Source organism: Dryas octopetala, chromosome 5, assembly GCF_963921425.1.
Source record: "Dryas octopetala chromosome 5, drDryOcto1.1, whole genome shotgun sequence".
NCBI lineage: Eukaryota > Viridiplantae > Streptophyta > Magnoliopsida > Rosales > Rosaceae > Dryas > Dryas octopetala.
Window position 1 is genome coordinate 18,169,334 of NC_141370.1, and position 69,888 is coordinate 18,239,221.

Below are 69,888 nucleotides of genomic sequence, written 5' to 3' on the forward strand. Positions count from 1 at the left end.
CCTAATATTCCATTAGGCCCGCATTACCAACCCCAACGTTGATAAATGACATATGATACGACAGCGGGAAGACCAAAACGCTTGCTAAGGAATATATATGTTTCGTTAATAGTGACAGCTGTGTATTAATTATCATTTACGTGACAGCTGCTATAGCGATCTAGCTCCACTCTTCATAGTCAAGAAATCAACGGCATCAATCTGGTCAGCATTGCCCTTTGGATAAAGTCATGCATGTCTAGTTGTCTACTTGCAAATTCAATGCGTTCTGTATGAGCAAATGTTCTCTTACCAGATTTCTAATTGAAATTGAAATTTGATACCAATAAAGGTTAAACTGAAATCTCTTACAAAAGTACAATGCCTCTCTCCATATATTCTCTAATATAATAACTTGCTTCAGCCAACCACCCTCTCTCCCTTATATATATGGACATTAGTCCATGACATATTCACTTGTACGTACGTACACACATTCCTCAGAAACTCTCGATCTCTTTAGTAATGGCATCTCTTTCACTTGTCATTATCTTCGGTTTCCTTTTCTCTCCATGTTTAGCCGCAGATGATGCCCCTCTCAACAGTCCAGTCTCACAAGAAACCACATGCCAGTCCACCCCATACCCTGCTTATTGCAAATCAGTCCTCCCCCACCACAACGCCAATGTCTACGACTTTGGACGTTTCTCAGTCCAACGCGCACTCTCACAATCCCAAAGCCTCTTGACTTTAATCGACAAACATCTCCAACAAGGTCCTGCAATCCAAGCCCTCCAAGATTGCAAGGACCTTGCAACTTTAAACATCGATTTCTTATCCACCTCCCTCCAAACCGTCAACAAAACCAGCAAAGTCCTACCGAGCCTGGACGCCGAAGACGTCCAGACCCTTCTCAGCGCCATCTTAACCAACCAGCAGACTTGTTCCGACGGGCTCCAATCCAGTACGGATTCCGCAAACGACGACCTGTTGGTCCCACTCTCCAACAACTCGAAACTGTACAGCGTCTCCCTGGCTCTCTTCACAAAGGGTTGGGTGCCCAAGAACAAAGACGGGACTCCAAAGCAGCCCAAGAGGCATCTCAGGTTCGGAAAGGGACGCTTGGGGCTCAAAATGTCAAGCAGAGCTCGAGCGATTTATGACTCGGTCGTGAATCGGCCGAGAAGGAGGCTTCTGCAGGCAGATGATGAAGTGGTTTTGGTGAAGGATGTTGTGGTTGTGAGTAAGGATGGAAGCAGAAACTTCACCACCATTAACGACGCTGTGAATGCCGCACCCAATAACTCGGTTGCTGCTGATGGCTACTTCTTGATATATGTCACTGCGGGTTTTTATGAAGAGTATGTGTCCATTATATCCAAGAAGAAGTACTTGTTGATGATCGGAGATGGTATCAATCAGACCATCATTACTGGAAAAAACAGCGTTGGTGATGGGTCCACAACTTTCAACTCTGCTACTTTAGGTGAGTTTCAGCTACTTTTGGTGATGGGTTTACAGCGTACATCATTCTATAACATCGAATAATTATTGTGTGTGGCCCATAGCATGCTAGCTAACGTAATATTAATAATGCACTCGAATTATAACATTGTACAATTTTTCAAGATACTTTTGATTTTATTCACAATTAAAATTTGAAAATGTGTCGTTTTAATATTGTTATGTTATAAGACTGAATAAATGACTAATAAAGTGAAGTTGATGAAATTTGCAGCTGTGGTGGCACAAGGGTTCATAGCAGTCAACATTACGATTCGCAACACGGCTGGACCAAGCAAAGGACAAGCAGTTGCACTCCGAAGTGGGGCAGATTTGTCAGTGTTCTACAGCTGCAGCTTCGAAGGCTACCAAGACACCTTATACACACATTCTCTCAGGCAATTTTACAGAGAATGTGACATCTATGGCACTGTTGATTTCATATTCGGTAACGCCGCAGTTACATTCCAAAACTGTAACATATATCCACGCCAGCCCCGTCAAGGTCAAGCCAACCCCATCACAGCTCAAGGTCGAACCGACCCGAACCAAAACACCGGGACTTCGATCCACAATTGCACCATTAAACCCTCGGCTGATTTGGCTTCGAGTAATTTCAGTGTCAAGACGTATCTGGGGAGGCCATGGAAAGAGTACTCGAGGACAGTTTACATGCAGACTTTCATGGGAAGTTTTATTGAGCCTGTTGGGTGGAGTGTGTGGAGTGGAGACTTTGCACTCAGCACACTGTATTATGCTGAGTATAATAATACGGGTCCTGGATCCAACACTGCGAATCGGGTCACATGGCCGGGTTACCATGTCATCAATGCAACTGATGCTGCTAATTTTACAGTGTCCAACTTCTTGCTAGGGGATAATTGGTTGCCTCAGACTGGAGTGCCATACACTGGGGGCTTAATTTGAGTAACTAATTGTTAATTAAAATTGTTGTGCGTGCTATTTCATTTTATGTATTTTGTATATTGTTACAATAATTAAACTCTTAAGTTAATTTTATGTATTTTGTATTTATGTATCATTACCCCAAGCTCTCTAGAACTAACCCCAAAGACTTATTTGGTTTACTTCTTTGCTTTTTGGAAAATGTGGAAACCATTCATATTTTTCAAATGGGGAAATGCTTTAAGACTTAAAGTTGAATGGTAAAGTTGTTTTTTTCAATTATTATTTTTTGAAAATTTGACACTTGCTATTTTATAATAAAGATAGAGTTACAAAGTCTACTATAATTTGACTGAAACTCAAAGCTATAAGCTTGTGATTTTCTCAAATTGAATCGATCTATTTTAACATGCAAGTTGGGTTTTGCATGCATGAAAGTCAGAGAACAAGTACATGCATGCGCAGTTGCTTCAAATTATGTCATTATATTCGTCCTTTGGGATTTAACCAAAGGACCAATTAATCTTAATTTCTTCTAAGACTTCAAAGTTGAATAGTAAAAGTTTCCTTAGATAATCAGTTACTTGCTATTTTATAATAACGAAAGACACAAGTGACAAGGTTCGATCTATTTTAACAAGTTGGGCTTGCGTGCGAAAAAGTCAGAAAACAAGTACATGCGCGCAGCTGCTTCTCTGTCTTTTCCCTTTTGGAGTTAATTAAGTTTAATCTCAGAAACATGTGGTACACGAAAAGCCGAAAAGGAAGAAGTCTTTGCCCTTTTTTATTTATATATATAGGTTGAGTATAAGTTATAACCATAGCAATTAAGAATGACCTGGATTAATGATATCGATGTCAAATTTAAAATAATGCTATATAGCTAGTCGATTGATAAACTATATATACACGACACAGTCATTGATGATAGAGTGATGCTATTTGCGAGAGATGGAGAGATGAGACTTATCGATCCATTTGAGACTCACACAAATGAATTCCACCTCTGATAGAAAATTATCTATAAAATAATTAATTAAGATGGTTTAAATAACCCTTTGCACCTTAAGCTTTGCACAATTAGTAGGTAGAAAGGTAAACAATGATTTAAAGGCACGCGTATCATGTGGATGCATGCATGCATGACGCCCATTTTTTATTAAGATAATATTTGTTCTTATGTACCATTTTAAATAAATTAAAATCGGTATGAAAATTTACTATGAAGCTTTTTTTTTTTTTTTTGTCAGAACAATATATGTTACTCAATCTGATATCAGATGAGTTTAGCTTTTAATAAGCCCATGAATACTCATTTAACTATTAGAATTACAAGTCTCATTTTTTTTTTTAAGGAAAGATCGAGCTAGAAGTTAGAGACCACTGCAATTAGCATACAGGAAGCTAGGGAAAAGGTCGATGATAGTAAAGAATCACCAAATCCAAAAGATATATAGAACAGATCATATATGATATAATTAAAGACTTCGATCATGCCTCATATATATGAGAAAATTTTGAAATATTTCTCACTAGCCTCTAAATCATGACCCCAATTAATTCATCAATACACATCTGAGTTAGATAGCTCTGAATCATGACTGATTAATACACATCCAAGAATGGAAGAATTAGCAATACAACATTCTCTCTCTCTCTATATATGTCTTTTCGTTAGATTAATGTTTTTCTTAAACAAGAATGGAACACCCCTTCCAATTCTCACTTGAACGTTCCATCCCTCATCGATCACTTACTCATCATTCTTGTCATCTTCATCTTTATCTTCGTCTTTGTCTGATCATCATCTTCATCGTTGTAATCATATTTATACTTCTTCATGACGATGAAATATATATATCAACTCCAAGCCCATACATACATACATAAATTATAACAACCCCATAAACACACCACACGCAAAAGAAAAAAGGAAAAAAACTAATCAAAGACTTGCATCCTATATATCACTATATATCTCTCTCTTTTTCAGTCTGGTCTTCTTTTCTTTTTTTGTTTGGCATTAGAATTTCCTCTCTCTGTCTCTGTCTCTGTCTCTCTAAACTCTTACCCTCCCTAATTCTCACTTTCTGTCCTTCATGAAAACCTTTATTTTTTCTGTCAACCCCACCATTGGTGCACCGCTACACCTTCATCCCTAAGTTGTCCGTACAACGCCAGGCACTGCCAGTAAGCCCTACGACTCATCATATTATTATTATTATGGCGGTGTGGCTTGCACTCCATGAACAGCTCGTCCACCAACTTCAACACCTTGCTCTTCATCATCTCCTCTACCACCTCAGCCTCAGCCTTCATCACCACGTACTCCTCCTCCTTCACATTCTTCTCCAGCCACTCCGACATCCCGGTCTGGGCCAACTCCTTCCCCGAGGACTCCTCTGTCACAGTCTCGATCTTGTACATCTCGAAGTTCTTGTTCCGGGTCGGGTAATTCTTGGCGAACCAATCTGCAGTGCCACTCTCGCCTTCCTTCTCCGGAAGCCCCACATCAATGAAGACACGTCGAGAGTAACCCTCGAGGGTGTCTCCCATCAAGTCGGGCAGATACCTGGTTCGTTTCAGGTACCTGCTCGACTTCCCAGAGGAGGCTCTGGGCGGTTCGAGGAGCACATCCTCCAGATTCTTTAGTGCTGCCTTCTTTGCCTCCTCTGTTAAAAGTCGTCTCCCTGTGGGAGAAGTCATGGTCTGATGAACTGCATGGCTGGTCTTCCTCATCGCCACCACGGTGGAGGTGTCGTGGAATCTCTTCAAATAGACCATCTTGTAATTTTCAGGCTTGTGGAATCCAGCAGAGGGATCTTGGCTGAGCTGAAGCGCAACAAGGCCGCCGACCTTGAGAGTTCTTTCAATGAAATTTGCGGCGGTAGGGAAGGCAGCTGACACGTAGGCGAAGTCGATTGTGCTGTCATGGATCAAGGTCTGTTGGGTTGAGTCTGTGGCGGAGATGAGATCGATCTGAGGCCTGTGGATTGGTTCCACGTCGCCATTGCTTAGAAAAATAGCCTTGTGTCCTTTCTTGAATAAGCCTTCGTTGGCCAAGTCACGGAAGAGCAAAGGCAGAAGATAATCATGGGCGGGTGCAACGACGTCGTTTGAGGAAACTTGGGGAGGTGGCAAAGTGGGTAGAAGCGAATTGAAGCAAGGCAGGTAAACGATGAAGGAAGCCCAAATGAAAGCAAGAAAGAGAAGTAGGAGGGATTTGGAATCCGGGATTCGAATGACCAAATACTTGGCATCCGGGTACAACCCGATGGCGGCCTTGTGGTTGGGGTGGCGTTTTGTACGGAAGCCTTGGACCAAATTGATTGCCATATATATATATATATAGTTTCAAAAGAATTATATATTAGCTAGCTGAAAATATTTTTTGTTTTTTTGAAGGATTGAAGTAGAAAGAGATTAGGGTAGTAGAGAGAGGGTAGCGCGCGGGAGACGCAGAGAAATAAAGTTAGCGAGTACAAAACCTGGCGGCGGTGTGGTTTCCACCCACGAGGGCGACGCGGCTGGTTTGCAATCTGGACCACAATAACATCAACTCCCTCATCCTCTCCACCTCCATTTTCCCGTTTTAGGACCCAGATCGGTGAGTGTTGTGTTTCGCCAACTTGATCTAGCAAGATGTCATTGGAATCGTCACCGGCGAAAACCACACATCACCGATCAACGATTCATGGAGGGAGAGAGAGGCCGGGTTCTTTATTTACTTTTCGGTTCCGATATTGGCAGAGGGGATAGAATGAAACTATTGTGAAATGGGGTGGGGTGCTGGGGTTGAGAGGTCAGGGAGGGGGAGAAGATCAATATATTGAGAGAGACAGAGAGAGATCGAGAGGTCTGAATGAATATATGGTTGGAGAGAAAAATGGTCGTTGGCACGAGAAATGAGTTTGGCCATTCATTGCTTTGTTGTGTTTCTCCCATTTCATGCATGCACGCATGCGTATATGAGTTTGCATGGAGTGCAATTCTCCCTATGAAAGCGCTCTCAGGGTTTGTTGTAACTTACGCGACTTCGGGCTTGCAATATTACTTCACTCTCAGATAGTCAGATGTATGCATATTCGACCAAAAAAAAAAAAGATGTATGCATGCGTTGGTATATGTATAGAGCTAGACTTCTTTAATTAAAAAGTCACCAGTATTATATATGTTAGCATTAATTTTCAAGAAGTTATATATATATTAAGATAAAAGAAAAGGTGCTACAATTTAGCCACAATTTAATTTATTAGTATCCAAACATTTTAATGGAAATCCAATTTCTTATTTTATCCTATTGTAATTGACCAATAAAAATATATTTGTTAATAAAATAAAATAAAAAGACTTCACTTATTGTTATTGCCACTTAAAACTGCATGCATGTATAGAGTTTGGTCATCATTTATACGTTGTGCCCAATAATTTTTCCTCTTTGGCTTGATTGTAGGGGGTATCGGTCATGTGATTTGTCTCGATTTTTTAATAATATTCGTCCATACAAAAACCTTATTAAAGTTCCCACACTAACAATCAAAAAATTCAAACCAAAAGCTATTTTCTAAAAATTGAACAGTACTGCTACGGTGCTACCAAATTTTATTTATTATGTGTGAGAGTATTTTATTTATTTAATATGGAAGTATGGAACTCAATTTAAACTCCATTTAATATATATATATATATGAGCTATTTAAGGAGAGCTAGGAAATAGGTAAATAGTAAATTGACAAGAATTCTAGCAGAGTAGAGGTAATGGGACTATGCGGTTGTAAATTGTAAAAAATCCTTACGAATCCAAAATAATAAATTTAGAAATCTTATTGGATTAAATTTAAGAGTAATTAATCCTAATTAATCTAGGAAAAGGATATAAACTATGGTTCTCCTATATCAATAAGGAAAAGGCTTTGCTTACCTCTTATAAATAACAATGCCCCAAAATTTTAAGGGCATGTCAAACTTAAGTAACAATATTCATCCATCTCCACCTTAATTTTGTCTCAGAAATTTTTAAGTAGGTCGAGCCAATAACTCTCCACTACTCACCAGTACCAGACATGGCTACAGAATTGGAGAGAAAGATCGAATCCTTGCATGGCTCGCAAGTCAAATTGGTACAACAGATGGAGCTTTTTCGCGAATTGAAGAGAAAGATCGAATCCTTACATGGTTCCCAAGTCCAATTGGTAAAAGAGATGAAGCTTTTTCATGCTGATGTGAAGCATGATCGTCTAAAGATAGAAGACCTGATAGAGGAAGACTTTCTTAATGAGCAAGAAGAGCAAGAATTGGCCACCGATGATGGATTTATAAACGTGAAAGTGATAGAACCATGTCTAAGTGTCTCAGGAGAATTATGCTTCAGGAAGCCGAGAATTAATTTTCATATGTTGAATAAAGGTTGGAAATCAATTGTAAAAACCAATGAGCTTAAGGAAGGAGATGAAATTGAGGTGTGGTCGTTTCGAGTTAACGGACAACTCTGGTTTGCGGTTGTTAAAATTTGAGTTGCAGAACTAGCAATGGCAGCCAGGCTACTGCTAATGAATGATCCATGAAGGACCAGTCAGTCGGAGTAGTGTTATTTTCATAGATAGTTTCTTTGTTTTTTTCCAATTCTTAGCATTGGTGGATAGTTTTCATATATATAAGGATGAGTGAATGTAATTTTCCAAAATTCCCTTTAACATAGAAGAGCCTTTGTAATTGCTGCAAAAACAACAATCCGAGTTTAAAGACTCAAGTAAAGTACGTAAAACACAAGTCAAAGTTCAAGAAGAATACATGCATGTCACCATAATCGAATTCTCCCCGAAGTAAAAGATAAAGTGATCTAATTGATAACAAAGTTATACCATGTAAAACAAACGATTGCAAATAGCTAGCCAGCTAAAGTTCAACAAGTTATAGCTACTGTTTCTACAACTTTGAAAACAAATCCAACCGTTCTAAAATTAAAGCTAAAATTGAACTTCAAAGATAGTTGCATGCATCTTAGGCAAATTTAACTCGACAAGTCCTTGAAGCCCTATGAAACCTTGAAACCTTCTTGCGAATCTTGCGCAACGCCTTCTTTGTACACACAAGTTTACCACCTGTATAAATTGTCATGTCATCCAAAACTTCACAGTTGTTTAAGAGATACTTTGCCACTTTCATCTCATCATCTCTTCCCTTAAATTCTCTTACACAGATAGCCTTGACGTGTGACAGCAAACATGCAGGCACAACCTCTGGAGGATTCCAATTAAGCTCTGTGTTATCTTCCAGAAGCCCTAGATCATCACACTCACGGTCCTGACAATTGATTATTTAAAAGAATGAATGAAATAAGAATCGTTGAATGAAATAAGAATCGTAGCTAGATTAAGAGCTGCAAGTTGGTAGACATATCACATAGCACAAGTTAACAATCATCTTATACACATGTTCTAAGACAAGAGATTCCAGATTAGGTGACCTATTCAGCAACTCTGCCCACCAAGAACAGCAATAATGAAGCACCAGCTTCAACTCCCTCAAATTACCAAAATTAGGGAGATGGCAAGCCTTCATTACAGATAAAGTATAAGTATATATTAAATATAATTCTCGCTGCAAAACAAAACATACTATAAGAAACAAGAAAAGGGCATACTTACCTCCAAGCAATGAGCTGAAAGGGACAGACATTTAACGTGGCAAATTTGTAGCAGAAGCTCACTCACACGTGGAGGGAAGGCAGGATGCTCATTTGCATAATGCGTATAGAAATCAATGTTGGCATCCACCAAGGATTTTGCATTCTCAAAAATGTAATTGGGCAAAACAGCTTGCTGGAGACCAAATTTTTCAAGGTTTGGCGCATTGATAGAAAGAGTGTACTCATTGTGCTGAGCACAATGATCATCTTCAGCAGTGGTCAAACTTATTTGTAACGTTTTCAGCTCAAGTGCACGGACCTTGAAATTCAGAGCAACACCTTCTTCAATGATTCCACTTACATTCAAATCTTCAACCACAGGGCAGTTACAGAAAAGATTTTCCATCGGGCTGCTATTAGGACGATAAAGCACAATATAGAAAACCTTGAGACTTGGCAAACACCATGATGTAGGAGTATTGATAATAAAATATGACAACAGCTTCAAAACCCTGAGTGTTTTGCACATGAAAATGCTTTTAGGCAGTTCAAAAATCTGATCCTGAGGTGATTTAACATCAAGAACGAGTTCCACTGGATGACGCATAATGGCCGTGCGAATCCAGCCATCAATATGAGAGACATCTATCACACGAGAACAATGGAGACGGAATTTTGTAATGTCCGATGAGCCACGAAAGAAAAAATATACGATCAACAAACATCAAAAAACCATCAGAGTTTGGAAAATGTTGGTTGTCCAAGTCTAGATAGGGAACTGAGGTCCACGTGCTCTTCCATTTTGTAGACAAAATGCTGGTCCTTACAAGTTCTTTTGTTGGAACCAAGGAAAGTATGTGACAAAGTAATGAATCTGGTAAGTCACTGATCCTATCTTTCACACTTGCATGACGCTTGGACTCTAGAGCCATTTATATCCTGATGCATTTTTTTAAACATTGTCAAATCGCATATCTGTTCTAACTTGGGTATAGCTTAAGAAGCTTTTCTATGTAAAATTTCACAGAAAAAATTCATATATGAAACAGAAACAGAGGACCCTCTCTATGTACATTTCAATAAATAAAGGGCAGGGAAAAAAAAGAAGACAAAAACTCTAAATTTAGACTTACAATGCACAAAACCCTAAATGTATTCTCTCCATAGTTCAATTCTTCCAAAATGAATAGGCAACATTTATTACTTGTGCCTCTATCTTGAACACCCATTTATGTTCAAGAAAGATAAATGGGCACCAAATTCTATTTCCACAAGAAAAGTTTATAGATGATAACAAACAAAACCAAGAAGAAAATATCAGATTCGACATTTGCTTGAGAAATATAAGCAAACACAGAGATTACATCCAGAGATAGACAACAAATAGTGTAAGACTTTGATTTTATATTTCTCGTAAGTTTTCTTGGTAACCAAACAGATGGGTAAGGAAAGTCATAAAGGTAGAAAGAAAAGTACCTGAGAAAACTTCTGAGGTGGCTCAGAAATACTAGTGTTTCTGATTGTTTGGTTGCTGAGAAACGGCGGGAAATGCTACGAAAATGAGTACCTGAAGAGCATTCTTAGAGGCAGCGATTTCACCTCTGCGACCTGCAGCTCGGGAGTGTGAAGCTCCCACACACCATTTCTTGTTTGCTAAGTTTCCAGAAACTTCTTTTGAGCATATAGAAACTCACCGTTTTGTTTTCTGCCCCGGTCTGGGCTGGGCCTTGGGCCTGTTTGTAGTCTCTTTCCCTCCTTGGGCTTCGATGCAAGTTTCTTCAGACCGAAAAAAAAAGAAAAGAAACTCACCGTTTTACGGTTTTACCTTGGTTATTCCCTTGTATGTTTTCCTAAACGGCACAGTTTCGGCTTTAATCAATCAAAGTTTGTTACAAACTTACAAGTTTACAACCATAAATAAAAGTAGAGTAAATTATAATTTAGTACCTCAACTTTACATGTTGTTTCAATTTAGTACCCCAACTTTGAAAACTTGTAAAAAAGTATTTCAACTTTCATTTTGTGTCAAAATAGTACCTCCGTTAGTTTTTCTGTCAAATAAACCGTTATCTGCTGACATGACAGGGGCATTTTTCGTCTTTTTTTCCCAAATTTAAAAAATAATAATATTTTTTAAAATTTTTGAATACAAAATCTTTTTTAAATAATTAAAATAAAATAAAAAATTTTAATTTTTTCCCCTCCCCTCCGCCCCCGCCCCCAGCCATCCCCTCCCCAGCCCGCCCCCCCTCCCGGCCCGACCCGCCCCCTGCCCTGCCCTCATCCCCAGCCCGCCCCCACCCACTCCCCCTCTCCCTGCCCGACCCACCCCTACCCCCCACCCCAGTCCCGTCGCACCCCCTCCCCCAGCCCCAACCTCGTCGCACCCCCTCCCCCCCAAGCCCCAACCCCGTCGCACCCCCTTCGCCCAGCCCCGTCGCAGCCCCCAGCCCCAACCCCCATCGCACACCCCTCCCCCCAGCCCCTGCCCCAGCCCCTCCCTTCCCCTCCCCGCCCTACCCCCACCCAGCCCCATCCCCTTCCCTTCCTGCCCCCACCCAGCCCTCCCCCAGCCATCCCAGCTCGCCCCCACCCATCCTCCCCCCTCCCCCCTCCCCCCCTTACCCAACCCCAACCCCAACCCAGCCCCCTCACCCCTTACCAAACCCCCGACCATCCCCCTGCCCATTTCCCCCAATTTTTTTAAAAATTGTTTCATTTTAATTATTTTAAAAAAATTTTGTATTCAGGACGAGGGACAAGACTGGGGGTGCGACGGGGGGGGAGAGGGGAGGGGATGGCTGGGTGGGGGCGGGCAGGGGAGGGGATGGCTGGGGGCAGGGGCGGGGGCGGGGGCGGGGGAGAGGGTGGGGGGGGGAGGGGGAGGGGGAGGGGAAAAAATTAAAAATTAAAAGTTTTAATTTTTTTAATGTTTATTTTAAAAGTTTTAATTTTTTTAAGAATTTTTTTATTCAAAAGTTTTAAAAAATATTATTATTTTTTAAATGTGGGTAAAAAGATGAAAATACCCCTGCCACGTCAGCATATAACGGTTTATTTGACAGAAAAACTAACAGATGTACTATTTTTACACAAAATGAAAGTTGAGGTACTTTTTGTCAAATTTTTAAAGTTGGGGGTACTAAATTGAAAATCAGTGTAAAATTGAAGTACTAAATTATAATTTACTCATAAAAGTATATTACAACGAATACGAAGGGAGTGGTGAGTGACTGAGTGGCTGGGTTAGGTGGGTCTCGGAGGGAGGGGTGAGAGGCGAAGGGAGGGGTGGGAGCTAGGCAGAGGGAGGGGTGCTGCAACAGTGCAACTCCATTTTTTTCTTTATTTTTTTCTTTTTTAAATTTAATTATTGTGTTTTTTAATTTTTTTAAATAATTATTTCATTTTATATAATTTTTTTGTCCACGTGGCATTTTGTTAAAGGTTTGTCAGTGTGCCACATAGGCAATTAATGGCCTCCCTAACAGAATAGTTGACGAAGGTACATAGGTGTGCAAAATCGGTAGTTGAGGTACTTTTTTTTTATTTGAATACTCAAATTAAAAATGATGTATATTTGAGGTAGCTGAGTATAATTTGCCCTAAAATAAAATAAAAGTATATTACAACAAATACGACCCAAAAAAGACATTACTAATACAATAAAAGGTAACCTGTTTTTTTTCCATTATAAAAACTTACCAAAAAAAAAAGTGAATTCTCTTTTTGGCTTAATCAATTTGAATTTGGAACCACTTTTCATTGAGAGATTGAGTGTCACTAGATCAAATGGTAATTAGCTAAAATTTTTTTGGCGTAATCGTAACACCACGTGATGGCGGTGATGCTGATCCAACCATAAAGAGACGTTACTACTAAAATAAAAGGTAAAAATTTTATTTGTCAGCACCAATTTTGCATGGCGACAATTGATATAACATTGAAAGACATAGAGCGCAAAGACCAAAAAGCCTAGAACGAGTTAACTAATTACAAAGCTCACGGGCGATGCCCAAGCGAGAGTTGGCAACATCAAACAAAATCCTAAGGTTCTGCTGCTGCAAGTTGGCGATCACATTCAACACCGAGTTCACATTATTAGGCGCCGCCGCCATTGCCAAGCAAGCCACCGACCCAGAACTGCTGTGAATCAATGTGTTCTCCGTTGGCAATGTCAGCTGCAATCCCGTGAAAATCAAAGTAATGCCTGGGGCTACAGCTTCGTTGCTCGCAGTGAAACACGTGTCAAAGGCTCCCAATGTTGAAAATGTACCATTCACTTGTTTTCTAAACTCGTCCCGGATTGCGCTGTACACGGGTTGCACGAATCGGGTTATCACCGTGCCCGAGTCTATGATGGTTCCCGCTCCGGTGTTTGGGTCGAATGATAGGAATTCTTGGGCAATGGGTACGAGTACCCGGCCCACTTTGATTCCGGTGAGGTTGACATAATACAACGAGGGCCGGTGCGGGTTTTTCAGCAGTGGGGTGGTTCGGATGGATTTGGGTTGGCCGGCCGGGCCGAGTTTGAGTGACCCGGAAAAGTAGTATGATTTGAAACTTGGTAAACAATATGAGAAGACGCCCGAGTAGAGTGACCCGGCTTGGGAGAGTAATGACATGGATCCACGACCCAAACCCAGTAACCCTTGGGACGGGACGGACCCACCAGAGATGGCATTGATGCAACCAAAAGAGTATTTTGGAATGACACTATTGCCCAATCCTAAATCATCTTGAACAAGTGTGGCGGAGAATGATGAATCTCCACCGTAGGATTGGTTAAAGGAGCATTTGGTGGCCCCGGTAGCCGGGCACGAGAGTCCACGGGCCTGAATGCATTCGGGTACGGAGCAATCCAACGGCCCAAAAGTGGTGGATGAGTTGGGTGAGAAGGTGGTGGAGGAGCAGCCGCTGCACCCGGAGCATGGGACCCACGCAAGGTCATTGCTAGTGTCTAGGACCATGTACATGGGCTGACCCGGAGAGCCCAATTTGAGGCGAACCACGTAGTTGGCGATGTTGAGGACCTGCTGGCCCGAAGCGATTGGAGCCGAGGTGGTCTTTTGGGCCACTAGGGTTGACAGGTAGTTGACCCTTGCTGGGTCTTTGGAGGCCATGTTCAGGACTGTGCTCAACCATGAGTCCGACTTGGGTGGGGTGAAGGGAGAGCATTTGCTGTAGGTGGGAATGATGGAGAGGTCTTGTGAGCCGTCGGATTGGGAGCCACATGGATCAAGGGCTCTGGTTACAGAGACTAAAATAGCAAAGAAGAAAAACTGGGTAATTTTCAAGTCCATGGCTACTTGGACCCAAAGATGGAGTCAGCCACACAAGAAAAGCTTGCAATGTGTGTACTCCACGGGAATGAGGTATTTATATAAACTTATGTGGATTGTGATTTGTGGAGTAGAGTTCAATTATTGAAGATATTTTTGTGATGAAAAATGCATGTGATTCAATCCGACTTTTTATTTTTTAAATCGAATTTTGTCCTTGTAGTTTAAAAGCATACAATCATACATTCATACCTGTGTAGTTCACATTAAGTTGTAATAAATTTAAGTTCTTAACTCTGTTAGTGGAATGAATGAAATAATGACTTTAGCATCACGTGTTTCTCACGAATATAAGCATTCATGTCCTTTAATTTGTGTGCCTTAAAACCTCTCGACCACCATAAATATGAATTTGACAGCTCTTTTGTTTGAAAAAATTGGGAAATTATAAATTTTTGTCTTCGTCATCATCTACTCCATTTCATTAACGGGGTTAGGAGTTTTGACATAATTACACCTAGTATGGATTAAAAGTGTAATTTGACCGTCAACTTTGATTAGTTTTATCATTTTATACAAAGCAACCATGAGTCCATGATGATAAGAATGGATGCAAAGATAGGATCCATTCCATGATTGGGATCTAGCCAGCAAAAATGAGCTAAAGTTTGGGCCAGTACTAAGAAAACCAAACATGATGAGTTTGATAAGCATGTGTTGTTTTGTAATAATGCCGGACCAAGTTGGAGGGAATGCCGTGAATAAATGACAAATTAAGCTCAAATCCCCCGGCCACCAATTTTTTTTTTTATGTCCATCGAGGAAGCCAAAGACAATTGATCTGATCAGTCCAGAATTCCAAACAAACAGCGAAGCTCTGAATGGTCTAAAGAATGTCTTTATTTCCGAAAGTTCAAACCATAACATGCACTCTCGAAATCTTCCTTACAATCACAGAGATTTGCCACTCAATACCAACATACTATCATAGAATTACTCAAAATATAGTGAAAGAGATAGATATATAGAATTTATTTATCCATTATAATAAAATTTTACTCAAATTATTAAGTGATTTTAAGCATTACGTTATGTCATATGACCTAACATGTATCCAAGTATTAGTTGCGAAAAGTGTAACTTAGAAAGATTTTTCACAGAATATATTATATCCATATGATGGACAGTTATTCAATTACTTTGTACCACTCTACCTCCCAATTAGGATTGGAGAGATTATTTGAGGTAGAGTAATGGATTCCTAACAGTACGTTATTTACATTTATTTTTTAGCATTTATATTTAACTTTTTACGGATAATTTTTTGATTCGAAAGCATGAAGGCATTTGAATCCCAATGTGGGGTCGAGCTAGCTCATTAGATAATGATATCTTGTTCTCTTGTGTTTACATGGGCCCAAGACAGGATCCGGTCTGTCACGGGCTCAAGAAGACTTTCCTGATAGCCCGGGTCGGGCCCAACACCAACTTGCACTTACATCACATGAGCCAACCAAAAACATGCACATGATACTCACTACAGTGAGCTTTCAAATTCCTAATCTCATCTCAATGCAATAGTAAATAAAACCATTTTTTTCCAACCTAAGAAAAAAAAAATGCACTAACAATTACGCCTAGAGAACAATCCAAAGTCATAATCCTAGACAATAGGAATGTACTAGAAAAATGTTCAAGTGCGAATGTTTGCGTTGCTGGTTAAGTTATGATTCTAGACAATAGAATGTATGAAAGGTGTTCAAGTGTAGGTTCGAAGGTTACTTTACGATCTTGTATTTGATAAAAACTTGATCGTAAAATTGTTCTCGTTATCCCGGATACACTGCCTTCTCGCAATTTTTGACAAGGGTTTTGCAACCGTAGGCGGCGTGTGTCCCTTGACCCTTGCTTGCAAATAATTGTTTGCTTACCAGTTACCACAACTTAAATTTCATTTTCGTTTAGTTTCATGGAAATGAGAAAAATTCTAACAAAAATGAAGAAAGCGCATCAGGGTTTTATCACTTTAATTTCCAGTTTGGAATTTTTACATTGGGTTCTCTTTTTTTTTCACACATTGTTGTTTACCCTGTAGCTGTATTCCATCTTCCAAAACTAGCTCAATAATAAAATTGGTGTTGGATTTTAATTAATTATATGAAATAGGGATAAAGCTGTACAAATCCAAAGAAATCGCATCCTCACGTTGTGTAATGACAAATTCCTTGATAAAGGATAATACTAAGAAAAACAAAAAACAAAACAAAAAAGGACAACCAAAAATGAAGCCCTCTATAAGAACTCAATTTGAGAGCCCACCATACTCACGAGATTTCACTGTTCAATTAAATGTCATATAAAGTCGTTTTCTTATGCAGCAGAGCACAAAATTGCCAAACTACGAAAAATAACAAATAGATGCACTATTTTCCACTTGGAAGTGGACCAAAGACTCAAAGAAGCTATCTCCATCTGAATAGAAAGACACAAAGAAGCTAGAATATTTTCAAAATAAATGCATAATGTTTCATTGGATGCTTTAAAAGTACTAAAATAATGTGTGCAAGTTGCCTCACATGAGGAAGAAAGTCGAGCATATATAAGTTTTATTACTCATGTGACTTTTATAAAACTTATCTTATACTTGTCTAAAATGAAGATTTTTCTATGATACTAAGCCAATACCGTTGTTGGAATTTGAACCCCGCACACCCACACATAAAAGTATTATGAAACCAAACCTCTAAGAGTAACCCAAATGATGCGCACACGCACACATAAAAAGTATTATGAAACCAAGCCCCTAAAAGTAACCCAAATGATGAATCAGAGAAGCGAAGAAATAGTTAAGATTAGGTTAAGTTGTAGATTTATGCTATGTTATATCCTGAAGAGACAGACATATTTCAGCACATCACATAATTGGTGGGGGATAAATGGCAAAATTTGAACATCTTTAGGCCTCGTTTAATGCCTAAAATTTGATTAGATTGAATAGGATTAATGACAAAATTTATGTGTATTTAAAGAAAAAACTTTTAACTTGAAAGAAGATGGATTAATCATGATGAAAAACTTATTCCTTTCCAATTCCCACAAAAACGGTGAGATTAGTGGGGATAAGTTTTCCCTTATAGCTAATCCATCTTCTTCCTTCAAGTTAGAAAACATCATCTATCTTCTTCCTACAATACACAAGAATCTAGCCATTTTATCCAATTTAATCCAATCATAAGAGGAAAGCAACTCAGTAACATGCCTTGAAACATAACAGTTTTGCTTTGTACTTTTTACTCTACACAGTATTCAGTTCATAACCACAGCATTTTTCTACAACAAAAGAAACTTTCTTACTGTAATTTCTTCCAAACATTTACAGGGTATGAAAAGATGGTCCAACAAAGTCAAGAAGCAACCTTCAATTGCAACACCACACTGAACACAACAACAGTATTGGTCACGCCTCCCAACAGCACTCCATATATACCGTTGATCTTGATGAGCAGTAGCACAAGAGGACAAAAGATGCACTCAAGCTAAAGCACAGGTCAAACAAAATAAATGAGTTCCAATTGACCATATACAGGGATACCAAGTAAACAATTGGGATACGACATCAAGCAGTGCAGCTATGGTTCATAATGAATAAAATATGGATCAGGTAAGAATGATCACATGCTTTTAGGATCCCAAAGCAAATGTGAGACTCAGCAGAGCTCAAGAACACAACCATGTACCTCACATGCACACAGAGCATCAACAATGAAGAAAGACCAAGATTAGATTGCAAATGAAAAATTCAATCAATATAAAACATGATAAGACATTGTGTGCAAGCATCTTGCCACAGCATGGACATCTTTGAAGAGAAGTAATTAAATCATATCAAGTCATAACACTAGAAAAAATAAAAAACAATAAATAAGAAAGAAATGCTAAAGGAAGAAAAATGAGAATGAAATATGCTACTAGAGATTGGTGATAGAATACTGAGATGCATACCTTTCCTTATTAGGCAGTGCTCTTTGTCTTGACAATGATGACTGGGCATTGTGCGTGGTTAGTGCAATAGTTGCTTACACTTCCCAAAAACATCCTGTGTACACAGTACATAAAGTGAATCATATTATTGGACTTGAATCATACTTTTATTCTTATTCGAAGTTACCCTTTACAACAAAGGGAATTCTAAACTAAAGGTAGCTTGCTTGAGTTCTATCACCTAACCCGACCTTTCTTTCCACCATTTTCAGGAATTTGTTTAATTAAGCATGTGTAGGCAGTTAGAGAAGACTTTTCCCATTAGGAAGCTCTAAACTAAGTGCATGGATCCTAGTAAAACACTCTGGTCCAATGTATGTCCTTGGTAGTAAAAAAAAAAAAAAGTTACCTTTTAATAGGACCAAAAGCTCTGGAACCCATTACAAGCAAATCAGCATGCAAATTCTCAGCAGCTTCACAAATCTTCTCTTTCGGATCCCCAACAATCACTTGGGTTTTCACATTCACCTATGCCCAAAAAGCGAAAAACAAAAAATATTAACTAGAATAAAAATGAAAAACGAAACCTTCCAATTAAATTAGGTACTATTACTGCTAAAGTAAAAAGCTTTAAACCCTTAATAAACCCTAACCTTCTTCTCGGAGCAAATCCTCAAGGCGTGTTCCATTATGACCTCGGTGATTCGCCTCTGGTGCGCCTCGATCGCCGCCGTGAACGCAGGCACCTCCAAAGCGCCTGATAAACGAAATTATTGACAATTAATTCGTTAACTTAATGGAGTCAAATGCATTGAGAATTAATTACTTCGTTAATTTTATTTTTACTGAAAATTAAGTCGTAGACTTAACTGGGCCCACCGAAGGGGATGGCGGCTGGGGTGAGTCCGGCGGCGATGGACGGCGGAGATTGGACGTGGAGGACGAGGAAGTGGCCCGCGCCGGAGGTGGTGGTGGAATCAGGGGACCGGAGCTGGAGGTTGTCGAGGGCCCACGTCAAGGCGTTCATGCTCTCCTCGCTGCCATCAACGGCCACGATCACGCATCCCAGGTTTCCGGGCATGGTTTTAACTCCAAACTATTCGACTGGCGATGGTTCCTAAAATGGAAATTTCCATCAACTGGTTTCTAAATTCTAATCTCCAGTTAACTAGTATTGATGTTATTATCATTTTTTCCCAAATTAGTATTGATGTTAAACAAATATTTAAAAACATAAAATATGAATTTTGTTTTTTGGTTTTTGGTTTTTGGTTTTTGGTTTTTGGTTTACATAAATCATGCCGACACCAATCCACAACAGACATCAAATGACTTCATTTCAATGCAATATGCACCGACAAAGAAGTAAAATTTTCACAATGTTGTAGTTTAGTGGTTTTATTTTTTTAACGTATTTCTTTGAGAGACCACGAATTCGAATCCTCGTCCCCTATCAAAAAATGAAAATTGCTCAATAGGATCAAAGCTATGGAATGAACCAGACTATCAGTGACCAAAGAAGTCCAAATTCTATATAAAATTTGGACAATGCTATTTAGTTCAATTATTTTTCTCGATTTACATGGCACTTTTATATTTGCTTTAGAATATATTGTGTTTTTAGTTTAAGGATATGGTGTGTATACAATGTGTCACTTAGAAAAAAAAATGTGAGATAAGTAGCATTTTCCATTAAATTATGTAGCACAACACAATCACTCATGTGGTATTCGAATGTGACACTCCTAATATTAATAGATACATTTATAGAGTAGATTTAGACTTTAGTGATTGAAAAAGTGAAGACACGAGTCATGAGAACTCTAAACTCCTTCAAAATCCTATTTATGATGCAAATTGTTAATTGAAATTTGAAACACATGTTTGTATATAAAGCACTTTTTAAAATTGGTTGAATAAAAGTGGTCAAAGTTTGAGTTTGAGCGGTATGCTTTTATTAGGAAACAAAATTTTCATTTAGTTTTTCTTAAGAAAAGACTAGGTTTGTTGCCTTGAGATTAAAAATATATATGTTGATGCCCAAAAATGGTAGAGCAGTCAACGTCGAGTCGAACCACGTAGGCCCGTTGACCTACCACTGAGCGGATGACACGTCGAAGTGGGGCAGGAACGGGTAGCTGGGTCCGACTGGTGAGTAATGAGAGAGAATGATATCCAAGCACCCTGCACAGGTACACAAAAGTGAGCGGGAAGGGCACCGGTGTGGTGCCGGCCAAAGCTTCTCCGACGCTCAAGTCAGTGTTCAGAGAGATCTGAGAGCAGAGTGAGTGAATAGTATAATAATGATTTCAGTTGTCCTTTTGTGACAAGAAGGTACCTCTTTTATAGTACCTTTGGAAGAGTGTCAACCAATCCGGTGACGACACGTGTCCTTTGTGGTGACTTGCACTGTAGGAGCGCCACGTGGCACCGGTCTCGAGGATCCGAGTTAGTTGACACGGGCCGGGGGCCCGGGAGGCTTGAGCTTGGGAGGCCGGAGCCTAAGAGGCCGGGGCCCAGGGGGCCGGAGCCCATGAGGCCGGAGCCTAGTGGATCATGGGCTAGGAGCCCAGGAAGGGCTTAGCTTTTGGGTCTAGGCCCAAACGACATGATGTTAAGCCTTGTGTGACTTGTCGTTATGCCCAGATGTTTAATCATACGAACAGAAGTCCCCCAAGTTTCCGAGCAGAAGATACTTCTTGGTTGGGAACTTTGTACACACAGAAGTCCGAGCAGAACGACAAGTAACCACATTGCTTGTTCCTGCTTAAGATACTGTTTAGAAGTCCCCCAAGTTCCTGAGCAAGAAAAGCTGTACTGTAGGAAAGCTTGGGGGGTTACATATGAAAGATCCCTTTTTTTTTCTTTTTTTTTTTTTTTTTTTTTGGTTTCTGATCACCCAGTATTCCGAGCAGTAGACGCTTCGTGTAATCCCAGTGAATCTCGTCCGATTTAAGGGTGGGATGTCGCCCTTTGTAAATGAGAATCTGGCATGAAATGGTAGAGCCCAAATATAAAGATTTCCACACCCTTATCTCTCCCCTCCTCTCCTTTTTTTTTTTTTTTTTTTTTTTGTGTGACTATTTTAGGAGAGAGAGCTGCCCTTTTTTTTTTTAAGTTCTGAATATAGGCTGCCCCCCCCTCTTTTTGTTTTTGATAACCAAATATAGGGGCTGCCCCTCTTTTTTTGTGTTTGAAACAGGGGATGACCAACTACATAGAAGGCGGGGGTGTGCAGCCGAGGAATGACTGAGTGGGCTCGGGTCGGAAGGAGGTGGTGTTGCTGCGCGGGTCGGAGGGTGGTGCTGCTGCTCGGGTCGGAGGGAAGAGGCCGGATCGAGTGGTCGGGTCGGAGTGGAGAGCTCGGCTCGGATTGATGCTGGTGCGCGGTGCTCGGCGCGGAGACGGCGAGCTGCTGGGCGGGCTCGGGTTGGGGGAGTGCTCGGATCGCGCTCGGGTCGGCTTGGGAAACGCGAGGCGCGGAGAGGGTGGTTCTCGGCCTGGGCCGAGCTGTGGTGGGCGCGGGTTGCTTGGGTCTCGCAGGGGGTCTGCGCGGGTCGGAGGTGGGGGTGGCTGCTCGGGTTGGCGCAGGGGTGGGCTGCGCGCAGTGGTTGGGTGCTCGGGCAGCAGCGGCTCGGGTGCTTGGGCAGCAGCGGGGGGTGGCTGCGCTGTTTGGCGCTGGTCGGAGGAGCAGGAGGGCTTGGGTCGGGCCGGATTGTGTTTCTGAGTTTGGCATTAATTGTGCAGATGCAAAGCGATTAATTGGTAGGAGATTTAGTGATACTTTTGTTCAAAATGATTTGAAACTCTGGCCATTCAAGGTCATTAGAGGCCCTGGTGACAAACCCATGATTTTGGTTACCAAAAATGGCCAAGAAAAACAGTTTGCGGCTGAAGAAATCTCATCCATGGTTCTTTCAAAGATGCGTGAGATTGCTGAGGCCTATCTAGACTCAACTTTAAAAAATGCAATTATCACCGTTCCTGCTTACTTCAGTGACTCACAGCGTCAAGCTACCAAAAATGCGGGTGTCATGGCTGGCCTGAATGTGATGCGTATTATCAACGAGGAAAATATGCTAGTGCTTCATTCTCACACTCACAAGTTTCTGAAAGTTGAGATAGGAAGGATAGAGGCCTCTACTTGTTCTTCATCTTTCTTTTTACGAGGCTGGAATGACTCTAAATAAACAGAAAAATTCTTGCGCAGCAGCTCGGGTTGAGCGGGTCGAAGAATTGGAGGTCGTTCCAAGCACTTTGAAATTCTTCCTAGCCCTTTAAATTGTCGATTTTGCCTTGGAAAATGGAGAACTGTGAGAAATTGTGGTTGTCCAGCCCGTGGCGGACCTTTGAATTGTGATTTCTGAATTGTGAAAATTGTGAGTAGGGGCAGGTGGAGGTGCTCGGGTGCACGGGTGCACGGGTGCTCGGGTGCACGGGTGCACGGGTGCTCGGGTGCTCGGGTGCGCGGCTGCTCGGGCAGGAGGTGGTGCTCGGGTGCACGGGTGCTCGGCTGCACGGGTGCTCGGGTGCACGGGTGCTCGGGTGCACGGCTGCTCGGGCAGGAGGTGGTGCTCGGGTGCTCGGGTGCACGGGTGCTCAGGTGCACGGGTGCACGGGTGCTCGGGTGCACGGGTGCTCGGGTGCGCGGGTGCTCGGGTGCACGGCTGCTCGGGCAGGAGGTGGTGCAAGTGGATATGAGCCTTGCTGAGCACTGGGTAGGCCACACGCCTTCATTCTTGGACTTTGTAATTTATTGGGTGTTGTTGTGTTTTTGGCCAGGTACATAGGAAACAAGATTAGTGGGTCGGAACCCGTCTGAGCTGTTGAAGCCGCGGAATACTGGTAAGGATTGGGTTGTCATTGCTCTTCCCTTTGAATTGATATTGTGAATATTGGCTTTGATAAATGGTTGGTGGCTGAGCATGTGAAAAGTGATAGGGCGAATGTTGTAAAGAAGAGCACATATGAGGGGTGGGAAACCAGTAGTGATCTTATATGTCCATTGTGTTGTCTTGTTATTCCGAGCACTTCCCATCTTGATTTTTTTTTTTGTCTTGGATGGGCAGGTGTGGTGGGATCGAACATTCCATGGTTTCCTCAGACGATTCGTCAAGGGAGGGCAATTCCATGGATGATGGAGGGTCCGACCAGGCGTCTACAAGTGATGGGACACCGACGAGGCCAAGTGTGCCCCGACCCCGGATGGGGTGTGGAAACATGGGGGTGGGCAAGTGGTCGGGCAGAACAATGCATTGCAGGCTGAGCTACTGCAGGCCAGGAAGGAGGCGGACCAGGCTAGGCAAGAGTTGGAGCAGTGGGGGCAGGAGCTGAGCCAAGCCAAGCAGGTGGTCTGCTAGGGGCTGACAGTAATGATGGGCATGCCAACGTCCCAGAGGGAGGTACCCAGGGGGGAGAGCCCGAGGATGGAGCATCCACAGGTGGGGAGCATGACATGGGAGAGGATCCCAAATAAATGTTTGAAGCAAACATGGCCCGGGGGCAGGGGTGGGCGGACCATCGCCCTATTTTTGTTTGAGTTATATGGTCGGGTCGGATGTAACCCGTACCAAATTACAAACTCTTGCGATTATTAAGTTTGTACTTTATGATATTTGGATGATTTGGAGGGTGTCCAACCCGTTTATGGGGTGGGATGCCATTCCCTTTAATACATGGTATTGTGGGATTTTCTCGAATGCATGGTACTTAGTTTCCCTTGAATGCATGATATTGATTTTTCTCTGAATGCATGGTACTTAGTTTCCCTTGAATGCATGAGATTGATTTTCCCTTGAATGCATGGTACTTAAGTTCCCTTGAATGCATGTGCCATAGCCGCGCCCTGAATGCATGGTACTTAGCTTCCCTTGAATGCATGGGCGGATATGGGCAGGGTCGGATGTCTGATGGCCCGGGGGTCCATACAGCCAATTAAGACTTTGAATAAAAATGAAGAAAAAAGTGTCCGTGGTAGGACTTCCGTGAATGCATGGTACTTAGTTTCCCTTGAATGCATTTGCCATAGCCGCGCCCTGAATGCATGGTACTTGGCTTCCCTTGAATGCATGGGGCGGATATGGGTAGGGTCGGATGTCTGATGGCCCGGGGGTCCATACAGCCAATTAACACTTTGAATAAAAATGAAGAAAAAAGTGTCCGTGGTAGGACTTCCGTGAATGCATGGTACTTAGTTTCCCTTGAATGCATTTGCCATAGCCGCGCCCTGAATGCATGGTACTTGGCTTCCCTTGAATGCATGGGGCGGATATGGGTAGGGTCGGATGTCTGATGGCCCGGGGGTCCATACAGCCAATTAACACTTTGAATAAAAATGAAGAAAAATCTGTCCGTGGTAGGACTCTCATTTATGAAAGCGATAACATAGATGAAATTGAAAAAAGTCCCCGGGGGGTACAACATGTGTCTACTTGTAAAAGTAGCGGAGGTGCTCGGCGCGCCAAGGGTGGCCGAGTTCCTTGCCAGTTGTGGCGCGGAGCCTGTATGTGCCTGGACGGACGACCTCAATGATTTTGTAGGGCGTCTGGGGTAGGGCCGGGGTTGGAGACACAAACAGCCATAGAGGGCTTGACCTCTTTTTTCTTCTTGACTGAAGTTATATAGCAGGACCTGGCTGACACTTGATTGCCTTTGACTACCCCCGTTCCACATGGGGTCGGGAACTTGATCAAAAGCAAGTGAATGGAGATCATAACCCTCAATTGGTTAAGGGCCGGTCGTCCCAGGATGACATTGTAAGCTGTGGGGCAGTCGACCACCAAAAACTGAGTAGTTGTGGTAGCGGACGAAGGATACCTCCCGAGGGTGAGGGGAAGGTAGATCCCACCAAGAGGGGTGACCATGTCGCCCGAAAAGCTGAGTAAAGGAGCGACCGACCGGTCAAGCCTCTCCTGGTCGATTCCAAGAGCGGTGAAGGCTGGGGCGAAGAGGATGTTGACGGAGCTACCACAGTCGATAAGGATCCGAGCCACATCAAAATTAGCTATAGTGGCCTCAATGACCAAAGGGTCATCGTGTGGGAAGATCAAATCACGTTCCTCTTCCTCGGCAAAGAAAATGGGCGACCACCCGAGCTTAGGAGTCTTTTTGCCACGGTGGAAGTCTACAGCCATAACGCCGGAGCATGGTTGAGCACTTCGGGCGTATTCCTTCCTAGCTCTGTTGGAGTTGCCAGCGAGGGTCGGGCCCCCACAGATGGTATTGACCCGCCCCCGGCGTTGTCCGTCGGTCTTGGCCTTCTCGGTGGCCTCCTTGTCTATAAAGCCATCCAACTTTCCTTCTTGTACCAAAGTTTCTATTGCCTCCTTAAAGGCTCTGCATGCCTCGGTGTCATGGCCATGGTCATTATGATAAAGGCAAAAGAAGTTCTTGTTGGCCCGGTACCGTGTTTGTGGTGGGCGGGGTGGGAGCTTGGGAAGGATGTCCTTGATCTGAGGATACAATTCTGTATAAGTAACATTGAGAATTGTATAGACTTTGAACCTGGAGGCGTAGGATGTCTGATAGGTTTCCTCCCTTCGTTGTCCTCCACCTCTACCATCACCAAATTGCTTCTTGGTGAATTTACTGAACTTTTTCCCGGACCCCCCATGCTGGCTACCTGAGTAGGGCTTGGGCTGGGGTGGCACTATGATGGCCTGGTCGGTACTTGGGCGATCCATGGTGGGCGGCTTCTTCCCATATGTTTTGAATTCCGCAGTAGCATAGGCAATGGCCTCTTGCATAAGTTCTTTGTAGGTGCGTGGATTGCGGCGGTTGAGTTCGAACAAGAAGTCCCCCTCCAGGAGACCACCCTTGAAGGCGGCGAAGGCTACCTTCTCATCACAGTCGCGACACCGAGATCGCTCTAGCTGAAATCGAGTAATGTATTCCCGGAGGGATTCCCTGCTGCCCTGTCGGACTCGAGTCAGGTCATCCGTGGTGTAGATTCTATCGGTCTGGATGATATACTGGCCTAAGAAGAGCTCTCGGAGTTCGTTGAAGCAATCAACCGAGCCTGGAGGAAGTTGGTAGAACCAGTCCCTCGCACTACCAGAGAGGGTGGAAGGGAAAATTCGACACTTTGTAATGTCATCAGCACCTTTAGATTCCAGAGCGGATCTGAAACTCATGAGGTGGTCATATGGGTCTTCCTTCCCCGTGTATGGAGTGATTTTGGGAGGTCGGACGTCGCCAACCGGAGGAGCGGATAGGATGCGAGCTGTGAAAGGTCCAGGCAGCTCCCTTGTTTCTAAAGATGGGTGCCCACCCCGACTTCCTCCTTCCACTCTTTTCAGGCGCTCACTGATGTCCATGAGAAGTTGCTGGAGCTGGTCTGGTGGAAGAGAGCCGCTGTTACCGGAGTCAGCGACTTGTTCACTTATATAAGTGTTACTTTCTGCGCGGCGCCCAGCCGAGAGGACCTGCTCTTCTCCCCGTCGTCGCTTGGGACGGGGGGCCTGCTCTTCCTCCAAGTCTCGGGGGCGCGGGTTGGATCGCCCCTGCTCCTCCTCCAAGTCTCGGGGACGCGGGTTGGATTCGCCCCGGTTCGTCCGCTGCTCTTCTCGCCGAGAGCGGTTGTCGTCGAGCAGATGACGACAGTCCCGGTAAATGTGGAACTCCTCAGAGCGGGTAGGATGCTCGCCAGATCGAGCCCGGCTGACCGGGTGGACAAGTCTCTTTTGGAAACCTGGGGGCGGATGGCTACCTTGCCCTACATCCAATTGGCGGGGAACATTTTGGTCCCTTCGGGGGGGATCCCTCATCTCACCACTCCGGAGAGCGGTGTGTTCGTCCCTGTCATGGGGGTTCCTCCTCTCACCACTCCGGGGAGTGGTATGTCCTTCCCTGTCACGGAGGAGTCGCTCATAAAGCTGTGTTGCACCTTTTTGGAGGTCGAGCTGTTCCTGGGTTCGTTGGAGCTGAGCCTCCAAACGCTGGATGTACTCTTCCTGATCAGATTCGGCAGTCTTCTTACCTCGCTTGTCAACCAGCGGGGTGTTGTCAACTTGGTCGAGGATAGGACCTCCGTCAGACATTGTGAGGGTCGGTAGCTCGGAGGCTAGGAAGCTCGGAAGCTAGGGAGCTCGGAAGCTCGGGAGCTCGGAAGCTCGGAAGGTTTCTGCACCTCAACTGAGGGTAGAGAATTCAATGGGGAAAAGTTGTAACTTTCCCACAGACGGCGCCAAACTGTTGATGCCCAAAAATGGTAGAGCAGTCAACGTCGAGTCGAACCACGTAGGCCCGTTGACCTACCACTGAGCGGATGACACGTCGAAGTGGGGCAGGAACGGGTAGCTGGGTCCGACTGGTGAGTAATGAGAGAGAATGATATCCAAGCACCCTGCACAGGTACACAAAAGTGAGCGGGAAGGGCACCGGTGTGGTGCCGGCCAAAGCTCCTCCGACGCTCAAGTCAGTGTTCAGAGAGATCTGAGAGCAGAGTGAGTGAATAGTATAATAATGATTTCAGTTGTCCTTTTGTGACAAGAAGGTACCTCTTTTATAGTACCTTTGGAAGAGTGTCAACCAATCCGGTGACGACACGTGTCCTTTGTGGTGACTTGCACTGTAGGAGCGCCACGTGGCACCGGTCTCGAGGATCCGAGTTAGTTGACACGGGCCGGGGGCCCGGGAGGCTTGAGCTTGGGAGGCCGGAGCCTAAGAGGCCGGGGCCCAGGGGGCCGGAGCCCATGAGGCCGGAGCCTAGTGGATCATGGGCTAGGAGCCCAGGAAGGGCTTAGCTTTTGGGTCTAGGCCCAAACGACATGATGTTAAGCCTTGTGTGACTTGTCGTTATGCCCAGATGTTTAATCATACGAACAATATATATATATATATATTAACAAGGTGTTGCTGCAGAAGCTCAAGATGTGAAATCAATAACCATTGCACTCAAGGATATCGAAGCAAAGCTAGTCAAGAGAGTAGAGGGGTTCAAAATTTGGAAAATGCATACACATTTAGACCATGCTTTGGTTTGGTGAGAAGGTAACCCTTCACTACTAGCTTGAATGGAGCTTTGCAAACTGTATAGACAACAGTACTATTAAGCTTTTAGGGTTGCACATTCTCATTAGTTGTAGGGTAAGAATTTGAATCATCTCATTAACTTCGCAATCCTTGGTTTCTAATTTAAATCATTTATTAGGAATTTAAAAATTCTCTTATCTTGTTTAAGTTCAAAAGTAACTCAAATTACTCAATTGACGACTTAGATTAAAAATAAAAAATTGTCAAAATAAATAGAAAATCTAAATACGTAGAATGGTATGTCAGAACCCCGATTCTGATCAACATTTACAAGAGCTGTTTGACAAACCAAGCATCATTGAACTTATAATTTCATGTGAGTGAAGCCAATGTCCATTGATTAATTTGGTTGAAAGAAAACGTGTTCTTATGTCTTAGGCTTGTACAAGCTAACAAGCAAGAAAAAATTAAACCACCACCACACCTTTGCTTGCGCTCAGCTTGGGGAGAAGTTCTTACTTTAAATCATTGTAAATGATGGGTTTTCATATGTAATACATCATGTGGCTACATGACCAATGAATGTGAAAAAATATAATCTATATTAGTACCAAAAAATAAATAGTCTATATAACAGTATTCTATCTATTTTCTCCTGCAGAAAATCATAACAGCCCTGTAGTATGAGCACTTTCTATTTTCTTCCCAGTCTCCATTATTGATTTTATCAAAACTATATTCATCTTACAAGCAAAGCCCCAAAAATATGTTCCGGTACAAAACTTGAGTAGGCGTTAGTGGAAAAATATTAAAGCCAGGGCAAAGATAAGCATAAAATGACGCATAGATCTGATAAAAATAACTCCATAGATAGCATGCTCCAGTCCTACAGAAACAGGAACTTTTCGACCAATCCCAAAGACAAAAACCAGCATTACAGGCACCTTGTGAAACAAAAAACGAAGAAGTTTGCATACTTCCATGGCCATGGTAAAATAGAATACAAAATTCCACCTCTCAAAGTTTAAAGGTCCAAAACTTAAGCCTCTAAATATAAATTCAAAAGATCAAAGACTAGTTTTTGTAAAGGGCAAATTTAACCGACGGACAGAAATCAAATAGAGAAGCTTTCAAATCAAAATGCTTAGTAACTATATTTCTTTAAGCACGAAGCCCCCTGTGTAGACTGACCATGCGAGTTGAAGTATCTTGTGATCCCCTTACAGAACCAGTCTGATAGCCAGTCCTCCCTGATCCTGCATATGCAGCATCCTGATAACGAGTGTTTTGCCCTGTTCCTCTGTACTGGCCTGTGCGGTCCCTAGAATACCCACCTCCAGCATTCTGGCCATATGGTCTCCCTCCAGAGCCATATCCTGTACGCCCAGTGCCACCACCTTGCCTTCCTTGATTGAAAGACATGTTGTTGTCCTGCCATCTACCACCCCCAGCAGCAGTTCCAGCAGCATAGTCCTGGTTCTCTCTACGCCTTTGAGGCAGATCTAATCCACCACCACCTATCCTTGCTTCTGTTGCCCTTTCATTACTTTCTGCAAGGATTGACAGCTTCTCAGTCAATTGAAAAGCTAGAGCCTGCAACCTAGTGTGCTCAACATCATGGAAAACAGTGCAACGTGTTGGCTGGTCCCAACTTGCATGGAGCTCTTCGTTGATCATCATCTTGCTAACTATGCTATGAGTCTGGGCCTCTGAAAGGTCAAACAACTTGGTGAGTTGTTCCAAGCTTAGAGTCTTATAGGAAGAGGAGTAAGTGAAAAGGTAGGTCCTCAGAGCCTCTTCCTTGATCTTAGACTTGACCATCTCAAGAATATTCTCACGGTTCTTCAGGAGCTTCCAAACATCAAGGGAATTGATAACATCAAAGGCCTTTTGGAAATCACCTTTGTTAAGGGCCCTGGTAGCTGCCATTACATGGTCCCTGACATTTTCAGGGGGGCCTGTGAATGTTTGCTTCTCACTCACCTCAAGCAATCGCCTGAACGTCTTACTAATTACTCTGCGCTTTGCATCATGGATGTTAGCTGCCATGTTAGGCACTTCCAGCAGCATGGCACATGTCAAATGCACTGCCTCCAGGAGCTCAGGGTTTATGTGCATGTGGTAAGGCATTTGTCGTCTCCTCTCCAGCCTTTCCTGAAAATATAATGAAAAAATCAATTACATAGAATAGAGAATGATAGCAAAGTAAACTTAAGCCAGTACCGATTATAGAGTAAAAAAAAAAAGTTTAATTTAAGATTTTTTAGGCCCCCTTCTCTAAAGACATGTTGTTAAAACCATGCTCTATTTTTAGTTTCAGCTTTATCTGTTTTCCCCCAACAATTTTGCCCAATGATCTATTTCACCAATTTGCTCTGTCAAATCCAATTGGTTAGTCTCATAAGAATCTAAACGACTACGCCACACTGCAATATGACAAATAGCAGCACCCTCGGCATTTTAGAATTGTACAACACAGGGCTAAACTAAAGACGCATAAAATTTATAGCTCGCAGAATCAGTAAACTCAAAGAAAGTACAATGTTTAATAAGCCAATGAATATTACATCAGCATGAAGTTACAAGAACCTGCACCATAGCAGATATGGCTGCCCAGGCCATAACTGGTTTGTGAACGTGTGGAATGGAGTGGCAAGTTTCAAAACTTATTTTGGCCCACAAACAAAACTATCACAGGCAGAGCAATGCAACATTGCACTCCTTTGCAACTAGTTGTGTATTTACTATAACCACTCCTAGTTCCCACATCTTATTGCAAGGTGCAGATAGAAATCCACAACATATAAGATAACCAACTAAGCATTTTTAGCTAATTTATTGGCAATAGTTTGGTATATAGTATAACTCTTTTAAAATAATTCATGTTATTCACATCATCATTTCAATAAAAGAAAGATTTCATGGAAATTTCATGCATTCAGTGAAGTACAATCTCAACAACATATAACCATCAGCTAGTTCTGAAAAAAAAAAACACCAAAATTATCAACTTGTGGATTTCTCTTTTTTCATAATCTAATTGTGGAATTTTGATCAGACATCTACACGAATGATCAATGCAGCTACTGACTTCAGATCACATAAAAAGTAAGGATTTGGTTACATAACCCAATTCTTTTCGAACTCTCTCACATGAGGCGGGTCCCACTGTATCATGGGCCCCAGTATGAGAGAGTTGGGAAAAAATTTGGGAAAAGAATTGGGTTCTATAGCATTTTCCTAGATACTAATATGCACAAAGAAATAATAAAAGAATAACTGCATGGACAAACATAAGGGAAGCACTGGCACACCTGTTCAGGAGTTTTCTCATGATATCTACTTTGTGAGACACCTTGTGCAAGCAACTCCTTTACTCTTCCTCCAGAATATAATTCAGAAAGACAGCTATGTCCTTCAGTGATTAATCCAATCCTAAAGGCACACAGACCAAGTTGTGCCATGGCCCGGTTATAAAGTATCTGCGTAGAAATGTCCATTTGCTGAATATTATCTTGCAGGTGACTCATTAGCAGCAGGTCACGGGAAATGGAAAACTCATCCAGAAGAGCATGGTGGTAAATATCACAAAGCATTGCACGAGCTTTGGTCCTCTCATCTCCATACTTGTATATGAGGGATACCAGAATATCCATCATAGTCCTGCTACTCTCTGAAAAAGTTGGTTTCCGAGGAACGAGCTCAGGAATTACAATAAATGCAGATGGACCACGACTTTCCTCAACTGCTTTAGGCTCCTGGCCTTCACCATCTCCTGTCTGCTCAGCCAATTTTCTCATGGCATCATAAACTTCTTGTGGTTTATAATAAATGAGTTCGACCCGCCTGAGGGCTACCTTTGCAGCAGATTTGAAATCACCAATTCGTTCCAAATATTCTTGAACATTTTGAGCAAGAACCAAAAACATAGGCTCATCTCTTAGTCTTTCAATGTACTCACGAGTGTGAGGATCAATGCACTGCAAGCTCTTGAAGAACTCAGTATCTATCCTTTCTAAAAAGGCCACCAAGTTTCCCCAGACCCTAATTGTCCCATTATAATCCGCTCCCTTCTGGGATTCATTCTCATCGGGCTCCACCATGTCATCCACTGTAATGTTAGGATACTTCACAAGAATATCAAGTATAACTTGCATATTCTGCACACACTTCTTCCACACATTAATAGGCATGTGTCCATTGAGACCAGGATTCACATCAAACTGAGCAGAAACAACACTAAAAAAGATCTCCAGCTTCTGTGCAGGGGTCTTAGCAACCTTTGTCAAGAAGGTAAGTTGCTCAACTTGTTCAAACCTTCCAGTTCCCTTCCTTCCCCGAGCAGCCACAACCTCCTTAAATTTCTTATTAACAGTATCCCATGTGATCTCACTAGGGTCCTTCATGAATTGCTTATCCATAAGCTTATCTTTCTTACTCATCTTCTTCTCCCAGCCTTCCTCAGTTTCGTCATCCCTATCATCTCCTTCCTCCTCATCTTCAGTACCTGACACAACAATATCTGTAGGATCCTCAATCTCAGAATCTGTTGCATCATCCTCATCTGAGTCCTCTTCTGCATCCTTATCCTCATCGCTCTGCTCAGGATTCTCCCTATACTTATTAATCAAGTCCTCATACTGCTTATTGTTCTTCTTCAGTTTCTGTTTCATTGAGTTCAAGGCCTTAGCATTGCTACTACTCATCTTCTTCTTAGCATCCTTGTTTGCCAAAGCCTGAGCCAAAAAATCTTCCAACAATACAAGCGCTTTTATGTATAGAGGAGGTACTCTTACAGCCTCTGTAACACGCATGACTTTCTCGAGCTGCTTATTTATCTTGTCAAAGTTTTCCTGCAAGCTAACCCAGTCATTGATATTCATGGCATTCTTAATTTGGTGAACAGTAGCAGACATTTCATCAAAGCGCTTGTCTTTCGCCGATTTAATGACACGCTTCTGCCCATCTTCATCGTCACTATCAGTTCCCTGACCCTCGAGGTATCGGTTTCCAACCGGTTCATCGGCAGGCTCACCTCCTGCATTGTCAACCTCCTCATCATAATCACTCTCCTCATCCTCCGAATCGCTGCCAGGCTAAAATAACACAAGGAAAACAATACCAAAAAATCAGAAAAATTAAGCTTTTAATTTCATCAAAAAGTAGAAGTCAGGAATTATGAATAAACAAATTACTATATATACAATAATAAATTAAAAACCTGGGTCCAGAATCGAGATCCCATTCTCTCTTGTAATAAAACCGCAACAAGTCAAAGAAAAATCACAAGAATCTGCATTCAACACATCCATACATAAAAAAAAAAAAAAGTCATTATCGTAAGAGAACTAACAGGCCAGACCGATATTAAAATACCCATATTTACAGAATAAAAACGATAAATGGGTCATATAAAATAATTCGACTTAAGAGTTTCATTTCCCTGTTCATTAGAGAATCTAGATGAGGCATACTATTCTCAAATTAACAAAATCTTTGAACACGTTACATGAGAGAGTCTCGTACTAAACCCTAGAAGCGAGCGAGAGAAGAGAGAGATAGAGCTAATTAACAAAATCCATTAACAGAATAAATAGATCTCATATGCCTGAATAATTAGATTTCAACTTCAATTCAGTATATGATGATTAATTGAGCAGAGAACGAAGTAAAAACATATGCATATTCAGGGAGAGAGAGAGTAAGTTTGAGTCTTACAGTGAAGAAGAGATCTTCGGTGGAAGCTTTGGTAGCAGAGCTTCAATAGCGGAGGAGATGAGAAGAAATTGAGAGGGTGTCCGGGGGCGGCTGAGAGAAAGAGAGTAAACTCTTGCGCTGTTAGAGATAATAATATTAGGGCTGAGTCGACTGAGCCAGGAATCCGTTTTTTTTTTTTTTGGCTGGGCCAGAGTTATGAATTTTTTACTAAAAAATTGTTATTTTCTAAAATAAATTAATCTTAAAAGACAAGTATTTTTTTAAAAAAAAAAAACTCATAAATATTTGGTTACATAATCTTCACCGTGGGATTGTGAAGTTAATTTAATGAGAAATAAGTTTAGTTTTTTATTGGGAGGAACCGGATTCAAACTTAAAACTCAAACACTTACAAATATTATAATAATATTATAATATGTAAATTGATTACACTACGTGACATTATTATGATTATAAAAAATAATTTATCGCATTATGAAAAGAAATAACTTTGACAATAGGGTGGTCGATGAACAATAAGTTATTGAGAACTTGTATCTCAATTGTGACTTTTTTGATACTGTGGGACAAATAGTAAGAATTAATCGGATTCACTCAACTTAGTGTTGTGTTACGATGTAGTAGCAGGTTCTTGTGTTATGGTTTAGTTAGGACCTTGTCTCCTACTAGTTCAAGTAAGACATGCAAAGTAACATTATGTCTTTTGGTTTCGAAGTTGTGGCATGGATATATGGTTAGAAATAGTTGTGACTTGGAGTCTATGTGAAAGTTCTTAAATTGGATATGCAAGTCCATATCATAAGAGAGACTTTGCTGATCTCTAGATCGGAGGTCGTTGTCGGTCTCCCTTAAGTCCAAGGAGGAAGAGACCAAAGAGAGTGAAATAAAAAGGAGTGAAGCAGTCGACCTGCCAGTAAGGTGACATTGTCAGTTTCATTGAAAAATCAATGTTTTGGATTATTGGTAGTGTTTAAGATGCGTTTATTACAAATGGGCTGAATCTGAATCTTATTAGATTTACTCAATCGGGAAAATCAAAAAGAAAAAACAACAAAACGGTGGAGAATCAAACGATAAAAGAGTTTAGTGATGAAGTGCAAAGGGAGGGGTATGTGGGGTTGGGTTTTTTTTGTTTTTGTTTTCAAATTCCACTTAAAGATATATTTGTAAATATTTAAGGTTGGGATGTGTAGTAAAAAATTGTGATATGCTCCTTCAGAATTTATCATATGTTATTCCTCTAGTATGTATATGGATCGATGCTTGTGTAATGCATTTGAGGGTGTATGTGTGTACGTGACCCATATCTGTAGTGGGCCATGGAGGTGGACCTTAACGAACCCATAAGGCTCAAATGATTTCATCGTGACCAAATCCAAATTGAAGGATTATTTTGGGCCCTTGGGCCTTTATCCATTTTGGAAGTGAAAATAAAAAAAGAAAGCTTTGTGGAGAATGGCCTGCTTTTCATAAACTCAGACAAAACCAAGCCTGCACTCTAAATCCTATTTACAACATAAAGTAGTAAAAGCATATCGTAATTGGTATTGGAGATAGAAAAATTAAAATTAAATATGTTTCGTTCGAATGGCTCTACTTGTTTGAACAGCAAGCAGTCCATACTTGAAGGCTTGAAGCTATCTATGCAGCTATGATACTTTGGATGTGCCAACTTTGGTGCCATACTTTGGATGTGCCAACAGCAAGTGCAAAATGCAACTTTGGTGTTTCTTCTCTCTTTTATTTGGTCCATATATAATTTTGTTTGTCATTCGAGAGTGTACTTCAAACGCAAGAGAATTTGGCTAAAATCCAAGAAGAAATGTCCTACTTTCTTTTTTCTGAGCATTCATACTTTATAAATGAATCTTACCCTACTTCCTAGAAATTGCTTTGAACTTGGAAGGGAAGCCTCGTGCAACAACATAGTTAATTAGCCTTGCCGTGCATATTAAATTGCTTCACAATTTGAAGGAAAAGTATGCAACAATTTGCAATTAATATTCATGTTTTAGGTTCTTGTTTTGGGTCTATAGGCCCCCATTCTCACCTAACAAAAGCAATATTTCTGTTTTAGGAAGTTCAATATGCAGTAAAAGGCCATGTATTATATTAATTTATAGTTCGTATTTAGTAAATAACTAGCTGTGTCACGATATGTAGGACCTAACTTTGAATGTCATTTTCCTCTTTTTGGTAAAAAGCATGCAAGAAGGATGAAGCTGGTATATCATACATACATGGGTTGGCTAACAAATCAAGGACAACGCATTTTAGGCATGATTAACATTTAATCCTGCAGAAAGCCTAAATACTTTTTAATTTACATAGTAGATAATTGTTTATGAACTTATTATATATGGGGACCTACCTATTTTTCAATTAGCGTCTAAGATATTTGTAATAATGATCATTTAATGGAGATACAAAAAAAAAAATAGATGGTTTCAATTATCAAAATACAATATAAAAATAACCCTACAAGAAATCTTTTAAATAAATTTATTTAAGGAACCCCACTTATAATCGAAGCTACAACTAGCTGGTTACAAGAACACCATTAGCCAAAAATCTCTAGTTAAAGTAAGCTTAATAAATCCAATTCATCATTGGATACTTACTAACACACATGAAAAAACCATTTTATTCCTCAACTAATGTCGCATGTGAGGGTCTTGCGCAAATTGGATTCATGTAACAAGAGAAAGGTTTCTTATTCCTTAGCCGGAAAGATATGTGGCCATGAAACAGGAATTAAGTGGAACAAAATTGACTAGGCGGTAGAGTCGTGGAAACACCTGTTTCTTTCATATTTTGGACCTTAACTTCATGGAACAATATACTAACTACTGCTGAAACATGAAAGAATTGAAATCTTAGATCAAAACATTATGTATGGATGGTATGAATTGTCTAACTAGAAAAAGATCTCTCTATTACTTTGAGAAGAGAATCGTTGGTTTGACCCACGAATTACGTGGGAAAATGGACCTTCTTTCTTTGATTTTCAGCAAGCATTTTTGGAAAAGTAACAATTCTATTCGGTTCGGTTTCAAAAAATGACAGATTTTTAAGTCAAAGATTTAAAAATTGTCAATGAAAGCAAATTAACTATAGAGACCTAATTGTAAACAAAAAAAAAAAAAAAAAGAATCTATAAAATCCAAATAAAAAAAGCTCAAACAAAAAGATGATCCAACCTACAAGGATTGATATTGTCATTTTCCTTAATATTACTGGTGCTTTGAACGTACTAGCGTATTAGTGTAATACTCAATGTTGTTATGTCTAATATTACTTATAATGGTAATTCACTCACACGTAATGGTGTATATAGGAAGAGATTGCATTGACTTTATATTTTTATTTTAAATATGAAGTTGGTACTTGAATATATTCTTTACGGGTGAGAAAAATTTTGGATGTTTTAAAAAATCTTTTTTTCTACCATAATTATGAAATATGAATTATCCCCATCTAGTAAATTTTTTAGAATTTGTTACAAAATTTTAAGGGTATATTCATCCTTTTCTATCTTCCAAGGTGACAAAAGTGGGTTTTCAATTACAGGATATATACATTGTATAAATAAATAAATAGTGCTTACACGTTATTAATAGGAGTAATTGATTTTTAATGCATTATAATGTTTTATGGCAATTGAAGATTACATTATATTTTTTTAATCCAAAGGAGGGAGACCACGAAAATTAAACTTTTGCCATAAGCGTGAAGCTCTATTAAGTTATAATCTCTCACGAGATCGAAATATTAAGGAAATTTAAATATTAAATATATGTTATACACATGATATAATATAACAATAATGCTAGTTGTCCCACATTTTTTTTCCCACATTTGTATCCCACCTGATGTGTCATTATTTTATTGGATATGTATTTCTTTTTTCTTTTTTAGGTTTTATTTTTTAATTTGTAGTGTCCAATGTATGAATGCCATGTAAGATGGTATGAAATTGTGGTATAAAAATGTGGTAAGTGTAGCATTACTGATAATATAATTATGAGTCAAATGAGATAAGTATAATAAACAAAAATTAAATGAGATAATTAATTTTGATTTTTTTATTATTAATCATTGGCGTTTATGATTTGAATTCATAACTTTCTCTCCCTAAAAAAAAGAATATTAAATATTATCACTAGATTAAATGGTTATTGACATCAATTTTAATTTATTGAGCATAATCAAATAATTCATATTATTGATTCCTACTCTTAGATCCCAACCCGGCCTCAATTTGAATAAATAAAAGATAAAAATAATATGTGGGCATGATTAGTGCATAGTTGATCTTCTCAACTAACGTTGAACACCAAGAAAAGACATCCCATCATAAAGAAAAAATTGCAATTACACTACAAGAAAATGGGACATCGCACTCATTATAAATTTATAAGTCAATAATATGCTTCTTTTTTCAATGAGTTTATCATCTTGCGAGCTTTTTGCTTCTAGTTGCAGAGCTAATTCTCAAGACAAATTATGCATCTATCTTTGACCTAAACACACGGCCACTATTATTCTACAATTTTCATGGCCCAGGCTTAGTCCAATCCTACTCATCTTTGAAATAAAACAATTTGTCACACCATATTTATAATAACCGACCAAGAAGATATATAAATAAACTTATACCTAACATAATTAACTAATTTTTTTATAATTATGTTGCATTCTTACATGATTTGTGAAAAATAGAAATGTTTCTCAACACAATCAAAGGCTATATAGTAAATTGTTTAGAGCCTCTATTTTTCACATCCAATAGCCACTTAAATCAATTTTTTTTTTAATTGAGTAATATTATAGACAATTTAATATGTAAGTTGTCAAATTGTCAACAAGGATAATTAATTAGGTAAAATTACTTACCAACAAATGATTCTGAATTTTGATTAACAGTCCAAATTACATAATAGACTAATTGACAACATTTCTTAAAGGAGGTTATCATAAAAAACAATTCTTGAACGAAAAAACTTGTATTATATATTTATCTAAGAATACTTTTATTCATAATTAGACAGATAGATTAATGATAATTATTAATTGTTATGAATCAACCGTATGAACAATATATATAAGATTTTTTTTTTTTTATCAACGAACAACAAATATAATACCAATCAATGACTCATAATCCTAACCCCACTTTAGCAAATCCTTTTTATTAAAGCGTCTTTCAACTTATATACCTAGGAAGGCAATTACTTGTGGAATGTGGCAATGCAATTCCATGAACGGAATCTCACTCTATGCATGGCAAAATCCAAAATGGTGAGTAAACCATCGTGATCAAAAGTAAACCACCACCAACCAATCACCACCGTCCGATCCCTTCCTCCCCACTTTGCCCCACGTCCACACCACCCTCAAACTTTTCACACGCGACACCATGCAACTGTCCAAAAACCGGCTCCAAAACAGACGAAATCAACCGAACCGGCCGGTCCGGACCGAATATTTAGAGTGAAGAATTCACGCTTCTCGATGCTACTGGGTACGAAAATTCCTTACCCCCGACCATCAATTTTCTCAAATAAATATATTTTCTAATATTTTTTATTCATATTTCATTCAACGAATTTTAATTTGATCTTAATATTTTTACTTTCCCGAATCTCTCTCCCTCTCTCTCTCTCTCTCCTCTCTCTCTTTCTCCCTCCGTTCTTACAAGCCCTAAAAATCTGAAACGATTTCCACATTTATTGTCCGAATCCACGAAATCACCAAAATACAAAAAAGACGAGAAAAAACCGTCACAAAAAAGCTCACAAGCCACACACACACTCTCTTTCTCTTTCCAAGCAACCAAGCACATTCCTCATTTCGTCACCTAAATTCTCAATTTTTACTCGCTCTTCGATTTCACATCGCCACCGTTCGTTTCTCAATGTCCTAAATTGGACGGCTCTGATCGGCCGATCGGTTCCGGAGGGGGGGGTTCAATCACCACCACCACCGCCACAGGCGTCGCCGCCGTAGCCTCTAAATCTATGACCGTTAGGAGCCTTGGGTTTGGGGCTCTGTTTGGATGCGTGTTTTATTGCGTGGAGGATAAATGCATGTTGCCGTGGATCTAGGGTTTCGGAGCCTGGTTCTGGTGGCCTGCGTCCTGCTGCCGGTGATCGGCTTCTTCGTGGCTCGTCGCAAATGGCGCCTCGCTGCGGCCAGAGCGGAGGAGATCAAGAGGCTCGTGGTCTTGGCCTCGGAGGAAGCTGCTAGAGCTGAGCTCGAGGCCTCGGCTGGGTACGGCGTCGTTTCGGTAGCTGAGAATAACAGTCATTATTGCGCTGTTTGTTACTGCCCCACCACTACTCGCTGTGCTCGCTGCAAAGCGGTTCGGTACTGGTATGTGCTCTAAGCCTCTAATAATAATTTTTTATGTTTTATAATGACTGTGATTTTTTGAGTTTTTCAAGTTTGTGCTATTTGGGGTTTGTAATTCTGTGATTTGCGTGATGATTTCTGTTTATTACAACGCGCGTTGGGTCTAATCTGAATTTTGGAAAATTTTGTTGTTTTTTATTTTTCCGGGATGAGGTTAATAGGTGGAATTGATGGGATTTTTCCTTTCCCCGAATATAATTATGTTGATGGTTTTTTGTTATTAATTCTTTATTTAAATTCGTTGATAAAGCTAAAAAATTTGAGGAAAGCTGTTTAGAATTTACCCCAGATAGGGAGAAGGAATTTGTTTTTTTGTTTTTTTAAATTCTGTTGATGTGTTATGCGAAGTTTCTGTCCTTAAAAAAAAAAAGGTGAAGTGAAAGGGCTTTTAGTAACTAAGATGTTGTTACAACTGATTAAATTACGAGAAAGGTAATAATGATTAACAACCATTAGTGGCTATCTTTTTCTTTCTGATAGAAAAAAGATATCCTTTTTCTTTTTCTTCTGCTTCAGCTATTCTATTTTTTTGGAAGGCAGGTTCTCTAATTCAAGAAATACCATATTACATACACAACTGAGCTTTTGTTGCTTGCCAAAACAGAAAAAAGACAAACTTCTGTTAGTGTCATTTTTAGTATGCTGGAATTTCAGACTGTCAATCAAAGCCTAATAATGGAGAGATTGTGTTGAAACTTATTCACATGTTATGACAATGAAAACTCTGGAGAGAAGTTAAGGCTTCAACAAAGAATTGGACCTTAGATAATGCTCAATGATGAAAAAATATCATTGTAGCCAACCCCTATTAATTTGAATAAAAACTTTGTGCATTCATAGTCGAAATTAATAGTTATGCTAACTTTATTTTCTAGTTAAGCTATAAATTTATGCACAATGCCATGGTTCCCAATGTTGAAAATGTTAAAGATATTGTATTGCTAGTATCATGCAACAATCATCTCATTTGTTCAGGTGGAGATCGTAACAGTTTTAGTGCTTGATATTCCTTGTTTCTACACTCAACTAATGTGATGGAAATGTAAATTTGGACCCCAAAGTTTAGTGAAATTAGAACTACAGGAACTGCAGGTCCTAAACCCTAAACTAGTGAGGCTAAAAGTGTAGTTTAACCTAATAATAATATTAACATGTTGCCTATCGGTTAAACTGCAGTTTCTTCAGCCTCACAGACCACTCTTTATGTGTTCTGCTCTTCTCTCTCTCTCTCCCTCTCCACCTTTCTCTCCCTCCCCCTCTCTTGAGCTTCTAATTTGTATATTATTATATTTCACAATATGAGTTTGACTTAAGAATTAAATGTTTCAGTTCTGGGAAGTGTCAAATTGTTCACTGGAGACAAGGTCACAAGGACGAATGCCATCCTCCTAGCATAATTCATCAGACTATTGACGGGGGAAGTGATGCTGGCCAGAATGTGATCAAGAAAGACCTTGAAATTAATACTAACAAGTTTGAAAGCAGGGAGTCATTTGAAAGATTCTCTGAGGAACCTGCATTGCCTAATCCTGGTTGCCGTCCTGAAGTTCAATGTGGAAGGGATGATGATAGTGAAGATGAATTTCTTTCCCATAGTAAAGGAACAAAATCTACTTCTGAATCATCAGCTACCTCTTTCTCTGGATCATCTACTACTTCTACCAGCAGTAGTGAATCTTCAGATGATGTTTCTGTTTTTGAGAGTGTTAGTTCATTTGAACCTGACAGATCAGATGGTTATCTATCTGCTAATGACACTATTGACATGCTACAGACTTCATCTAATGCTGACAAAATCGATTCATCCAAGCCATTATCGCCAAAGTTTGCTAGCTTGGTTGATTCTGTTGATGGATTTACTAAATTAAGCAAGTTAAATCAGGTTAAACCTAGTTGTAATGTTGGAGAGGATGAGCGTAAATCAAATTATTTTTCAGGTTTGAACAATAGTTGTATGACTGAGGGTCCAGTTACTGAGTCTTGTATATCATCTTCTGGTTTCTGGGGGAGAACTCTAGACTCTGTTGGATCAAGGGGTGATGCTCAGGTGTCCAGTTCCAGTGAAGCCAGTAATAGCAAGATATCTGATTTTGGATCTTCTTTACATTTTTCATTCAACTTGTCTGAAAGTACTACTCCTCCCCTGCATACACTAGGCTCTGAGTCAAGCAGCACTATTTTAAACGATGCTCTTCCAGATTCTTTGGGGCGAGCCGATTCATCAGAGAAGATTGGTGGAGATGCTCCAGAGGTCAGGAGCTCCCCATCCCTGAACTGTGAAGGGTCGAATAATAAATATAGCAGTGATTCACATGCCTTCAAGTCCAGAGAAATTAAATCTACTTCATCATCCTCTTCTTTTGTTCATAAATCTCTTAGCACTGAAAGAGTTTCAAACAGTACAGATGCTTTGAATTCTAGTAGAGTGCTACCCACAAGCTCAGAAAAGTCCAATCATATTGTTGATAACTGCGGCAGAACTTCAAAGCTTTTGAAGTCCAGGGAAGCTGGATGTCCATCATCCTGTGTTTCTGATGCTCGTCTTGCATCTAATGTCGGAGGATCTTCAGTTCCAAGTGTAAAATCTGGAAAAGTTGATTGTGTTGAGGCTAGTGATGCTGTTTCTTCTCAGGTTATGAATTCTTCAAATGATAGGAATGGCTTGAAAACCTCTGTATTTAAAGCTTTTGATCAGTTTAGAGGATCTAAAATATCAAAGCACTACCCTTTGAGAGCTGGGAGTGATAATGCAGGAAAATATAGTGATAAGGTTTTACTTTTCATCCTTTTATGATCCATGCGTCTTTTAACATTTAAACTGGCTTGCAGGAAAATTTTAGTTGATTTTTATTTTTTGTTTCTGCAGGAACTCTTTCCATATGAATTATTTGTCAAGCTTTTCAATTGGAACAAGGTGGAATTGCACCCTTCTGGCCTTATAAATTGTGGTAACAGGTAAAAGTGAATGGTGCCTGTTTATGGGGACATGTTTGAAAAATTTAATAAGTGCATAGAACTGAGTAGTTATGTGTAGGGGTCTGGTAGTGTCCTTTTAGTTGGTGGCCTGTCAAAAGAGGAGTTGCAGCTGGCTTGAAGTATTACCTTTCACCCGAATTAATATAATAAATATATGCATCACATAATGCTATTCATCCTGATTGATCTTTGATGCGTTTTATAATATCTAGCCCAGTTTATTAAGGTTTATCCGTTGTGTTCATTCTTGAGCAGGATATAAAGTGCATTCATGTAGATCCAAAGTTGGTTTTTTTCTCTTGTTGTGGATTGCCTTTTTTGTGAGGAGTTTTGTCATTCTGTTTTTAACATACTCTTACATAATCTGCAGCTGCTATGCCAATGCGGTGCTCCAGTGCTTGGCATTTACTCCACCTCTGACTGCTTACTTGCTTCAAGGACTCCATTCTAGAGCTTGTATGTTTTCGAGCATGCTCTCCATATGGATTCAGATTGAGTTCTTATCTAGTATGGTCAGTACCTCTTGTATTGTGTAAGTTCATTGATGAGTCTTAATATGTGTCAGGTGTAAAGAAGGAATGGTGTTTCATGTGCGAGTTTGAAAGTCTAGTTATGAAGGCAAAAGAAGGGAAATCTCCTCTGTCTCCTATTGGAATACTTTCCCAGTTAAGAAATCTTGGAAGTCAACTTGGTAATGGGAGAGAAGAAGATGCACATGAATTTTTAAGGTGTGCTTGCTTTCTACACTCTGGAGCCTACATACTGTTATATGCATTAGTCACACTAGTACTATTCCATCTTCGTGAAAAACTTTTATTGACCTAATGAGTTATATTGACAGGTATGCTATTGACACGATGCAATCTGTTTGCCTTATGGAAGCTGGGGTTAATGCCTCGCGTTCTTTGAAAGATGAAACAACTTTAATAGGCCTTACATTTGGAGGCTACCTTCGATCAAAGGTAATGTATAGTAAATGGCCTACCAGGGATTTATGTATTTATAAATTTCATACAACCAATGAAATTTCTGCTTTCTTGTCTGAGTTTGGATGACGTTTAATGGAACATACAAATTTGCTTTTTCATGGCATGCAGATTAAATGCACAAAGTGCCAAGGCAAGTCTGAGCGGCAAGAAAAAATGATGGATCTTACTGTTGAGATTGAAGGTGATATAGGAACCCTGGAAGATGCTCTTCGGAAATTTACTGGTACCGAGACCTTGGATGGCGAGAACAAATACCAATGTAGCAGGTTAGTTGTCTTTGTTTCATAGAACTTTTGAGAGCATCTATTTGTTCCTGTTGCATAGTAGGGTAGAACCGTAGAAACACCATTTCTCTTTCAACTAATAGTTCCTTGCTATTATGTTTTTGTTAACTGTATGTTAAATAAATTTTCTGAAATGTTCTACTTTTATTAGATTATAACTGGTAAACCCTTTTGGAAATGCATTGGATAATTAGAAAATTCAAGTTTTGATGAGATGTTATGGGCAATGTTCTTTTACACCTTGAGTTGGAACAGTTTGTCCTATAAATGAAATTTGAATCCTACTAGACTCTCTTTCTATGTGCCAGGATGCTTGTTTGACATTTTCTCTTTAGTCTCTGAAAACTATGATAAAAAAATGTTGTTACATTTTTAGTATAGCGGCATAATAGATCATGCAATGATGATCATTATTGGTAAGCATAAAAGAATTTCTCTCCTGCACGTGCACTTTACTGAATCACAATGTTTTCCTTGATTGATTTTGAATAATCTGCTTCTGAATGGTTGGTTATTGATCTGCCCTCAAAGTTTGAATAATGATTACTAGCTATTCTGAATCTTCTTTGTTGTTTGGAATCATTGGCTTTATGATGCACTAACTTTGTTAGTGTTTTACATCAATCAGATGCAAATCTTATGAGAAAGCCAAAAAGAAGTTGACGATACTGGAAGCTCCGAATATCCTTACTATTGCACTGAAGCGTTTCCAGGTGATTGAGTTATTCAAGGATGGTGTTCTAGTCTAGGGTATTTGTAAATTTTTGTACTCTTTTATTTAACGTGTGTTTCTCTTTGAGCAGTCGGGCAAGTTTGGGAAGATCAATAAGCCCATTCGGTTTCCTGAGATCCTGGATTTGGCGCCTTTTATGAGCAGTACAAGTGATAAATCGCCTGTATACAGGCTTTATGGGGTGGTTGTTCACTTAGATATCATGAATGCTGCATTTTCTGGTCATTATGTGTGCTATGTTAAGAATTTACAGAACAAGTGGTTCAAGATTGATGACAGCACGGTATGTTCTTAAAAAGGCTGGTATTTTTAAATGTGGACTGCTACTTCTGCTCTTTCATTTTTGTTATTTAGATTTTGGTTTTTGCTATCTACTGTAGGTCATGGGTTATCTGAGTTATACAGGGTTTCTCTTACCTAGCTCTATTACCTGTACTTATAGGTCCCATTTGGGTGGAATGATACAAAAGAAAGGATTTAGATTTCAAAATAAGGTTAAATTAGTTAAGAAAACGAACCAATAAAACATTAGATAGGATGCATTTGAAATAACTATATACGATATGTTTGAAGTGGATTTGAAATAACTATTTACAAAAAATCATTTGAAATTCATGTGTTTTTCTAACTCAAATCTTGGTATCTATAGATCAAGCAAAATTTAACTTTGTAATATTAACTAAATTCCTAGATTTAAAAGTACTTCTCCCAAATGGTTATGCTTGTTAACTGTAAGTAGGGCAAGTTCCTGTGTTTAATTTTGGGAAGTTTCAGCCTTAATTGTATTGGTAGGAAGAATTTGGTCCTATATGATTACAGGGATTTGTATTGGCTGTGTTTTTCAGTGATGAATTTTTGTTTTACCTCCAGTTGGTATGATAGGAGTTTTATAAAACTGCTCTCTAGGGAAATGGATTTGAGATGGACATGCATGAAGACTTTAGTGGTGTTTTAGATTTGGTAGTCATTGATGCATAATTAGCTTAGCATCTGTCTCCTTTTATTTGCTTATTTTATTTATTTAATGGATAACCAGAATAGTGTAGTAATTTCATATTCCAGTGCTTTTAACCGATAATGTCTTGGCTATGGTTGGGCAGGTAACAGCTGTGGAAATTGAAAAGGTCTTGACGAAAGGGGCGTACATGCTTCTTTATGCAAGGTGATGGATCTCTGGATCTTTTTTTGTTTGTTTCTTTTTCCCATATCTTTTTTTTTTGTTTCTGTAATCTCTTATTGTTGGGGCTTTTGACTAAATTACCCTGCAGGTGCTTGCCGAGGGCCCCAAGATTGATAAGGAACAGAATAATATCTCCTGATTTCAAACATAGAGCCATTCCTTCCTGGATCAGTGGAAAGACTGCCAATTTGAAGTCAAAATCTTTCTCCACACATTCAAGTGTTAACCAATTCCTCGCCAGTTCAAATCTTCCAGAGGATTCAACCATTCCGCTGCAAAGGATTTTAGAAGAGGACTCGTCGAGCGACAACTCTTCCCTTGTCAGCAGCAACTCTGACGAAGGTTCTTGTAGTACCGATAGCACTCGTGATTCTACCAGCACCGATGACTTGTCCGATTATATATTTGGTGATTCAGGACGTGGTTGGAATAGCCCTTGGAGAAACTGTTCTGATTCTGACACTTCTTCCTCGTCCTCTTCCTCACCCCTGAGTTCAAAGCATTCACCCCTCTCTGATTCGAACCGGTATGCTTCAGGTTCCCCTGAAACCACTAGGACTCAAACTGATCGTGCTGCTCCAGCTACAGAGGGTGGTGGTCTTTGGGATGGACAACCTATTGGGAGTAGCAGGTCAGTAGATTTGGATGGCGAAGTGACTGTTCCTTTTTTGCATTCTGACACCACTAAACAGTGTAGAAAGTTAGCAAGTAGTAGTAGAAATAGAGAAACTGACTCGGAAAGATTAGGACCCGGCTCTTTAAGGGATGTACAATTTAGAAATTCAACTACGGAAAGAACGGTAGACATTTGATTATAACATATTGTATTAGAAAAGGGGTAAAATATTAACAAGAAAAGGGGGTAAAATAAAGAGATTTTGGGGGGGGGGGGATTGTATGTAATGTACCCATTAGCTGGTTTTATTTAAAGAAATCGGCCATGGCCATTTTTCCATTTACCTAATGTTAAGAACACATCCATCTCAAATGCTACGCAGGAAATTTTGAATCTAGAACTTAAACTTTGGTGAGCAGTATTAGCACTCTTGTTTAGCTGTTGATGCTCAACATTGTTGAATGCGCGGAAATTATTAAATATTCAGCTTGGTGTGGTAGAAGCTAAACTGGGAGTGCTAATAGCTTTAGCCTTTATCTAAACTATTTTGTGGTGGGTCCCCAAAATTACAGAAGATGGCATCCATCCTTTTGAGTAAAACTTTTCATGAGAATAGAAAATAATGCTGCCAATTGTCTTTGTAAAGCAGAGCAATTGTGGCAAGGATTCTCAATGTCAATTATGGAAGGACATAACCTACAGACTTGGTCCAACCATCGCAAAACTACACATATACACAAAGGCCCACCACCATACAAGTACGTTAAGTAACCCATACCCCATACCCCATTTTGCCCATTCCCTGCTCCACATCATTTTCAACCATCACGGTCAAATCAAACAAATGACTCTCGCCACCGTACACGTGTACTTTGTCAATCATGCCTGCCGACCCATCCATGCCCTCCTCATACTGTCTTAATTTCTTAGTCTGGTCCAAGCCACGTTCTCAATTTCTGTCCGAATCAGAAATCGTTGTGTGCTAATAATAATATCACATACATTACATCTTCGCGAGTTAGCGTGTAGTATTAGGAACAAGGGTGGGCATTTCTAACGATAAAAACTGACTGAATCCAACCTTAGAGTCCAATTTGGTTTGATTTTTTTTATTACTTTATCTGTTCCGATTAAATAATCGAAGCGCGCCCAACCATAATCACGTTCATGCATCTAATTAAATATTAATTAGTTGAGAGTATTATTTTATATACTACAGATAAAGCATAATGAATGATGCATGCATATATCCAAATTTGAAGGGAGGGGCAAGCATGCCTGAATACATTTGGCTTTTCCCACGGAAACTGAAAGTCATGCAAAAAGTCAGAGAGACACACAAACACACACTCACTGTGTGCAGCGGCAGCGCGCACCAAACACCAAACACCAACACCAACCCCATCCCCAGCGTAGAATTGGAATGAGAATCCCTTGTGCTGCGGAGATGTCCAACAAAGCACCAACATGCATCATCTGCACTACTAATAGTCTAATAGACTAATATACTATCCTCCTCCTCATCACTCTTCTTTTCGGCTGAAAGAGATTGCTGTCGATCTCTCTATTACAAAAAATAATTCAATCGTTTTGTGTTTACACAAGGAATCATTCTATTACATCTCTATATGCATCTGACAATGACATGCATGATATGTATCACCATACATCACATTGACTACTCGTCATGCTATATTTTCTATATTCAGATTTGAAACTCACCTATCTTTAATATTTCTGTTACAGGAAAATTCATCTAATTAAACTAGACGAAGACAACTAACTTATTAATATAATGGAAACAAAATTAAGTAGAATTATTAAGTTTGGATTTTTTTTACAAGGATAAAGTTTGTGAAATGAAATTCATCAGACTTGTACTGTCATATAATCTAAGTATGAGATTGTATTTTCTTTAACTATTACAAGTGTCTATATACCTGTATTTATACCTACTGTTTGTGGATAAACTCACACCGATCCAACAGCCAACCATGGCTGGACACGTAGCCGGTCAGACCCAACTTCAGTGTTTGACTTCTCAGTGGTCAAACTTTGACCTCCACATCATCACAGCTCGGCACCTCCTCTGCCAGCTCAGATCGGATCGCCACGCCGAGTCCTCCGTGCCCGATCCGACCCGAACCGATGATCTTCCAAAGGATTGAGTGTTCATCTTTCTACGGCCGTCTCGGTTCGGCGCGGAAGGAACCTCCTTTCGAGTGCTGGCGTCAACCAGTTATGACTCGGAAGGACCCTTATCTACTGGATCGGTTCGGTTAGGAAGCTCATGTCCGATCCGATCACGCATGGGCTTCATGTATACACATAAGAAACATGTGTTCGGGTCGGCTCGGCTTCCCGCCGCCATTCCAAGGAAGATCACGTTGGGATGAACCGCCACACTTACATGCACCTGACAAAGGTCTCCTGACAAATGAGACAACCCAGCCCACATTCATAACTACTGAGGCAGTTCAACTGAATCTTCCATACTTGCATTCAATGCAGCATTGAATGCAAAGGAGGTGGGTAGCTGTGCATGCGACTGTTCACGACCGAACGCGTGGATCTTTCTCAACCAGCCAACCACATGCAAGTAACTTACTCATCACAATCTCCTTTGCCTATATATACCAACTTATATATGCAAAATGAAGGATCTAGCTATCAACCTCTCACCAGACAAACACTTACACAAAGCTTTCATTCACCCAAGAGCATACTCAACTTGCTGGGAATAAGCCCAGAACATTTGCCTTGTTCTTCCTATTCTCCCAAGTTCATCCTTTGTTCTTCATCACTGACTTCATCATCGGAGCGTGTTTGGCTGGTACCACACCGGTCCATCTCCTTTGATCTTGTTTCTCTTACAGGAAGATCTCACGTCATCATCCAGCAAGACTTCGGATCAGCCAAGTCACCATCTCTAAGTTGTTGCATCTCTTTTACGAAAATTTGCATTAATTAATACCTACATAAGAATACCGAGACAGTTTAGCATTTTAATAAAGCACGTACGTACTATGTTCTAAACTATTTGGTTGGAAATTTAAAAGTCGATAGGGTACATGTCATTTGCTTGTTCAAAGCTTTAATATGCACACCGCTTCTTAGATGAATGTCCACGCCCGCTACTTGAATCTCTTCTCACATTTCAAATCACGTTTTATTTTAAATAAAAATGCATCCAAAATTTGAGAATAAACTCTATAGTTCCATTCTATAAATATCTTTGAATTAAGGAGATTCTTTGCAAATACTAACATAAGTTTTGCTAATTAATTTTTTTTTTTTTAAATGCAGGATCTTTAAGTATGAGGTCCAAATAACTGCTAAAAATGTTCAGAGACTAAATTAAAATTTTAATAAAATTTCAGGAACCATATGTGTAATTTTCATTTCTCCTTAATTCATTTGAAGACAAGAGACGATGACAATAGATTTGCTTTTGTTTGTGGTCCAATTAAGCATGCCAAATGGTAGAGTAATGACAATACTTGAGGAAATATATACATGCTTGTCACTTGGCCATATGCACAATAAGTTAGTGTGGGCATATGTGTCCTTATTTGAATTCTTATTTGAAGGCTTGCAGCCATATATCCATGCATCCATTCAAAGACATATTAAGTCCACTATCATTGCTCATATCCAAGAAAAACTAGCCTTGATTAATTCGTCTTGTCCCATTGTAGCTGGTATTTGACCCATATGCCTAGGCAAATTGAATTAAGAACTAGCTATTTACGACTTGAACACCCACGTGTGCATGCACTTAAAACTTTCAGAGTTAAAAAGAGAGAAAATATTTTTTATTCAATTTAATTATTCTCTTAAGAGATTATTAAATTGTTGGGTTGAATGAGGACTGGACTTCTATTTTATCTATATATATATATTTTATTGGCTTTTACGAATTAACAACAATTTAATTCATTCTTCTAGATTCTTCTGCTCCTTTAGAAAGGGAACTTGTACGTCATTAATTTGGTTGGAATCAACTTACAACTAAACAATCTAAAAAACTGTGTTCTCCAATAAATATCTATATATTCGTGTCTGCAGTATTTGTAGTTTCATATGGGATTGAAATTAGTAATTAATTTTACAATATCGTGAAAACTAATGCAATTTTTTATTGTGGATTGGTGTCCTTCCGCAGGTACTTTTTCATGCATCACTAACATAAAGGATTTCATTGATGTACACTAAAAATATTTAAGGATTTAATAAGAATAATGTTATATGTATATATATTGGTTAATCATATATATTATTTATCACTTGTGAAAATAAAATAAGATTTATTGGCACAAGTGAATTTTGTTAGACAACTACTATATATACCTAAAAAATTTAAGCGGTTAGAGAATAGACCCGCAATACTTATAATAAAACTTGCTAATATCTTCCATCATGTGCAATATAATCTCATTATTTACTTTAAAATATAGATATTAGAGGTTCCAAACTCAACACTTCTTGTAAAGAAAACTCTAATACTATGTTATGCTACTATTAGATCATAAACACTTAAAAAATAGTCAACAATTAATGTGCATAACAATTTGTAGGTGGGTTAGCACTTAGCACTGCAGAAATTAAAATATGAAAATATACATGAATCAACTTTGGGGCCAAGAGTCCATAGGTGGCTCAACAACGATCCACAATGATTAAGAAGATTAATCAAATTAATAAGTGTGACAGAAACTTGGTGCTACATATGATGATTAGCAGAACAAAGACAGTTTGAAATTAAGACGAAAAAAGAAGAGTCAAGAAAAGAGGCGCCTGGTTTTGACTTATTCACAACTCCTATTGGCTATTGTTATTATTGTCAAACATTCTTCTACTGTCTACATGATAAGCTGCCTATAATATATTATATATGTTTATGTTTATATATATAAATATATAATGCAACATGGAAAAAGAAAAGGAGAAAAAAAAAAGGTTGAGCATGAGTTTCCTTTGGACATGGCTAGTTAGAAATATTAGAATATATTATTGTCAGGCATGTGTCTAGATAAGGTGGGATTGTATAATTGTCTACGTAATAATTCCAACTCAGTTTTAAAATATTTAAAAAACCAAAAAAGTTGGGGTCTGTACAAAATAGTCATTTGAAAGATCTAGTTGCTTCTAGAGTAGACAATCGTCGATGATGATCTGTGTTGTGACTTGTGACTAATGTGACTAAATCAGGAAATAATCACGATGCATGTAAGTGATTGAAGTTTCTGGCTAGGGTAATAGGGTTAGGTGATAATCTAACATTGATTTTAACCACTAGGTGTTGACAATGATGCACTTCAATTTTCATTTTCCATTTTCGTCACTAATCATCATGATATGAAAATTCAAAATCAACCATACATGGTTTTTATACAAGTTTTCATATAACATCTACTTAGTAGACTACTGTGTTGAACTTCCAATTATTAAAGATCTCAAAATTTTATATTTTTTATATATACTTTCAATTATGTCAGGTTAGGCCAAATAATATACATAAAAAGTCGAGAGCTCCATAAAATTGACATTGTGTGTGATCCCATTGAAATTCCATGCACCATGCAGCAACCTAGTTAATTAACTAAACTAAAAGTCCAAAAGTCCCCAGACAGCTGCAAGTACAAAATCCCAACTTTGTTTCAAAACATACATATATAATAAAACACAGCATGGACCATATAATCCACCATGCACCCACGTTTATAAGTATTAGCCAAGTACTTCCTCAATGCAAATTCAGTGTTTTCAAGGAGTGCTGAAGATTGCAGAAGCACCACTCATGAATCAAAATTCAAAGCATGAAATAATATATAGCTAAGAGACACCTTTGCTTTCATATTCATTATGTTTGCTTTTTTCCCATCAAAGAAAGTATGGAGGGCAAAGTGAGATAGAGACAAACCAAAGTACAGACATTATCAGAAAGAAAGAAAAGCAAATATGGAGAAGAAATAGAGGGGAGGATTCTCTGATAGACTGATAGAGAGAGAGAGATAGACCCATTTAAGTGCCCATTGGATAAAGGCAAAGCAATATCAACTCTCTCAATCTCTCTCTGATCTGAAAAGGAACCGACTGAACTGGCAAGCAGAACCCCAGCCACGTTTTACTATTGTCATACACTTTATCCAAATCCAGAAGTTAATAAAAGCCCCCCCAAGAAAGAAAAGGATCAATTCAACCGAATCAGACATGCCATTATCTTGAGCCAGTGGTGCTGCTGCAGCATCGACAGTACTAGCCAGCAGGCTGTACTGACCAGCAGATATGCTCTTCCCCAAACTTCAAAGCAAATCCCAAACCCAACCCAATACTCCAAATACCCCATTAAAACACAACCACAATTCCAATACCAAAACAAAAGCAGCTTTGGCTTTGGCTTTGGCTTTGGCTTGCCTTTCATTTCCACCTTTTGACACCACCCGAGAGCCAACCCAATCAGGCCAACCCATTAAAGACTCTGCACCACAGAAAACTCACACCCAGTGAGTCATCTTTTCACAGTGACATCAAAACTCAGACCACATTTAATTTACGAACTGCACCCACTCTACCACATTCAAATTTTGATCAAACGCTAATTAATCATTATAAAAGAAGTTCAGGAACAGTAGTAACCCATATGAAATTCACAGTAAGTACCCATAAAATTTGTTTTGATCAAATGCTAACATCATCATCTAAACTAATTGGCATTAAAAAAAAAAAACTTGACAAAGAAATTTAAAAACACTCAGCAAGATGAAATAAAAATAGCTTCTAAATTCACAGTAAGTAGCCATAAAAATAAAAAAAGGCAGCTGAAAATTGAAATTCAGTAAGGTGGAGGCTGTGGTTGTCTTGGAGTTGGAGCCCAGATAACATCAGTAGGCAAGTGGCAACTGTTGTACATGGACATCCCACACGACTGAGACTGCGGCGGCGCGTGAGCCCCACTCTCCCCACCCCCAGAAAGCGGCGGAGAGTGGACATCCCCAGAGCGCGTATCGCCCAGTCTCCCTAGCTCGTCCTCCGCGGGCAGCCTGTGGTAACTCGGGTTGTTGAAGGACGCGCCGACGATGTACACGGTCCCAGCCGCCATGAGGGCCCCGGCGACGAGCCCGCCGACGATCTGGCCCTGTGGGCCGGCCAGCGAGATGGTGAAGCCGTTGGGGACGGCGGGGGAAGACGGCATCGTTTGGGGGAGAAAGGTGGCGGAGACGGAGAGGATGTCGAAGCGGCCGTGGAAAGTGACGGTGGCGCCGGGGGTGGTGGAGGGCTGGCGGAGAGTGACGTTGGCGACGGCGCCGGAGCCTGTGAGGATGCAGAGGCCCATGTTTTTGCGGCAGCAGAAGCGGGAGATGGTCTCGACGACGTCGTTTCCTGCGGGGACTTCGAGAATGTAGGGGCTCATGGCGGGCTCGGAGGACTCGCGGGTTATGATGACGGGGGGCTTGGGCTTGTTCTTGGACCCGGGTGGGCGGCCTCTGGGCCTGCGGACGACTTCAATGGTGGCTCCATCGCCGCCAGATGGGTTGTTGGGCTCAGTAGTGGGTTTGGGCCTTTGTTGGGCTGAAAGGGTGGTGGTGGCGGTGGCGGTGCCGCTGCTGGTTTCTTCTTCTTCGGAGGCTTGTTGATGTTCGCATTCTCGCGGGGTCAGCTGGAAAGGGGTGGAGAAGAGGTGGTGGTGGTGTTGTTGTTGGTGGTGTTGGTTTTGTTGGTGTTGGTGTTGAATGTGAGGAGGGTGGTGTTGAAGTGGGTGTGGGTGAAGCTTTGAGAACATGTTTTGGGTTTCACTGCTCTTGTTGTCAACATATTCACCTTTCATCTTTGTTTATCCTTTCTTTTTTTTGGGGTTTTGCTTCTAGAGCTAAAACTAGGTGTGTGATTGGTGGGTATTTTATATCAATGAATAAAAAAAGAGGAGGACGGAGGAGGATTGGGGTTATGGGTGTATGAGGTTTGCTAAGAGTGGGGAGGGAGATAGAGAGAGTTTGAGGAAGAGAAGTGTAGGATGGTGTTTGGATTTCTTTATAATAAAATGGGATCAGGATGGATGCTATGTATGCAGACTGTAGAGAGAGAGAGATGGGAGGTGGGTGAGCTTGGAAACCAAGTAAAGACTAATGGCGCCGCTGGTTGGAGGTAAAGTAGGGTCCACACATCACACATGAGAGAGAGAGAGAGAGCGCTAGCAGTCATTGAGGAAAATCAAATCAGAAAATGGGTATTGGTTAGCTCAACACCCTTGTTGCACTGCACCGCCTTCTTTTCTTCAAAGTTAGAGAGAGAGAGAGAGAGAGAGTTTCCCGACCGAGTGGATTGAAAAGGACTCATTGATGGTCTTGTTTTGGGCAATGGGGAATGCCCTTTAATTTCTCTCTCTAGCTATCATTAGCATTAGGCCATTTGCTACTTCCTACTTGCTCTCCTGTTTGTGACCTGTCCCATACCAACCTCTCTACCCTCTAGCCTGCCTTCGACTGTGATACATTTTAAATCTCTATAACTCACTTGCTTTGACTAAAAGATTTCTCTCTTTAATTTCATCTACTTAAATTGGGGATTTAAAGGGATCACATGTTTTAAGCCTTCAATTGATCAAGGGGGTTTCAAACCCCATTATCATTTTGCTTAAATATCACATTTGGGGTTGGGATTCGGATTTGTCATTTTGCCCATGTCACAAAGATTGTTATACTTTTGTCCAACTTTAAACCAATGCAAATGGAATAGGCTAAACAACAAATGAAAGTGGACCATAGTGCATCATGATTAATGGACAAATCACACTCCCTTCTGTGCTCTGCCCTTCTTCTACACCCAATGGCCATGGGTTGTCCTTACGTGGAATAACCGAATCAGGAAGCTCTTAACCATGTACACGTAAATCCATTTCCTACAAAGGTAATCCTAATTCCTACCCTATTTTGGTATCTAAATTAGTTGTCTTAAAAGTTTTTAAATATTTTCTTAATAACTAGTACGTGTTTATGGTCTTCGAAGTATTATTAAAAGCTTTGTCATCTGGGAATCACTGTCAAGGTTTAATTTCGAACGGCATCTCTTAATATTTGTCTAAACATTTGATAAATAAAAATCATTGTCCCTACTACAATAACGTATGAGTATACTATACCTTCCCGCTCCACTTTAACATCAAAATTTATAAAAACACGTTGATACAGGAGAATGTTTTAAAGTTATTTAAAAAAAGTAAATTCCAACTTGCATTTTTCAAGTTTGACTCGATTCATAAATAGGTTTATGTCGTTTTAATTTTTTTCAAATTGCACTTTAACATTTAAAATTTATGACAATGTGATTCCTTTGTATATCTGATTTTCAAATAAATTATTAAATGATGAAGTGGTAAAACTAGAGCCCATTTTTTTATGAAATTGTATATTTAGGAGCCCTTTTTTTCCTCACGTGGCAACCATGTTAGTGCTGCCACATGATTTTAAATATTTTTAAAATATTAAAATTTTCTTACTACTTTTTTTATCCACGTAACTGCCACGCAAGCAAACAAAGACCCACAAGCATACTATGTCAGAAAAAGTGGCCCCAATCTTACCATGTCATCACTTGATAGTTTACTAGATGATCGCACAGGTAAATGGGCCACATTGTCATAAATTTCAAATATTATGTTGCAATTTTAAAAAAATTGAAAGATATGGACCAACTTGTGAATTGAGTCAAAACTCGAGAATGCAAGTTGTAATTTACTCTTCTTTTTTTAAGAAGGAATGAAAAAGTCGTAGGGCAATGCTATCCACCTTCTCCACCAATCTTCTCTTTTATTGTTCTTATTTCATAGTATATTTTTATAATCGGAACCGTTCATTTTTTATATCATTCTTTAAAAATCATCTCTGTAAAAAATTAATTAAATCGAAAATAGTTTGATTATGTAATCGTTATCAAATAAACAAACGGTGAATCAAACTATTACTAAAATTTTCTGTTTACATGATTACAGTTATATAATCAAATGATTTCTAATTTGGTTGATTTTTTACCGAGATAATTTTTATAGAATAATCTTTAAAAAAATAATTTCGAAATACATTGTATAATAAAAATAATAAAAGAAAATATCAATAAAAAAATATATTGAAAAAAAATGAATAGCATTTCTCAAAGTTGTTATAGAGCCGCTCTGGGAATGTAAATGATTCTTAATTGAATACCTACATTATACTGAAATAGATTATGTTAATTGAAGGAACTGGATCCCCTGCCTTGCTTCCCTGCAAGACTGGTACCATGCTCAAATATGAGCCCTTGAAGACAATTTATCTCTCCCTACTATTTCTCTTTCTACTATGTCTTCAAAGGCTCAGATTTGAAGCTGGTACCAGCCTTGCAGGGAAGCAAGGCAGAGGATCCAGGTCCTTAATTGAATACCTAGATTAATGGCTTGAAGCAAAAATAGATTATGTTACATTATACTGATATGCACCCTCTTTAAATGAGTTCTCGTTCCATACAAGCACAGTAGAGAGGACAAAAATAGTCTAGTATGATAAGGTTTTTCTTAATTTGTATACTTCTTTACCACTTTTTGTTAAGTTAAAATTAAATATATGTTCCTAGTTAGCTACTAATACTAGTTCTAGACTTCTAGCTAGCAGAGATAGATATTCTTGGTTGAACCGACCAGGTAACAAGGAACCAGCTGCATGTGACCAGCATATATTCCTTCCCTATGATTTCCTTGTCTAGGTTGGGGGTTGGGTGGGTGGGGAGAGTAGGAGCAAGTGTTTGAACAAAGACTTGCTTCTTCAACTTGGATCAAGTCGGTGAGACACATCACACACAATTTCGGAACATCCATCGCATGCTGTAGCTTGCACATGTCGACAGCCCACCAAATATGTACAAAGTTGAAGATGGATTGTTTTTCAGACCCATACTTTGCTCACTAGCTTACATGTACACCTGGCAATGAATGAATGCAATACTTATCCATTTTGGGTTTTTTTCCCCTTTTTTTGTTTTTTTTTATTCGACATTTGTCTACAAAAGAAGCCCAACATCAAACCCTAAGTTGAAAATGATGCCTACTCTGATATTTCATACTTTAGCCTATATAGTAACTAAATTCAAACTTAGGTTGGGAAACCTTCTACCATACATTTAATGTACCACATGCATTTATTATCAATCCAAACTTGTGAGAAACTACACCTTATTAAAATTAGGTGCACCCTTAAAAAGGTTAAATAATCAGAAAATAATCCGCATGAATGCAGTATTTGTACCATAGACAAATCTCTTGAAAGGTGCATTTAGTGATTTTAATAGTGAAAAATATTTACTCACACTCAAGGTGAATTTTCTTTTACTCTTGACTTCTTTATAGTTTTAGTGAAGAGTATTTATTCTTGCACTCAAATCTTCTGATCTTCTTAATCTTCTTCTTCTTTGCTTTTGACCTTCTTTGTAAAAGGATTCAAAAAACAAAAAAATAGAGAAGATAAGACTAAGAGAATGTAAGGCACAATCAACAAAGTACCAAGTAAAGAACAATGCTTCCCATCTCACAAGAGCATGTTTTTTTTGGTTTTTGATTCATTTTAAATAAATAAAAATTAATTTATAAATTAAATGAAAATACCAAAAAAGATATGCATATATGAGAGAGAATTAAAAAAACTCCTCCAACCAGATACTAAGAGAAGTATTGTTCCAAAAAAAAAAAAAATGCCCGAGTTCACAAATCGCATTACATTTGGAGAGGTATGGTTGGACTTTTTTTTTTGCACTTTATGAATATAGATGATAGACCGTACTACTACTTCCAATTTTGGAAAGAGGCATTTAGTTTTGAGTTATATCGAAAGAATGTCTAGACTAACTATTAATTTAATAGTTTTTTTGTTACATTTTGTTAGAAATTTAGAATCAAATTATAATTTCCCTTTTAACATATTAAAAAAATAAAAAGTCTTATGCAATCGGCTTTTTTATTTTGGGCTCTCAAGGGATCTAACATCTAAGTATCTAACGGTGGTTTGGTGGCTTTCATTATTGGAACTGACATCCCAAAATTAATACAAGGAGACCCACTTGCCAATTTGCTATCACGTTGAATAATTGCATGACATTTGTACGTACAGCAAGAAATGGATGTTGTTTTGATCGAAGTGGTGTTCCTTGGACTTTATTGATTGTTTTGTTTGAGAAGGGTTAAAGACTTAAAGCTCATTGCAACTTGCAGCCACCTACAGTGAGACCCTGAAAATCAGCCATTGTATTTTTTTGTCTTCTTCACCAACCACCAAGAAAAATGAAACATCATTGACGTACTGCAAGCTTGGTTCCAAACTTCCAACTCATGCAATTCAATTCTCCCAATTCCAGAGCCGGCCCTAAGAAGAGTCAATGAAATAACGAACTCGAAAAATTATTGTTGGTGATAATAATACTAGGTGGCATATTAGTGTGGTATTACAAATTCATCAAAATTTTAAGGCAAATGCAATCATTAATTAACATATAAATCTTAAATTTTTATTTTTAAAATTTGTACACATATTATAATTGATAAATTCGTAACACCACATGACATTAACTTGTCAATTCATGCCATGTCATATTACATAAAACCACTTAAATCTTCAATGAAATTTAACGAATAAAGCTACCACTAAAATAGCTTCCTACATATATATATATACATACATAAATATATACATAATGCACTATCAAATATTTTGTAAGTTGGTAACCCTCCATGCCATTACAATGAAGGAAAAATGGAAAAGTATACTATATATCACCCTTAAAAACATTTTTGGTGCATCATATGATTTTTTTTTTTGTTTCTTTTGCTACGGATGAAAATGAATTAATGATCAAGTCTTCAAGATAACGACATTGTTCTATTGTAGCAGAAATAATTTAGTGAAATAAAGTGGGTCCAAGTTGACGGGTAAGAACATTTCCAATATGTTCAAGCCAAAAGAATATTTACTTAAATTGGACATAAAAAATCAAAACATTGCTCTCTCCTCCTAGGCCTATAGCCTCCCTTCTATTACCGGTAAATAGTGGAATTTAAAAGGGAGGGTCATAAGGTTAAAGTAGTTTTTCTTCTTCTTCTTCTTCTGTGCCTCTATCAGTAACGAATCAATCTGCGTGATTTTAACGTACATGCACTTACAAGTCACTACACTTCCTTTACTTCTTTTCGTAAGAAAAAAGCAAAAGTAAATTTTAGTGTTGCACCACAATTCAATCACCTACTGTTAGAAAGGAATTTAACAGTTCCTCACTGTTGTCAAATTCTAATTTCTTTAAATAGATCGCTAATATGGTATAACTAATTACACTACGTGTTATAATTATATTAAATAATTTTTCACCAAAGATGATATTGAAAAGTTGACAGAAATATGAAGAATCTAAAAATTAAGAAAAATTATTGATGAAAATATGAGAGAATATTGCACTGCAAGCGAGCCCAAAAGTAGTGAATAGGTCACAAACTTGGTTATTACGTTTTGGTTTCGGCTGAAAGTCTGAAACTGAAAGATGTCCGGAACTGGATATTTCTTGAAGCAGTAAATGAGCTGAATTTTATCATTTAATGGCAAGACCAGGCCGGCTGCATTTTGAGGAGGCTTTGACCAGAAAACAAAGCATTAAATACAAGTTTTGACTGACGCACGCTAAGTTGCTCCTCAACATTTAGTGGTGGTATTCATACTAATAATGCAAGTTTTCCCATTTCAAAAAGAAAAATTTACTTCACGATTTTAACGTTTTACCCACCTCTTGCTTTGCCTTTTGATCAATCCATGGTGGTGGCATTGGACGACTAGAATGGTAGTGCAATTATTCTATGGAGACTTTTGTGAGGAGGATTACAGTTACACTCATCTCTCACAGAAATAATGTGGGACCCACAAGTATTTGCATCGCAATGATTATTTGATTGAAAAATTAATTTGTGTAACCGATATACCGTCACGTGGTGTAACTAATTCAACTGAATATTATTAATATTATACATTTATACTATACTAATATAAATATATTGTCTAATAATATTTTTACATGTTAGATTGGTTACACCACATAACGGTGTATCGATTATACCTTATAATTTTTCCATTTGATCATCTGTCACAAAAATAATGTGGGACTCACAAGCATTTGTGAGAGATGATCGCAATTCCCTTTCAATTTTGATTCGTGCCTATTATATGATATTTCATTGACGTCTAAACCCTAAACCCTTCCCATGGATGACCAGCTGCAACAAGATAGGTGAATTTGGTACTTAGCCGGCCATCTCTGAGCTAATTGAAAGGCAATTTTTAAGAGTTTGTGAAATGAAAAGATGAGTTTCTGAAGAAGGTTATTAATTTCTATGTGATTGGTTTTTATGCAAGGCTTGCTTCTTGTTAAAAACAAATTCTCACTATAAATGCAATAGTCAGAAGATTTAGGAAAGGTAAGGTAAAGCACTGCTGTTAGCTGAACTGTTTAACCACCATTACAACAAATGTCAAAAGCAAGCCTTTTCCTTTTTCTGTTTGGTGGCTAAGCAGGTTGGAGTTTGGTGCATGGACTTGCCAGATATGGCAGAGATTGAAACTATACCATCGTCTTTACTACAAAATATTCTGAACGGTTTTTTTTTTTTTCCTTAAATAACATACTTCAACCCAACAAAAAAAACCATCCACTGCAATTTGGGTGCATTTTATGTAGTTAACAAACCGCCACTACACAAGGAGCAATCCATAATTCAATACTACAAAATAAAAGAATTCAACGGTATAATCTAATGTAGTAAAGCAATGACATCACTGAAAAGAATAGACAAATATCCATATCGAAGCCCACCAGAAAAGAATAGAGCGCAACGGTTTCATTAGATATCTTACAACTAGAATCCCTCTTTTTTTCCCATCCATTCCTTCACCACAAAATAGCAGAACATATGAAGCTTTATTGCATCATAAACGAGCAACGTATGAATTGGCGAGGGTAACATATCTTACCCACCGATATGGATTATAAGTTACAGATTTCTTTGCTATCTGCAAGTACTTTACCTGCACCAAAATAAAATTGAACTCAGCAATTCATAAGCAAGAGAGGGAGATAAACAACACAGTCAGCTTTCCAACTCAGCAATTCCATGAAAAGTTTGTCTTGTTAGTCCCAACAATAAACATGATGCAGGATTCTGAACGCCCCTTGCCTAACCAAACACAAGCAAGCATTTATGAAGTAACCTATTCCTTACCCTGTCCAGACCTCCCCAAAAAATAAATAAATAAAAAGAGAACTAAGCGTATAGTGTCTAAAGGGCTGGGGCCAGTAATGCTAAAAGGCTGTGACAGCTCTGCATATCCAGCATTATTACTGGCCTGTTCCATTACACAATGGATATCTCTCATCACCAGAAATGACATCGAATACTAAGGACAAGGGGTGTTTGGAAACTAATATTGTGATGGGCTAGCAGCAGCCAGACTCAACTCATAGAACACAAGCCAGCAAACAGGACACACATAGCAACAGCATAACAGGAAAGGATTCAAAAGGAACCGTCATCATCGTATACACAAGAACAAGTGCAGAGAAGAGTGATTTTAACCATATAAACTACATCCATTGCAAGGTTTTATAGAGGTTTGTACCAAACTTTTGGCAATGGCTTACCTGAAGTTTTGAAGCATTATACATGGGTATTGTAAATGTCATGCTAACTGGACCAGCCTCTTTTGTGATATTTCCTGCATTGAGCATTACATGAAGATAATGAGATGTTTATACAAAAATTTTAAAAAAGAAAAAGAAAAAAGAAAGAGAAAAATAATGAGATGTACATAACAAATTGATCTGAATGAAAGCCATCAAGGGAGATACTAAACCCAGAGTAAATCAATGATAGAATCATACCATGTGATTCCTGCGAAAACGTCAGCCTGGCACGCAGTGTATGTTCAGATCCACCAACAATCTGTTGCGCATTGCACTTATCAGTTTGGTAGACACATTAAAGGGTCAAAGTTTGCCCCTGCTTAAATGGCTACTTAATTACTCATTAATGAAAACACTAATATAATTGATCAGAAATTATTACCTTCTTTAAACCCCATTCAAGTCTCTTATTTGCTTCCTTGAAATCTGTTGTTTGTCCAACTGCTCCTGGTTCCAACTCAAAACTGGCTCTGAAATAACAACAATAATCATTTAATCAGTGGATAAAAATTGACACTCTAATGCAATTTGTAGCAAGGTATGCCTGTTTGACTCTTAATGCTGGTATACTGTGAAAATAAAACCCTACTCTTACCTTTTTCATATAATGGAGACAAAGCGAGGTTCAACATGGATTTTTTTTCAAGTTTAGTCATGAGAGAGTATTCACAGTTCAAGATTGGGCAGTTTGATGGAAACAAAGGTTTCTCTACAGCAGAAAAAGGGTAAAGGACATCCTAGCTCAACAAAGCTTAGCAAAAATGCTAGAAGGATGCTAAATGATTGGAAAGATAAAGAATCTAGGTTTGTTAGCACACTTTGACTTTGTATTGCCGATAACCTTATCAATAATGTTATGAATGAAGATTCCATACCAAGGTTAAAATTAGAAAATTTGTCTGCTAAGAATTTGACTGCGAGTTAAATATGAAACAAAAGCGGAACAGGCTCAAGATGGAAGCATGTATAAATCTCATGCAACACATGAATAAGTTAAACAGTATTCTATATCAACTAGCAAAAATTGATTAAGAAAAAAAAAATCCCTTTTACTATCTTGCTTCCTGATATGTATGAGAACATTGGTAATACCATATTATATGGTAAAGATACAAAGAACATGGAGCAGGTTGAGTAAATTCTATTGTCTAATGATAAGGGGAAGATACCAAACCAGGAAGATAGCCAGGACTAAGTTTTGGTTGATCATGGACAAAGTCAAAAAGGCAAACTATCTGAGGATGTAGTAGGAACAAAAGAGAAGCCAATGAAAAGGGCAAGCAACTGCTACAATTGTAGGGATTGGAGCCACATAAAGCAAAATTGTCCAGTGTAGAACAAGGATGGTGATGGTAAGAATAGCCAATTTACAATGGTAGTAGTGAATTATGAAGATTTTGGAGATGTTCTCCCAATCTCCACAAGTGAAACTTATTCTCAAAGTGAATATAAATTAGATTCAAGTTCAAGATTTCATGTTTGCTGCATGAAAAAATATTTTGATATGTTTCAAAGAATAAAAAAAAAGACAGGTCATTAGCCCTGCATAACGGGTCCAAGTGTGTTATGGGTATGGGAATGGTGAAAATTAGTATATTTAATGAGTGCTACATGCTTTAGGTGGTGTGGCATATGTCGTAAAGTTGTGAAAGAAATTAATACCCTTAAGCCAATGAGACTCCAAGGGTTGTAGGTAAGGGGTTATGAAAATCACACATGACAATATGATCCTAAGTGTTGTGGTTTGTATCATTTTGTAGGAGGTGCCATGACTAGATATACTCAAAAGTCAAACCTCAATGGTTTTGTAAAACAATGTGCATGGAAGAACAAGTACCTGAGACAAGCCTTGTTTGCGGATATAGAAAAGACTCAAGTGGCATGTTTATAAGTTTCGAAAGTTGAGACGATGGTGATAAAAGAAAATCTTGTTGAAGAAGGGGTCAAATCAAGGTCCCTCTTTAGAGCCAACTTCTGAAAGTGACTCAATGCAACTACATATAAGCATTGTCCATTATGAATCAAAGAATCACAGGAGTTAGGACTGCATTTGATGTAGATTATGTGAAGATGGTACAAGAATAAGCCCAATCGAGCATTTTGTGAACCCTTCCACCAACGTTGGGAGGGGTTCACAAAATGCTTCATAGTAAAATTGGGTACTCTCCTAAGAAGTAGATAAGATGTATGTGTCCTTGTGATTGTCATCTCGGTTTTCCTTTATTTTTCTCGTTTCTATCATTATTTCTCGTGATTGAAGGGATTTATATCCAACAACTACAAGTAAAAGTAAACTCCCAACCAATTCAACAAAGTTTTTTTTTTTTTTTTTAATTATTCATATCAACATTGGCAAATTTTTCCTGAACAGATTACAAACCCAAGAACAATGGCTAATAAACTTTCTCAAACTAAAATTTCAACAAAACAAACTACCTAGAAATAATGAAATTTAGTATCTAGTCAATAGATCAAGAGCCATGCAAAACACTTGTCTTTTCACCATATCAAATGTAAAGGGATCTTATGAAATAATACCCAATATTTTTTCAATAAATAATAAATAAATTACCTCATAGTATATTTAGGTAGTGGCATTTGTACAGCAACTGTGTTTGCAGTAATGTTTGATGGGAACTCAGCATATAATTTCAGAATCACTTCAGCCTACAATGGCAATTCCAAACTATAATTTTCAGCAGAACAAAATCTCTAAATTATGAAAATAAGTAATATTTTGACCATACTGCATTCAAACTTAATAACATTTAATGACTCTTTTTATGAGAACATTTAATGACTCTCATTCATACCGTAATTTATAACATTCACCAACTCTTTATATCATAATGTATGAGTCAAAATACAGATTCCACAAAGGTCACCATAGTGGCATAGTGTAAGGCCAAGGCACTCAATTTCTTGAACAAAATCTAGTTCTTTATCATCTGGAATATGTTTTTATTTCTTAAGTTCACAATCTTAAACCATTAACTAAATTATAAAACAATATTCACCTTAAGCGCTCCTGCTTCTTCAATTAAAGCATTAATACGAAAGGGAGGCTTGAACTCCTGAGTCATTCGGTAGTTCATGACAGGAAATTCACCATCTGGGGGTACCTACAATTGGTAGCATGAAGCAACCATTTAATCATTTTTAAACAACAAATATCAAATTAATTGAGTTTCTTTTTTCCGTACAAGAATAATCTGGCTCATTTTCACTTACCAGGCTCAGAGTTTTGTCTACTTCAAAATTATCAAGACGTACAGATTCATGAAAATTACAATCATCAAGTATCACTGCTCCTGAGCCAAACGAACTCCTATAGTCTGTCACAGAAATCAACATTTCAGATTGTGATAGGACCGCATTGAAGTTTGACAAGAATCTCAAGAAGCATTTAGTAAATAAGAAAAGCTAAGCCAATGCATTATAGTTGATTGTAGCCAATAATATCATATAGTTCAAAACATAAGAGAGAGAGAGAGAGAGAGAGATTTTTTCTTGGGAGAAGTAAAAACTTGAACTATTTCAGGACCTACAAAATTACCTCCGTTAAGGGCATAGAATATCAAGCCTTTTTTAGATTATCAATCTAAGAACTACATATTTTGAAAGGGCATTATTGTTCTCAAAACCCCAAACTTAAAATCAGATCATACAGTCATACTTGACCATAATGCACAAACAACTTCATGGCACCATAAGCACAAAAATATTAATTTCCAAAATATAGTAGTAAACTTGTAAGGCATAATGGCAGTGTGGTGACATGTCAGAGAAGTACCATAGCCCGATCTTCCACCTCTTCCTATGTTCAGGTCCTCATTAAGAGCTAATCGGATTTCTGGATTACCAGTGAGATAACTCTTCATTTGAATGGTGCCATCAATCTCAGAAGTCAGTATGTACCCCTGTATAACATCACTAAATTAACTAATAATAATATAACAATGATGTAGAGCTTATTGGCAATATAGTACTGACGCCATACTGAATAAATATAGATAAGTTTGGGAATTAGTCAAGAATGAAGTCCAAAGAATATGCATTAAAATTTGTGTACCACAGGCATATTTAGAAGATTGATGCAGTGCCACTTGATCAGTTAGCAAATAATTATCCTTTATAGAAGTTTAAGGCTAAAGCTACTAGTGCTAAAACCTCAAAGAAGAATTTTTGGTCTAGACATGAGTGCCCCAGATGATTTACTTGGATAATAGTGTTTATTTAAATGTTCAGCTCTTCAAACTGTGCGCCATGGATCTTAAATTGTTTGTACTTCCGACTTAGTCCTATTAGGGAAAGGTAAACTTCAGTATAAGCATATATGCATACTTATAAATGCTAATGGATTACAATAAGACTATTTAATTTTGTTTAAAGCAGAATTTCCGAGTGCAATTCCTTCTCTCTAGTTTTTTTTTTTTTTTATCTGAATCTCTGCTTCATGCAATTTCTGCATCCTTGCTATAGTTTACAATTTATAACAAGTCTTGACTTCTACTTCTTTTATTCCAAAAACCCTGTTCTAAAACCCTAGTCCATTCCCCCACAAAAACGCAGCTAAACCTTCCAACGCAACCCAAAGGCTGTTAACGAGTAACCATTAACAATCCCTAAATAGCCCTAAATTTACATTCCTTTCATCTTCAGAGGGCCATAGCAATTACCTGTCCTTATTGAACCCTAAAAGCTCTAAGTTCATCCACAATGTTTTCCCTCAAATAGCCCATCAAAAAGTTCAAAATTCCTAAAATTAGCTTCTTCCAAGAGACCTGTTTTCTTCATATATCAACCACTCTATGCCTCTCCTAATCTTTCAAGTCAAAATCCTACCACATAAGCAATTGTAGTCAGATTTCAATCTGTCCTATGCCAGAGATCAAGCATGAGATTGGATGTATACATTGTGTATGGTTGATCTAAAACATAATTTATATTATCTTTTAAGAACCAAATGAGTGGAATTTCAGAATTCATAAAAAGTTCAGGAAAGAAATTACTTGAAATCAAATGCGGGGTTAAGAAATAAGCAGTCATCATGGATTGCAAGAACACCAGAATGAAGTCAAATACCAGAGAAACAATCATTTCATTCAGAAGGACCGCTGAACATGCTATATGACATTAAAAAAGACGTAAGGCGTGTAGATTTCCATATCAAACTCAAGAAGTTCATATAATGGTGCTTGGGTATGATAGACATCAAATTTTGCTTGATTAGAAACTATGAGAACTTACTATCATCTGTACTATTATAATTTATTATATTTCGATGCTTATATAACAGTCAGGAAATATTGGTTACACATAATAGTCAATTGAAGACACATATACCCACACTAGAGCTAAAAGTGACACTGATCTTCTCGATTATATCCACAAAAATCTCCTCCCTCTTCCTACCCCCAGGCTCATTTGCAACAACAGATTTTGTGACAGCTGTTCCAGGCATTCTCTTTGTCCCTTGCTGCATGCATCAATTTTGGGAATCAATATCTAATATACTACTAAGTCAACAATTAAAATAATATTCCACTTAAGCAACATTTATTTGATAATGTAATTAATCAATAGATGGCATCATACCATAAAAAGGCCAGTAGGGCCAACAGATGATAACCGTGCAGCATCAATAACAATTGGCTCATTAAATATATAAGACTTCAACAGTTCAGTTGATGTTGTTTGCACAAAACCAAAATCCTGAAAGGAAAACACCACAGTCAAGTCACCTGTAAGTCAATATATTTTGAATTGGCATGGATCAAGAACAACAGAAAGTATTTTTATCTTGAATGTAAGTATCACAATTATCAACATATTTGAGAATATAAAATTATAACACTTCTCAAAAGAAAGACTAGTACTGCATTCCGATCTAAAATAATCCGATTGATTTATATATGCTAAACTTAGGTTTGAGCAATTGTAATTAAAACTGTCCTTTAAAAACACTAGTCATTTGGATAAGCGTACGAATATATCCCCCGGCAGAGGGGAGGGGGGGGCAACCATCAGGGAAAAGAATGTTCAAGGAGAAAGGATGACATTTTAATTTTTCAATCTAATAGTAAATTTACTTTGGCATATTATGATGATTTTTTTTAATAATATTTTAACACATTATGATGAAAAAAGCAGGAATTCATATATGCTCAGTAACTACCACTAAATACGTTGAACATTATGAGAGAAGCTTACCATGACTTCATCAAGCAATTCGTACACAAGCACAAAATTCTTCCTTAAAGAATCTTCATTGAGAACCCCAACATAATCTTTGATTACACGGGCAATTCTTTGTAAAAGTTCCAAGACAAGAGATGGGGATACGTTAGCTCTTGTGGTCGCAACAAACAAGAGTCCAACAACCTTCACATGAAAGTAGTTGACACCATCCACGTTCTATCGATCAAGAAAAGAAAATGTAACCAGAAAAGGTCAGTACAAGATACCAGATAGGCATACTCAATCACATAACATAAGTCGGATTTATTGCGAACCATTACAAGAACTAATGTAACAAAGCAACAGCAAAAGAAGGAAGTATCAAATAGTGATATCATCATATCCAATGAACCACTTTCTGGGTACATTGCAGACTTGGAAACCAATGTACAGTTCCCCATATTAAAGGGAAATTAACCCATCAGCTGGAGTTTTCTAGTTGAAAAAATATAAAGACACTGCTGGACATTCCTCAGTAAGATAATACCTACAAAGACAGGGGGTGCTTCCTCTTGCCCATCTTCTTTCCAGAACTTCACCTTCCGGAAAAATATCTCCGCGGTTCCTTTTGGCACTTCCCCGCGATCTACATTAACAAAGTTATGCATCAACAAACATTTTCCATCACTAAACGCAATCAGAACAGATTTTTTCAATGCTTATTTAGACTTGTTTCTCTACATCTCACCATACCCATCTCTAAAAATCAACAATGGCATTAAATTCTTCAAAACTAGAGCTCGAAATCAGGTTTC

General features: G+C 38.9%; 9 protein-coding genes across 9 annotated transcripts in view; 2 read left to right on the forward strand and 7 right to left on the reverse strand.

The window, feature by feature from the left end:
- Positions 1 to 501: 501 nt before the first annotated feature.
- On the forward strand, positions 502 to 2,409 carry LOC147285220 (putative pectinesterase/pectinesterase inhibitor 20). Its single transcript, XM_086243286.1, has 2 exons — positions 502 to 1,465; positions 1,718 to 2,409. The coding sequence occupies exons 1-2, from the start codon at positions 505 to 507 to the stop codon at positions 2,407 to 2,409; spliced, it is 1,653 nt and encodes a 550-aa protein (XP_086099412.1). The 5' UTR covers positions 502 to 504.
- Positions 2,410 to 4,509: 2,100 nt separating this feature from the next.
- LOC147285221 (uncharacterized) lies at positions 4,510 to 5,724 on the reverse strand. The gene has a single exon (XM_086245854.1). The coding sequence runs from the start codon at positions 5,722 to 5,724 to the stop codon at positions 4,510 to 4,512; it is 1,215 nt and encodes a 404-aa protein (XP_086101980.1).
- A 2,664-nt stretch (positions 5,725 to 8,388) lies between these two features.
- Positions 8,389 to 9,742, reverse strand: LOC147285222 (putative FBD-associated F-box protein At3g50710). The gene is made up of 3 exons (XM_086245237.1): positions 9,036 to 9,742; positions 8,821 to 8,943; positions 8,389 to 8,691 (listed from the first exon to the last, which is right to left on the reverse strand). The coding sequence occupies exons 1-3, from the start codon at positions 9,621 to 9,623 to the stop codon at positions 8,389 to 8,391; spliced, it is 1,014 nt and encodes a 337-aa protein (XP_086101363.1). The 5' UTR covers positions 9,624 to 9,742.
- A 3,150-nt stretch (positions 9,743 to 12,892) lies between these two features.
- Positions 12,893 to 14,378, reverse strand: LOC147285223 (Eukaryotic aspartyl protease family protein). Its single transcript, XM_086243906.1, has one exon. It carries the CDS (start codon positions 14,314 to 14,316, stop codon positions 13,003 to 13,005), a length of 1,314 nt encoding a protein of 437 aa, XP_086100032.1. The 5' UTR covers positions 14,317 to 14,378; the 3' UTR covers positions 12,893 to 13,002.
- Positions 14,379 to 17,584: 3,206 nt separating this feature from the next.
- On the reverse strand, positions 17,585 to 19,449 carry LOC147285224 (Adenine nucleotide alpha hydrolases-like superfamily protein). The gene is made up of 5 exons (XM_086245199.1): positions 19,147 to 19,449; positions 18,930 to 19,033; positions 18,686 to 18,804; positions 18,298 to 18,391; positions 17,585 to 17,831 (listed from the first exon to the last, which is right to left on the reverse strand). The coding sequence occupies exons 1-4, from the start codon at positions 19,355 to 19,357 to the stop codon at positions 18,307 to 18,309; spliced, it is 519 nt and encodes a 172-aa protein (XP_086101325.1). The 5' UTR covers positions 19,358 to 19,449; the 3' UTR covers positions 17,585 to 17,831; positions 18,298 to 18,306.
- Positions 19,450 to 29,098: 9,649 nt separating this feature from the next.
- LOC147285225 (eukaryotic translation initiation factor 3 subunit C-like) lies at positions 29,099 to 34,110 on the reverse strand. The gene is made up of 4 exons (XM_086244667.1): positions 33,967 to 34,110; positions 33,470 to 33,541; positions 31,563 to 33,344; positions 29,099 to 30,402 (listed from the first exon to the last, which is right to left on the reverse strand). Exons 2-4 carry the CDS (start codon positions 33,491 to 33,493, stop codon positions 29,410 to 29,412), a joined length of 2,799 nt encoding a protein of 932 aa, XP_086100793.1. The 5' UTR covers positions 33,494 to 33,541; positions 33,967 to 34,110; the 3' UTR covers positions 29,099 to 29,409.
- Positions 34,111 to 39,582: 5,472 nt separating this feature from the next.
- UBP16 (ubiquitin-specific protease 16) lies at positions 39,583 to 47,399 on the forward strand. Its single transcript, XM_086244201.1, has 11 exons — positions 39,583 to 40,341; positions 41,710 to 43,150; positions 43,247 to 43,335; positions 43,727 to 43,812; positions 43,922 to 44,084; positions 44,198 to 44,318; positions 44,454 to 44,611; positions 45,258 to 45,342; positions 45,433 to 45,645; positions 46,463 to 46,524; positions 46,631 to 47,399. Exons 1-11 carry the CDS (start codon positions 40,052 to 40,054, stop codon positions 47,352 to 47,354), a joined length of 3,432 nt encoding a protein of 1,143 aa, XP_086100327.1. The 5' UTR covers positions 39,583 to 40,051; the 3' UTR covers positions 47,355 to 47,399.
- A 6,522-nt stretch (positions 47,400 to 53,921) lies between these two features.
- LOC147285227 (Putative AT-hook DNA-binding family protein) lies at positions 53,922 to 55,317 on the reverse strand. Its single transcript, XM_086244586.1, has one exon. It carries the CDS (start codon positions 54,984 to 54,986, stop codon positions 53,994 to 53,996), a length of 993 nt encoding a protein of 330 aa, XP_086100712.1. The 5' UTR covers positions 54,987 to 55,317; the 3' UTR covers positions 53,922 to 53,993.
- A 6,534-nt stretch (positions 55,318 to 61,851) lies between these two features.
- Positions 61,852 to 69,888, reverse strand: part of LOC147285228 (Clathrin adaptor complexes medium subunit family protein) — an 8,422-nt gene continuing 385 nt past the window's right edge. The window contains exons 2-13 of the mRNA XM_086243443.1: positions 69,625 to 69,719; positions 69,107 to 69,310; positions 68,492 to 68,608; positions 68,244 to 68,372; positions 66,687 to 66,813; positions 66,125 to 66,228; positions 65,911 to 66,015; positions 65,466 to 65,560; positions 63,276 to 63,363; positions 63,092 to 63,152; positions 62,852 to 62,925; positions 61,852 to 62,238 (exon numbers count right to left, since the gene is read on the reverse strand). Of these exons, the coding sequence (XP_086099569.1) occupies positions 62,140 to 62,238; positions 62,852 to 62,925; positions 63,092 to 63,152; positions 63,276 to 63,363; positions 65,466 to 65,560; positions 65,911 to 66,015; positions 66,125 to 66,228; positions 66,687 to 66,813; positions 68,244 to 68,372; positions 68,492 to 68,608; positions 69,107 to 69,310; positions 69,625 to 69,719 (1,298 nt within the window). The 3' untranslated portion in view covers positions 61,852 to 62,139. The remainder of the gene's footprint in view (positions 62,239 to 62,851; positions 62,926 to 63,091; positions 63,153 to 63,275; positions 63,364 to 65,465; positions 65,561 to 65,910; positions 66,016 to 66,124; positions 66,229 to 66,686; positions 66,814 to 68,243; positions 68,373 to 68,491; positions 68,609 to 69,106; positions 69,311 to 69,624; positions 69,720 to 69,888) is intronic.

Coding starts and splice junctions, on each gene's coding strand:
- LOC147285220 (XM_086243286.1), top strand. CDS start 505: ATGGCATCTCTTTCACTTGTCATTATCTTCGGTTTCCTTTTCTCTCCA. Junction 1,466..1,717: donor TTTCAACTCTGCTACTTTAG/GTGAGTTTCAGC, acceptor TGAAATTTGCAG/CTGTGGTGGCACAAGGGTTC.
- LOC147285227 (XM_086244586.1), bottom strand. CDS start 54,986: ATGAAAGGTGAATATGTTGACAACAAGAGCAGTGAAACCCAAAACATG.
- UBP16 (XM_086244201.1), top strand. CDS start 40,052: ATGCATGTTGCCGTGGATCTAGGGTTTCGGAGCCTGGTTCTGGTGGCC. Junction 40,342..41,709: donor TGCAAAGCGGTTCGGTACTG/GTATGTGCTCTA, acceptor TAAATGTTTCAG/TTCTGGGAAGTGTCAAATTG. Junction 46,525..46,630: donor TACATGCTTCTTTATGCAAG/GTGATGGATCTC, acceptor ATTACCCTGCAG/GTGCTTGCCGAGGGCCCCAA.
- LOC147285225 (XM_086244667.1), bottom strand. CDS start 33,493: ATGGGATCTCGATTCTGGACCCAG. Junction 33,345..33,469: donor GATCTCGATTCTGGACCCAG/GTTTTTAATTTA, acceptor GTGTTATTTTAG/CCTGGCAGCGATTCGGAGGA. Junction 30,403..31,562: donor ATGAGAAAACTCCTGAACAG/GTGTGCCAGTGC, acceptor TTATATTTTCAG/GAAAGGCTGGAGAGGAGACG.
- LOC147285224 (XM_086245199.1), bottom strand. CDS start 19,357: ATGCCCGGAAACCTGGGATGCGTGATCGTGGCCGTTGATGGCAGCGAG. Junction 18,805..18,929: donor GGATTTGCTCCGAGAAGAAG/GTTAGGGTTTAT, acceptor TTTTGGGCATAG/GTGAATGTGAAAACCCAAGT. Junction 18,392..18,685: donor GCTTTTGGTCCTATTAAAAG/GTAACTTTTTTT, acceptor CTGTGTACACAG/GATGTTTTTGGGAAGTGTAA.
- LOC147285223 (XM_086243906.1), bottom strand. CDS start 14,316: ATGGACTTGAAAATTACCCAGTTTTTCTTCTTTGCTATTTTAGTCTCT.
- LOC147285221 (XM_086245854.1), bottom strand. CDS start 5,724: ATGGCAATCAATTTGGTCCAAGGCTTCCGTACAAAACGCCACCCCAAC.
- LOC147285222 (XM_086245237.1), bottom strand. CDS start 9,623: ATGCGTCATCCAGTGGAACTCGTTCTTGATGTTAAATCACCTCAGGAT. Junction 8,944..9,035: donor TTTCAGCTCATTGCTTGGAG/GTAAGTATGCCC, acceptor TCTGTAATGAAG/GCTTGCCATCTCCCTAATTT. Junction 8,692..8,820: donor AATCTCTTGTCTTAGAACAT/GTGTATAAGATG, acceptor ATCAATTGTCAG/GACCGTGAGTGTGATGATCT.